Source organism: Carcharodon carcharias, chromosome 19, assembly GCF_017639515.1.
Source record: "Carcharodon carcharias isolate sCarCar2 chromosome 19, sCarCar2.pri, whole genome shotgun sequence".
Taxonomy (NCBI): Eukaryota; Metazoa; Chordata; class Chondrichthyes; order Lamniformes; family Lamnidae; genus Carcharodon; species Carcharodon carcharias.
Genome location: NC_054485.1, coordinates 100,826,396 through 100,897,981, shown reverse-complemented (window position 1 = coordinate 100,897,981; position 71,586 = coordinate 100,826,396). Strand labels below are relative to the sequence as shown.

The 71,586-nt window shown below is 47.3% G+C and overlaps 1 protein-coding gene across 2 annotated transcripts; it reads left to right on the top strand.

The window, feature by feature from the left end:
- Positions 1-14,933: 14,933 nt before the first annotated feature.
- On the top strand, positions 14,934-61,577 carry LOC121292012 (PHD finger protein 1-like). Of its 2 annotated transcripts, XM_041213752.1 has the most exons (17): positions 14,934-15,126; positions 15,618-15,715; positions 26,490-26,661; positions 27,295-27,497; positions 29,109-29,190; positions 32,659-32,754; positions 35,714-35,811; positions 37,005-37,153; positions 39,575-39,670; positions 42,085-42,153; positions 46,530-46,653; positions 48,609-48,676; positions 49,749-49,892; positions 54,816-54,939; positions 55,805-55,896; positions 59,866-59,958; positions 60,992-61,577. In XM_041213752.1, exons 4-17 carry the CDS (start codon positions 27,327-27,329, stop codon positions 61,344-61,346), a joined length of 1,761 nt encoding a protein of 586 aa, XP_041069686.1. In that variant the 5' UTR covers positions 14,934-15,126; positions 15,618-15,715; positions 26,490-26,661; positions 27,295-27,326; the 3' UTR covers positions 61,347-61,577. The 2 variants fall into 2 exon arrangements, with proteins under 2 accessions (XP_041069686.1, XP_041069687.1); XM_041213753.1 differs by lacking the exons at positions 14,934-15,126; positions 15,618-15,715 and adding an exon at positions 15,817-15,975.
- The last annotated feature ends 10,009 nt before the right edge of the window (positions 61,578-71,586 follow it).

The following is a 71,586-nucleotide window of genomic DNA, read 5'->3' as shown; positions in this document are numbered from 1 at the left end:
TATATCCATTCTGTGTATTCTGAAATATCCCTTTAAGTGTCTGCCACTGCATCTTTATTGAAATATCCCTGAATCTCATTTGCCAGTTCACTTTAGCTTTTCACTTTCATGCCCTCATCATTGCCCTTTTTTAAGTTTAAAATACTAGTCTTTGATGCACTCTTCTCTCCCTCAAACTGAATGTAAAATCGAATCATATTATGATTGCTGCTACATGGGGTGCCTTCGCTAGGAGGTTATCAATTGTTGCACAATACCAGGTCTAGTATAGCCTGCTCTCTGGTTGGCTCCAGAACGAGTTCTAAGAAACTATCCCGAAAACATTATACGGAGTCCTCATCTACACGACCTTTGCCCATCTGATTTTTCCGGTCTATATGTAGATTAAAATCTCCCATGATTATTGCTGTACCTTTCTGACAAGCTCCCATTATCTCTCCTTTTATACTTTGTCCTACTGTGTAGTAACAATTAGGGGGCCTGTACAGCCCTCCCACAAGTGACTTCTAGCCTTTATCATATCTCATCTCAATCCAACTGCCCCTACATCCTGGTTTCCTGAAATTAGGTCATCCCTCTCTAATGTGCTAGTATCATCATTAATTAATAGAGCCACCCCTCCACCTTTTCCTAACTTCCCATCCTTCCAAAACGTCATGTACCCTTCAATATTCGGGTCCTAATCTATGTCTTCCTAAAGCCATGTCTCTGTCTCAGATCATACTTGTTTAGCTGGGGTTTTCTGTGCTTGCTGGCGTCAGGTGGGTTCTGTGGCATAAGCGGATAAACATGAAGGGAAGGCCAAAAACTGCGTGAAACAAGTTTGCAAATACCCACTTTGCCTGCCAATGGCGGGCCACATTACTTGCCATCAGACATCAGGAATCTCATTGTAATACATCAGTATATCATTATAAGGCCAGCTTGCCAGACTCATCTCCCCACTACTGCCAGATCGTCCTCCCACGTCGGCGGGAAAACACACCGATGTGTTTCACAACAGCGTATATAAGGCGTGCACCTGGCGAGCTGCACTTCGCTTGGGACTGCAAGGGTTGTTTGCCTACCTTGTTTTGGGTAGCACTCGCTGTCATCAGTGCCAGGCTTCACAGACAGCACCACATCACTTTTATGGGGGCTCACGGGCAGGTCTCTACCTACCAGACCAGCCATATTTGGGTGGCTTTCAATGGCTGCAGGGCTAGGCTTGCTTGGCAAAAGGGGAGAAGTGGCCTCACACAAGAGAAGAGGCTGAAGGATGAGGGCTGTATTGGGGAAGGAGAATAAGCCAGGGTGTGTGTGGGAGCACATGTTGATCTGTGCAAGTGTTCTCAAGCTGGTGATGCCTGAGGAGGCAGTCTCCACAGGAGATGAGGCCAGATAGACACGTGAGGGTGTGTGTGAGAGAGTGAGTGGTCATGTCCCTTGAACTGGCAGTGAGTGAGATGCCAGTGAATGTGTGATGGGCTTGAGTGTGTGAGTTTAGAGTGATGAGATTGGTTCCATACCCTGGCAGCACGGATGAGATCATTCATCCTCTATCTGCATTGGACGGCCAACCTCTTCTGTGCAACATTGGCACTGAACATCGTCTCCCAGACCGGAGTGGTAATGTTGCCACCCCTCCTGCAGCCAGAGCAGGGGTAGAGGACATCACAGCGGGATTCCACGGTGTCCAAAGGGCGCTTGAGGGCTGCAGTCTTCTAGCCTTTTGGAGCATGTTTTCCTTGCTGCAGCGGTAAGAGCTAAAGGGATCCTTTGACCCAACTCCTTCAGCCTTTACCACTACCATTAACACTCCCTTTGTCTTTTTGTCCTTGACACCTTTGTCAATCTCTCCTTTGTCCCCGTCTATCGCTGGCCTTCTATCCAGCTTCACCTGCCCCACTCCACCTTAAACAGTATAAATTTCATCACATTTCTACTTCTCTTTAGCTCTGAGGAAGGGTCATACAGACTCAAAATGTTAACTCTTGTTTCTCTCTCCACAAACCTGTGACCTGCGTCAGACCTGCTGTGCTTTTCCATCATTCTCTGTTTTTATTTCAGATTTCCAGCATCCGCAGTATTTTGCTTTTATCCCCTCATTGTAGCTTCACCTCTGCCTCTAATGGGCTGACGTCTCAAAAGATAGGTATTACCACCGTCTTGATACGTTGACTTAACAAGGGTTACTTCCCAAGGTCATGAGACCAATTTATTTAATATTGACTATCCTGCAGTGACAAAGTTGGGACGATCTGTCACATAAGTGGACCTTGATACCAAGGTTCTCCCCTTTAGCCTTTGTCCTGGGAACAGATTTGAGATGGATTCCTGAGGAAAGGACCCTGGGTCCTTTGAAGTGCACTTGACAGACGGCTCTGCAGCACAGGGCTGTCAGTTCTATATGGAAATCTGACAAGCTCTCCCAGTTTTTCAGTTCTTCTTGTACCACCACACTTCTGTCCATGTAGATCAAATTATGATTTAACAAAACCTTATGTACAGATTTTATGTTACTGTTACGGGCCAGATTTATTAAGAGTTAGCAAAATATTGCCTGTTCTTTTAACCAAAGCAGGCTTATGTTAAAAGCTGTATAAACAAGTGAAATCTTAGTTTTATTAGTTTTCTGTTCCATCTACTTCTTTGCAGATGAATATAATTTGTAATTTATAACTTATTGCACAATTTAATCATTTTATTGATCTGCTACCTGAAGCAGGTGAACACAGGAGAGGCTCATATCAATCCAGTAAATCCATTTTATTAGCAAGATATCTGACCAGTGCCTAAACAATCCAGATCTTACACATAAATTGTGATAAGCAAGGAGTCATTTAAGTAGTGGTTTGATTCGTCCCTGTTTGCATACCTATAAAAATGTTTACCGTCTGCTTCCATGCCTCTTGCTAGCCTGTGCTCATATTCTATTTTCTCTTTCCATATTAATTTCTAGATCCTCCTTTGCTAAATTGTAAAACCCTCTCAATTCTCAAACTTGTTTTTTTTTTGCCAATGTTATAAGCCTCTGCCTTGGACCAATACTCCCTCAGACTCCCCTTATTAGCAACAGTTGGGTCACCTTTTCTGTGGAGTTATTTTAATGCATTAAAGGAATGATTATTTGTGACAAATTATGTATTAGTGCTTCAAATGCTAGTCATTGCTTGTCTACCATCATATCTTTTAATGCAGCTCACCAATCTACCTTAGCCAACTACCATGTAGTTTGCTGTGTTGAGATTATTAATTAATTTCAAACTTAACTAAATTACTTTTAAACTCAGTATAAAATTCTACCATCTTATGGCCATCTCTTCCTCTTCGCTACAAGTTATTACAATTATTAACTAGCCCTTTCTCATTTCACAATTGTCACCATCTAAGTGCCATGCCGAGTGGCATAGTGGTCTTCCGCACTTTCTAAAGAGAGAAACAGTGATTTGGCCTTGTTGTTGGAGTTCTGGTTAATCCAAAACTCCAGCTTCCTTCGCTGTCAGCCTCTTGTTCTTCTTCAGTGATAATTAGGCATTCCTTCTGCATGGATAACATGGAGTTTTTTAAAAATTCATTCACGGGATATGGGTGTTGCCGGCTAGGCTAGCATTTATTGCTCAGTCAATCTTGGTCAGCAGATTTCCTTCTCTAAAGGATAATAGAGAATCAGATGGGTTTTTACAACAATTGGCAATGGTTTCATGGTCATCATTAGACCTTTAATTCCAGATTTTTTTGATGAATTCAAATTCCACCATCTGCTGTGGGATTCAAACCCAGGTCTTTAGAGCTTTACCCTGGGTCTCTAATGATGACTAGTCCAGGACAATACCACTACACCATCACCTTCCCACCTGTCTGCTTTTGGTGTAGAGTTCTCTTGATCTTCTGGTCTCATTCATTTCGAACTTAACTAAATTACTTTTAAACTCAGTATAAAATTCTACCATCTTATGGCTATCCCATCCTCTTCACTACAAGATTATTAATTAACTAGCCCTTTCTCATTTCACAATTGTCACCATCTAAGTGCCATGCCGAGTGGCATAGTGGTCTTCTGCACTTTCTAAAGAGAGAAACAGTGATATGGCCTTGTTGTTGGAGTTCTGGATTTTCTGGTTAATCCAGAACTCCAGCTTCCTTTGCTGTCAGACCCTTGTTCTTTCTCAGTGATAATTAGGCATTCCGACACTTCTGCATGGATAACATGGAGTTTTTTAAAAAATTCATTCACAGGATATGGGTGTCACTGGTTGACCAGCATTTATTGCCCATCCCTGATTGCTCTTGTTCAGAGGGCATTTAAGAGTCACCAGCAGATTTCCTTCCCTAAAGGATAGTAGAGAACCAGATGGGTTTTTACAACAATCAGCAATGGTTATCATTAGACATTTAATTCCAGATTTCTTTTTATAAATATTGAATTCAAATTCCACCATCTATCAGGGGATTTGAACCCTGGTCCATTAGAGAATTACCTTGGGTCTCTAATGATGACTAGTCCAGCGACAATACCACTACACCATCATCTCCCCACCTGTCTTCTTTTGGTGTAGAGTTCTCTCGTTCTTCCAGTCTCATTCTGTACTTCTTTATTAGCTCTTTTCTCCATCCAGCTAACCTCTGGATCCTTCTTCAGCACCACATTTCGAAGCTGTTGGTTTTCTTTCCTTCCTATTTCCAAACGCTCCAAAGTTCACATTCATAATTCATTACTGACCAGGCATAATATTTTAATAATAATGATTCTCGTTTCAAGACTCAAGCTGACGTTTCCTAGAATGGTGGCATGGTACTCGACTCAAAATAGCCTGTTCCTCCTTGACACGCTGATCTAAAGGATTTACTTTGTGTACATCCCGTGAACTCGTCCTTCATACGGCTACTGCAAATTTAGTTTGTCTAGTCTATTGCGAAGATTTAAAGTCCCCAGGATTACTGTTTCGTCCTTATTACTTATGCACATCTAATGTCCTGATATGCACTCTGCCTTACACTACAACTGTGGTTCAGGGACCTATAACCAACTCCCACCAACGTTTTCTGTCCCTTGCTGTTTCTCAGCTCCAACAAAGTTGATTCTACTCTGTGATTTTTCTGGGCAAATTGGGGGCCTCATTTCCTACACGACACCTCAAAACTACTCCAAACATTTCGAAGCGCTCTGGGGTAACCCCGAGGTTGCGAGGCATTGCCCGCAACGCCTGCATCGCATGAACGAATAAAATAAAGGGGCTGTAGAAATTCATCCTGCTTTGAACTCACGGGGAAGTCACCCTCCTCCAGCCTTTACCACATCTCATTTTGGCACCATTCCTCCATTCTTTCACCTCCTGCCAGTTTGTGATTGTTCTATCTCTCCCAAACACAGCCTCATTTCGCTGCCTGAGCTTTCAAAAGGTTTTTCCCAGAGAGCTTTTTAAAAATGATTTCTCGTTGAGTGGGGTTTTTAAAAAAAACTTTTTTTTTTAGCTACGGTTGGAGAATGGAACAATTCTCCATTTCGGGCATTAACCATGATTTAGACACAGGGTAAGGCTCACACTCTCTTTCTGCAACCGCGCCCCCTCCCCCCCATCCCACCCCAACCCCCGCACCCCCGCCCATCGCAACTGTGTGACGTCTGCCTATTTCTCACGGCTTCCACGTCCTGGCAGCTTCGGGCCAGTTTGTCTCTTGGCTCATTGCCCATCAGTAACCATGGGCTGAGCAGCTGCCCAAACTAATTTCATGTAGAACCTTCACGGTTAACAAAGGAAACTTTGATCCCGTCAGAATTTCATCTTGAAGTGTTTGGCTTTCTTCGCAGTCAACTTTGACTTTAGACTCCAGATGCACTTGACAAAAGATCAGCTCAGTCAGGATCATTTTGGTGATAACCCAATCCAGAGCAGACACAGTTCTCCCTCCTCTCTTGCTATCTCTCCTTTGATGAAATGATGCTTTTGACATGTCTCTTTTTTTTTATTTGTACTTGGGTTGTGGGCTTCATTGGCTAGGCCAGCATTTAGTGCCCATCCATTACTGTCCTTATTTGTAGGGCATTTAAGAGTCAAGGCCAGACCAGGTAAAGACAGTAGATTTCCTTCCCTAAAGGACATTAGTGAACCAAATGGGTTTTTTACAACAATCAGCAATGGTTTCATGAGCATCATCAGACTTTTCACTGTTTGCTGTGGTGGAATTCAAACCCAGGTCCTCAGAGCATTACCCTGGGTCTTTGGATTACTAGCCCAGTGACAATGCCACTATGCCACCACCTCCCACCTTTCATTGCAATCTTGTTCATAGAATCGTACAATGCAAAAGTGGTCTATTAAGCCATCATTTGTAGTTCTTTTTCTTTTTGCAGAAGTTTCAGCAAAATTATGAAAGGTCTCATTGGCAGTGCTATTGAGTGACACTTACTCAGCAATAACCTACTTGCTGATGCTCATTTTAGGTTCTGCCAAAAGTACTCGGCTCCAGATGTTTGCAGCTTTGGTCTAAACATGTACAAAAGAGCTGAATTCCAGAGGTGAGGTGAGAGTGACTGCCCTTGACATCAAGGCAACATTTGACAAAGTGTCATGAAGAGGTATTAATGACTATAATGTTATTGGGAATTATTTTTAAAATAGAGTTCTAGTGGGGTCTGTGTCTGTGTGTGTCTTAATTGGATTAAAGCCAGGTAGTCTGGGTGCTTTGGTGTGTAGTAGTTTTGAGATGTTAATTAGATAAGCATAAGGAGGATAGAAGATAAAGTGTAAATTTGCATTTGTTGAATAAAGCATTCTAGAGTAGGAGTAAAATCTTGCACCTAACTAGAAGACGCCAATCAATGTGTTTATTTTTTCAGCTTACTAATAAGGTTGGTGGAATGAAAGGATGTTATTGTTGGAGATGTAACGTTAAAAGCCTGGTGATACAATGGAAAATTTACCTTCAAAGGAAAAGCTAGGTATATTGAGAAAGGAGTTTGTGTGTGTACAGCAGAGGCATTTAAGATGTAACCAGTCTGTAAACCTACAACTGTGTCTGCAAAAGAACAAAATTGCATGGAACCTCATTTTGAATTCATACGGTCAAATGTGCTTTGCCTGGTGTCTATTTAAAGTCTATGGGTTACTGTTGCCTTGGTGAAGATTTATCTGGAAGTGATTAATTTGAGGATTTGTTTAAAAGTTATTAATGGTAATAATTTGTAGACATGTGCATGTATTTAATTTGTTGTAAATTAATAAATGTTTAGTTTTCCATAAAACCTCGAGGTTCGGTGGTCTTATTCCTGAATTCAGAGCTGCATCTCAAACACATCAATTGAAAATATAGGTTATGACAGTAGTTTCAAGTTTCCCTCTGGGATTTAAACAACTCAGCCTTTACCAACTGCTGTGTTAGAGCACCGAGTGACAAGGAGATCTAGCAAAACTGGAATCAATAGGAATCGGGGAAACTCTCCACAGGTTTGAGTCATGCCTGGTACAAAGATGGTTGTAGTTGTTGGAGGTCAATCATCTCAGCCCCTGGACATCCCTGCAGGACTCCTCAGGGTAGTGTCCTAGGCCCAGCTGCTTCATCAATGACCTTCCCTCCATCATATGGTCAAAAGTGGGGATATTTGTTGATAATTACAGTGTTCAGTCCCATTTGCAACTTCTAAAATAAAGAAGGTGTCCTTACCCACATTCAGCAAGACCTGGAAACCACTCAGGCTTGGGCTGATATGTGGCAAATAATATTCATGCCTCACAAGTGCCAGGCAATGACCATTTCCAATGATAGAGAATTTAACCATCTTCCCTTGACATTCAATGGTATTACCATCACTGAATCCCTCATTCTGTGGGGTTATAATTGAGCAGAAACCAAACTGGTCATGTGACATAAATATTGTGGCTACAAGAGCAGTTTAGACTCTCTGGAGAGTAATTCACCTCCCGACTTCCCAAAGCCTGTCCACCATCTACAAGGCACAAGTCAGGAGTGTGATGGAATACTCCCCACTTGCCTGGATGCCAACAACACTCAAGAAGCTTGACCCCATCCAGGACAAAGCAGCCCCCCTTCAATGGCACAACATCCACCATTTTAAACATTCACTCCCTCCATCACCGCCACACAGTAGCAGCAGTGTTTACTATCTACAAGATGCACTGCAGCTACTCACCAAGGCTACTTTGACAGCATTTTCCAAACCCATGACCACTACCATCTAGAAGGACAAGGGCAGCAGATAGATGGGAACACCGCCACTTGCAAGTTCCCCTCCAAGCCGCACACCATCCTGACTTGGAAATATATCGCCGTTCCTTCACTGTCACTGGGTCAAAATCCTGGAACCCCCTCCCTAACAGCACTGTGGGTGTACCTACACCACATGGACTGCAGCAGTTCAAGAAGGCAGCTCACCACCACCTTCTCAAGGGCAATTAGGAATGGGCAGTAAATGCTGGCCCAGCCAGTGAAGCCTACATGCCATGGACAATTCTTAAAGAAAAATCAGGTTGGGCTGAACAGGCTGAGGCCTTTACCTCTCAAAAAGAGAGAAGTCTCAGGATGTCTCGATAGAGGTTTTTAAAATGGCATTGAATTACGTAGAATGTACATTTAATGGTACATTCAGCCCAACTAATCCATGCTGGTGTTTACATTGAACGCGCATCTCTTCCTACTGTCTGCCCTTTAGCATATCTTTCCATTCCTTTATCTCGCGTGTGCCCCTCTAATATCCTTTTGAAAGCATCTATTATTTGCCTCAGCCACTTCCTCCAACAGCAATTTCCACACTCTAACCAATCCAGGGTTGAAGAACTGTCTCCCCTTTTGCCTATTGGATTTATTAGTAATTATATTACACTTATAGACTCTGGTTTTGGGTTCACTTGGCCCCCCGAACCCATTCAGGATCTTAAAGTCCTCAAAACTAAATCCCGGCACTTTGTCAGCCTTATGAAGGGATTGATAGTGTCAATGTAGAAAAGGTGTTTCCACTCACAGGGGAGTCCAAAGCGAGAGATCATAAATATAAGACCGTCACCGTATGATCCTGAGGGAACTTCGCAGGGGAGATGCTGAGAGGATATTTCCCCTTGTGGGAGAGACTAGAATTAGGGGACACTGTTTAAAAAATAAGGGGTCTATGATTGAAGATGGAGATGAGGAGAATTTTTTTTTGTATCTCAGAAGGTTGTTAGTCTGTGAAACTTTCTCTTCCCCAGAGAGCGAGGGAGGCAGGGTCATTGAATATTTTTAAAGGCTGAATGAGATAGAACCTTGATTGACAAGGGGGTCAAAGGGTATAGGGGGTAGGAAAGAAAATAGAGTTGAGGCCACAATCAGGTCAGGCATAATCTTATTAAATGGCAGAGCAGACTTGAGGGGCCAAATGGCCTACTCCTGCTCCTAATTAGTACGTTCATACTAATAAATCACATAGAAATTCAGGTGAGGCTTCTTTGCTCAGGGAGGTGATATAACGCAGAACACTTGGTACAACATGGAATAGTTGAGGAGAACAGTATAGACATATTTAAGGGGAAGCTGGATAAGCACATGAGAGAGAAAGGAATAGAAGGTTACACAAGAAAGAAAATAACAAATTTGGGTACAGAAGTGTAGTGTCATGTTAATGGAAAAATAATAAATCTGTTCTAAAAAGCTAGCCTCAGTAATGGTGACCATGAAACTATCAGATTGTCATTAAAAACCCAACTGGTTCTTTAGGGAAGGAAATCTGCCACCCTTGTTCAGTCTGGCCTATGCATGACTTCAAGCCCACAGTTCTGACCAGAACCTTGGTGAGGCCACAGCTGGAGTACTGTGTGCAGTCCTGGTCGCCACATTATAGGACGGATGTGATTGCACTGGAGGGGTGCAGAGGAGATTCACCAGGATGTTGCCTGGGATGAAACATTTAAGTTATGAAGAGAGGTTGGATAGACTTGGGTTGTTTTCATTGGAGCAGAGAAGACTGAGGGGCGACCTGATCGAGGTGTACACGATTATGAGGGGCATGGACAGGGTGGATAGGGAGCAGCTGTTCCCCTTAGTTAAAGGGTCAGTCACGAGGGGACATAAGTTCAAGGTGAGGGGCAGGAGGTTTAGGGGGGATGTGAGGAAAACCTTTTTTATCCAGAGGGTGGTGATGGTCTGGGATGCGCTGCCTGGGAGGGTGGTGGAGGCGGGTTGCCTCACATCCTTTAAAAAGTACCTGGATGAGCACTTGGCACATCATATCATTCAAGGCTATGGGCCAAGTGCTGGTAAATGAGTTTAGGTAAGTCGGTCAGGTGTTTCTCACGTGTCGGTACAGACTCGATGGGCCGAAGGGCCTCTTCTGCACTGTGTGATTCTGTGATTCTGTGAATGTGATTTTCTCTTAACTGCTCTCTGAAATGGCCTAGCAAGCCACTCAGTTGTGTCAAACACTATTACGACAGACTGCAGTAAGTTCAAGAACGCAGCTCACCATCACCTCCTCAAGCGCTATTAGGGAAATGTTTACATCCTGTAAGTAAATAACTAAAATTTATATAGCCCCTTTCATGACCTCGGGACATCGCAAAACCCTTAACGGCCAATGAAGTAGTCCGAAACGTAGTCACTGATGTAACGTAAGAAACAAGGCAGCTAATTGGTGTATAGCAAGGTCCCACAAACAGCAATGGGGTACTGACCAGATCATCTGTTTTTTAGTGTCATTGGTTGAGGGATAAATAATCGCCCCAGGATAGCAGGATGAAGTTCCTTGCTCATCCATGAAATAGTGGCACAGGAACCTTTACAACCACCAGGGAGGTCTCCTCTGAAAGATGGATAGGGTGAGTTCAGATAGGGCGGGAGGATGTTCAAGAGGCTCATAAACACCGGCATGGACTGGTTAGGCCGAATGACCTATTTCGGTACCATTCTATGTAATTCTCTAAGTTCTGTTCTCTTTGTAGATGTAAATGAACCTGCTGCATGTTTCCAGCCTTGAAATCAGACACTGTGAAATACTGCGGTCCCTTCCACATTTCCTCATTCACTGTAGTGACAAAGGAATCACCCCGAGAGTCAGAGCTTTCTGGTTTCCGGAATTCAAAACTTCATACACGTACGTACGAAATAGGAGCAGAAGTAGGCCATTCGAACCCCTCGAGCCTGCTTTTCCATTCAATAAGATCTGTTTGTGTTTTTAATCCCACACTCCCATCTACCCCAATAACCTCAAAATACTGCGGATGCTGGAAACCTGAGACAAAAGCAGAAAATGCTGGAAAAACTCTTCAGGTCTGACAGCATCTGTGGAGAGAGAAAATACTCAACTGTGTGTGTCAAGTGTGTTTTTTTTTCTCCCTCCGCAGATGCTGTTAGACCTGAGGAGTTTTTCCAGCATTTTCTGTTTTTGTACCCCGATAACCCCTGATTCCCTTGCCTAACAAGAATCCATTTACCTCTGCCTTAAAAATATTCAGTGACCGCCCCCCCCCCCTCCTCCATCACCTTCTGAGGCAGAGAATTCCAAAGTCGCACAATCCTCTGAGAGAAAAAAATTTCTCCTCATCTCTGTCCTAAAAGGGTGACCCCTAATTTTAAACCATTGCCCCCTAGTTCCGGACTCACCCACAAGAGGAAACATCCTTTCCATGTCCACCTTGTCAGGGCTGTTCAGGATCTTGTACACTTCAATCAAGTCACCCCTCACTCTTCTAAACTCCAGTGGAAATAAGCCCAGTCTGTCTAAGACAATCCACTCATTCCAGGTATTAGTCTAGTAACCCTCCTCTGAACCGTGTCCAACGCATTTACATCCTTCTTTAAATAAGGAGAGCAAAACTGCACAGTATAGGCAGGCACTTTACTCCAGCGCTGAAGTCCTGCCTTGATTTTAAAAATCCTCATTCTTGTTTTCATACCTCCATAGCTTTCCCACCCAGCCCGTCCCCCTTCCCTCCTCCCATCCCTAAGCTGTGATCTCCCCCAACTCCAACCCCACAACCTTCTCTGCATTTCCCCAATCCTGACCTCTTGAACATGCCCAGTTTTAATCATTCCACCATTGCTCGCCGGGCCTTCAGCTGGTCCAGGCCCTAAGGTCTGGAATTCCCTCCCTAAGCTTTTCCTCATCCTCTTTCATCCTTGAAGAAGCTCCTTAAAACCTACCTCTTTGACCAAGCTTTTGGCTACCCATAGCTAATATCCCCTGATTTGGCTCGGTGTCAGATTGTGTTTGATATTAGTTCGATGAAGTGCCTTGGGAGTTTTACTCATGTTAAAGATGCTATGTAAATTTCTTTTTATTCATTCAAGGGATGTGGGAGTCATTGGTCAAGCCAGCATTTGTTGCCTGTTCGCAATTGCCCTTAAGAAGGTGGTGGTGAGCTGCCTTCTTGAACCGCCGCAGTCCATGTAGTGTAGGTACACACACAGTGCTGTTGGGGAGGGAGTTCCAGGATTTTGACCCAGTGACAGTGAAGGAATGGCGATATATTTCCAAGTCAGTATGTTGAGTGACTTGGAGGGGAACTTTCAGGTGGTGGTGTTCCCACCTATCTGCTGCCCTTGTCCTTCTAGGTGGTAGCAGTCGTGGGTTTGGAAGATGCTGTCTAAGGAGCCTTGGTGAGTTGCTGCAGTGCATCTTGTAGATGGTACACACTGCTGCTATTGTGTGTCGGTGGTGGAGGGAGTGAATGTTTGTGGATGGGATGCCAATCAAGTGGGCTGCTTTGTCTTGAACGGTGTCAAGCTTCTTGAATGTTGTTGGAGCTGCACTCATCCAGGCAAGTGGAGAGTAGTACATTTCACTTCTGACTTCTGCCTTGTAGCTGGTGGACAGACTTTAGGGGGTCAGGAGGTGAGTTACTTGCCACAGGATTCCTAGCCTCTGATCTGCTCTTGTAGCCACCATATTCATATGACCAATCCAGTTCAGTTTCTGGCAAATGGTAACCTCTAGGATGTTGATAGTGGGATTCAGCAATAGTAATGCCATTGAATGTCAGGGGACAATGGTTAGATTCTCTCTTGTTGGAGATGGGCATTGCCTGATGCTTGTGTGTCACAAATGTTACTTGCTACTTGTCAGCCCAAATCTGGATATTGTCCAGGTCTTGCTGCATTTGGACATGGGCTGCTTCACTATCTGAGGAGTTGCGAGTGGTGCTGAATGTTGTGCAATCATCAGTGAAAATCCCCACTTCTGACCTTATGATGGAAGAAAGGTCATTGATGAAGCAACTGAAGATGGTTGGGTCGAGGACTCTAATCTGAGGAACTCCTGCAGTGATGCCCTGGAACTGAGATGATTGAACTCCAACAACCACAACCATCTTCCATTGTGCTGGGTATGACACCAACCAGTGGAGAATTTTCCCCCTGATTCCCATTAACTCCAGTTTTGCTAGGGCTCCTTGATGCCACGCTTGGTCAAATGCGGCCTTGATGTCAAGGGCAGTCACTCCCACCTCACCTCAGGAGTTCAGGTCTTTTGTCCATGTTTGAACCAAGGCTGTAATGAGGTCAGGAGTTGAGTGGCCCTGGCAAAACCCAAACTGGGCATCAATGAGTAGATTATTGCTAAGCAAGTGCCACTTGATAGCACTGTCGATGACCTCTTCAATCGTTTTTCCGATGATTGAGAGTAGACTGATGGGCAGTAATTGGCCAGGTTGGATTTGTCCTGCTTTTTGTGGATGGGACATACCTGGGTAATTTTCCACATAGCTGGGTCGATGCCAGTGTTGTAGCTGTACTGGAACAACTTGGATGGGGGGCGTGGCAAGTTCTGGAGCCCAAGTCTTCAGTACAATTGCTGGAATATTGTCAGGGCCCATAGCCTTTGCAGTGTCCAGTGTCTTCAGCCATTTCTTGATCACGTGGAGTGAATCAAATTGGCTGAAGACTTGCATGTGATACTGGGGACCTCCGGAGGAGGCCGAGATGGATCATCCACTCAGCACTTCTGGCTGAAGATTGTTGCAAATGCAGTTTGATTTTGTTGTTGAGGTGTGCTGTGCTAGCAAGCTACTGTCTTGAGGTTGTGATGTTAAACTGCAGTTCTGCCTACGTGATCAGAGGCATGTGGAAAGTCCTAGGGTACTACTTGAAGTGAAAGCACTTTCACCACAAGGGCTGCAGTGATTCACCACCACCTTCTCAAGGGCAATCAGGATTTGGGCGATAAATGCTTGCCTGGCTAACGCATTCTGAAAATGGGGACATCACAAAATGCCACAAAATGAGGCCATTTGGTCCATTGTGCCCGTGCTGGCTCTTTGGTGGAATCCTATTCCCCCTGTTCTTTACCCCTGTATCCCTCTAACACTCCCCCCTCCCCCTTCAAGTACTCAACCAATTTTTTAAAAAATGTTACCACTGAAGCAGAAAACAGTCATCTACCACTCCAACTCCAAGGCTTCTCTGCAAGATTGTCTCACTTACTGTCTGCGGGATCTTCCTGTGCGCCAATTGGTTGCACTTAAAAAGTGATGGGCATGCCCAGGTCCTGACTGGGCATTGTCTAATTGCACAATCTTTATACGCAGGTTAACGCACGGAGCAAGCATTCGTGAAATTGGCGCTTTAAACTACTTTGGGATACTTTTTTTTTAAAAAAAATCCCCAAAACAACGAAATTGCGCCAAAGTTTCTTCGTGAGTTATTGTAACCTCTTCCTTCATTAATCTTCCTCCCCTGTAAAACCCAGAAAGTTACTCTCAGCAACAGAGTGCAAATAGTTCCCCGCAAACATGTTTTTTTTTGGAATACAAAATCAAGTATTTCCAACGCAATTCCTCCTTGAAATATTTAATGTTCATGTTCGGCATTACGTAACCGCATCCGGATACTGCCACAGACCAGGGGACATCTTTCATGTGTGCTGAAACATAATGCACACTTGTTTACACAATTTCTCTCTCTCTCTCTTTCGCTTACTTTCCACACACACACACACACACACACACAGATTGAATTTCAATCTCTGGACCGAAATTAGCTGCAGTCTGCGTCACAGGAAGATGGCGACTGGCAGGGCTGGTGGAGTCGTGTGTTGTATGTTTTTACCCGAGTTGAAAAACCTCCCTGCAAAGCAGCCACGTGCATAAAGAGAGAGAGAGAAGCTGGGACAGGAGAGAAGAAGGTGCAGCAGTCCATTGTGGGTGTGTGCCCTTGCAGCTCCAGGTGAGTGCTGAGACAAGTAAAGGAAAGGGTGGGTTCCTATACATACACACACACACACACACATATATATATATATATACGTAATACTTAAGGGGTGGGGAGGGAAAAATACCCCGAGCTTGCAGCAGGATCAAGTCTCTGCGCAATTTTTTTTTGAAATATAACAAAACTTCCTCTGCAACACAGAGAGAGAGAGAGAGAGAGGCAGAGAAATCTGTAGCAACATGTTCCAGTATGAAAGCAGACTCCAAACAGTTTTGCATTGCAAGAATCCTCAGCCAGAATCAGTAGAGAAGGATTTGGAAGGGAGGGAGAGAGAGGGCGGGGACTCAAAATGTGGTTGATTTCAGTGAAATTTATAATGTGAACTTGGCAGATAGTCTAGGGGAGAGGGGAGAGGGGAGAGGGGGGGGGGGTGGCGAGACACAGAAACGGTGGAATTGCTACATCCGCGGAATGGTAACATTTTGTATCGCTTCTTCTGTCTGTAGCGGAGCGTCTGATCTGCGGCTCGTCCAAACCGTGGCGAAGGACAGGTTGGGATCGTGCTCCGCAGTTGGCAGCAGCCGGTCCCGTGTGTCCGACAGGAGTAAGCCTGTTCCTAATTAGTTCTTGTTATTTTCTCTCTCTCTCTCTCTCTCTCTCTCTGTGCATGCTGTACCAGTGAAGGGGTGGTGCAGATGCTGGGCTTCAGCACCCAGTCTTCTCCCAGCGCCGCCCTCTGTGTTTGTTTTTGATTTTGATGCTGTCGCCAACGCGTAAAATCAAAAGTTCCTTCCGTTCGGTCAGGGCTGCGGAAAGAGGGGTTGCCGACTCCTGCACGATTCACCCTGGAGTCTCCGGGACAAGGTGAGGCGGGCAGACCGGTTCGAGTGCAGAGCACTTAAAGACAAAAGCAAAATACTGCGGAGGCTGGAAACCTTGAAACAAAAACGGAGAAAATGCTGGGGAAAAAAAACTGTCTCCCCCCCCCCCCCCCCCATCACCTTGGCAGCGCGTAATCCAGGCAGTTCAAGGGATTAGGATGCCCTTTACTATCTTGTTGCCCTCTTCCCCCCCCACCCCGTGAGTTGCTTTAGGAAGTGGTGATGTGCAGAGATTTGGTCAGACCCCCATCTGGACTCAGTTCTGGGCAGCTCAGGTAAGGAGTGAGTGGAGCAGCACAGATTTCACCAGAATGATACTGGCTCTAAAAGGGTTAAATTGTGTGCACAGGTTGCATCCAGTGGGTGTGCATTGCCTTGAGTGCAGACAATTAAGTGGCGTTCTAATCAAAGCATTTAAGATGTCTCGGTTTGATAGGCTAGGTACAGAAAAGTTATTTCCAACGGTGGGGATTAGGGGTGGAGGATGGGGAGTTTAGGGGACACCTGAATCTTAAAATTAGACTGAGGCCATTCAGGGGTGGGTGGGTGGGTGGGGTGGGGTTATGTCAGGAAGCACATTTTCACAAAATGGATGCTTTAATCCACCCCCCCCTAAGGTTGGTGGTCAATTGAAAATTTCAACCCTGAGACCGTGAGATTAATGTTGGGGGAAGGTTGCCCCTATTTTAAGAAGAAATGGGGGGGGGGGGGGAAGGAGGAGGAGGAGGAGGAAGGGGGTGGGAAGAAAGTTTAATTTTCTGACAGGAGTGATGTCCCCATTAGGAGAAGAGCATGTCATTGCACTGTGACACGTTTACATAGGCAGTTACCATTATAAATGTGCGTATGTAGGTTTATAAAAGTTCTGTGGATAATAGAAGTGGGCAGCAAGTGTAAAAAAGATTGTTAATATATTTTGGACAACGTTTTAGATCTCCTCTGGACCCACTACCCTGACTTATTTGAATAGTCTGGGGTTAATCTATCCATACTGTTCAATGATTTGTACAGCTTGATGCCCCGATTTGAACATTGCACTGAGACACACTCTATCTTTCCTTCAAGGCCATCTCTTTACACATGGAAGTAGTCACATCACAATCAATTGGCCGTATTGTAAGGTTCAGTTGAACAAGAAATCATAAGGAGATCTTAGCTTTCAATATAAATGAGTACAAGAGCAAGTTGATTTAATTCAACACTAAAAATGTTATTGAGCGGTATAGTTGTAAATGCCACTTATTTCAAAGTCACTGAGTTAGTTGATAGTTCAAATTGTTCAGCACTCAATTCCTACTTTGCTCTGTTACTCTCAGTAATTAATTCAGATTGTTGACTAATTCAGAATTTATTAGTGTTAAAACTGAGTCATCTGGACTGGTTCTAACATTTGAAATGCATGATTATTGGAACTGCTGTTCCTGCCCTGGGAGTGTTTGATGGGACAGTGTAGAAGGAGCTTTTCTCTGTATCTAACCCTGTGTTGTATCTGTCCTGGGACTGTTTGATGGAACAGTATAGAGGGAGCTTTACTCTGTATCTAACCCCGTGCTGTACCTGCTCTGGGAGTGTTTGATGGGACAGATGTAGAGGAAGCTTTTCCCTGTATCTAGCCTGTGCTGTACCTGTCATGGGAGTGTAGAGAGAGCTTCTCCTTACCCTCCTGCCTTGCCTCCCTGCTTGCTATGATCTACAGTTACTTGAACCCCCAGATTGATTGTCCACTGCATTTTCACTGAACTTCCCTTTATACTTAATCTGTGTCTGTTGCTGTGGAGCATGAGCCTGTGCTCAAGCTACAGACAGTCCTTTTGTGTTGAATTTCTGACCCAGGCCTGAAAGTTTCACTAGTTCTGTGTCCATTTACCAAAGTTTAACACAGCCTGTGTTGTGCCCATAATCATAGTGACAGTCAGGCAGCAATATTGTCTCTGCATGAATACTGCTGCCAGTTTGATATAGATAAAGTCCTGAATCTCTATCACCACTCTGCTCGCTGAGCTACACTGGCTCGACCCTGGCTAAGCAAAGTGCAGATTTTTAAAAACCTCTTCGGTTTTAGATTCCCTCTATTGGTCCCCCATCTCTGTAATCCCCTCCAGCTCCACAATTTCACTTCAAAATAGGAGCAGTAGACCATTCAACCCATCTGAGATCTCTGCGCCTCATTGGCTGCGTCGTTAGTGGCCGAGCCTTCAGTTACCTGGGCCCCAAGCTCTGAAATTCCTTCCCTACATGTCTTGGCCTCTCTACTTCACTTCTCTCCCTTTAAAGCGCTCCTCGAGACTGACCTCTTCTACCAAGCTTTTGGCCACCTGACCTAATATCTCCTTGCATGGCTGGGTGTCACACTTTGGTTTGGTAATGCTCCTGTGGAAGCGCCTTGGGACATTTTCATTACATTTAAAGTAGAATTGCTGTGTAGATAGGCTGCAGTGCAGCTCCCTCCTCTGTTGGAGTGTCGTGCAACCTTAAGCTGGATAAGATGAGACTTGAATTGGCTTCAGTCCACACTCTGCTATGCCTGATCCCACTTTGTAAAGTAAGAAATGAATAGGACTAATGGAATGTTGGCCTTTTCCTTGGGTGGGGACTGGAATTCAAAGTGGAGGAAGTGATGACTCAGGTGGCGAGAGCCTTGGTCCAAACCCAGTAATGTAAAAGGATGTATTGGCCTTGGGGGGAGGGGTGCGGTGAAGTTGGGGGTGGGGGTTGCGGCGTTGGTTCACCTGGATGATCCAGGGGGCACAAAGGGTTAAATCAAAAGGAGATGTTACATAGGCGAGGTGTGTAATCCCTGGTGTTTAGATGGTTGAGGGATAATCAAATTGAGGTGTTTGAAGAGTTTTTTTGCCATGGTGGTTAGAGCGAAACTTTTTTTTTTCCCTGGCGGGGGAGGGGGCATCCAAAACAAAGATGGGAACATAGCCTAAAAATGAGAGCTGGGCCGTTTAGGAATAAAATTAGGAAGCGCTTCTCCACGTAAAGGGTAATGGAAACCTGGAGAACACGCATCCACTGTAACCTCCAGGAGTCAATTGAAATGTTAAAGACTTGAGGTTGACAGATTTTTTGTAAGGTAAGGATATCAAAGGATATGGAGCAACATTGGGTGCATGGAGTTCAAGCACAGATCAGGGATGACGCAGTTGAATAGTGGGAAGGGTTGAAAGACGGGCTCCAGTCCCTCTGTTTCACAGGTGTTGTGAGGTTGAGTCTGTGGCTGGGCAGTGCTTCTAGACTCCAGCTAATAATTAGTTATATTTTGCTCACCTCTGCATCCTGACATGCGATGGTGGGGTGTGTGCAGTGTTTGTACATAAACCGTAGTAAAATGATAGACTTTTTTCTTTAGCCCTTCTACTCAGCTTGTGTGTCTGGAGAGAGAGCCATATAAAACTGAGGGCAAACTGAACTGCCTCGGGTAGGGATGAATACCCCTCGTGCTCCAGATGCTAAGTGTGGATGCGCTGACCACCCCCCCCCCCCCCACCACCACCACCACCACCACCACCACCACCACCACCACCCCATTCGAGTTCCCTCTCCACACGGTTGGTCCGGTTGATCACTCCAAGAGGTGCACAGTGGATCGCACATTTCATTAGAATCACCCTGTCCCTTTAAACGGGCTCTCCCTCCCGTTCAGTGGGGTCCACTCGAGGACTGGAGCCGCTGCTCAAATGTGAGAGTAAGGGAGAGATACGTGGTCAAGCAGGGATTATTACTGGAGCCCTCGCCTATTTGAAGAGACTCCCCCTTTTAAGGGGCAGGACCTCACTATTTTACTTATATTTGCACAAATCTCTGCACTCCTTCAGTTTCCGGATTTCGGAACGTCTGGGGTGTCAGTCGCTTAGCCGTGGGCAGCTGTGCTTTCAGGTGCCTGGGCCCTGAGCTCTGGAAAGCACTCCTTACGTCTCTCCTTCTTCTAATTCACGTATTAACACTCTTTGAGCAAGCTCTTTGTTTGCCGGTCCTAACACTTCCTTGCCTGGCTCCCTATCAGATTTTGTTTGATCGCTCTTGTGAAGTGTCGTTGGGTGTTTTACTACCTTCAAGGTGCTATAATCGATCATTTTGAAGGACACATCAGAGCAGCAACAAGACTGATTGCCCAGGCGTTAAGGAGACGGGGTCATGATGACGCTTTGTAGTTTAGAACAAGTGGTTAAAAGGTGAACTTGCTGAGGTATATAAATGATTAACAGGTATCATTAGGGCGAACCTAGCAAATCAGGCCTGAGAGACTGGATGGAGTTTTTAAAAATTCTTTCATAGGATGTGGGCATTGTTGGCTGGGCCAGCACTTATTGCTCATCCCTAGTTGCCCTTCAGAAGGTGGTGGTGAGCTGCCTTCTTGAACCGCTGCAATCCATGTGCTGTAGGTACATCCACAGTGCTGTTAGGGAGGGAGTTCCAGGATTTTGACCCAGCGACAGTGAAGGAACGACAATATATTTCCAAGTCAGGATGGTGAGTGGCTTGGAGGGGAACTACCAGGTGGTGGTGTTCCCATCTCTCTGCTGTCCTTGTCCTTCTAGATGGTAGTGGTCGTGGGTTTGGAAGGTGCTGCCCCTAAGGAGCCTTGGTGAATTCCTGCAGTGCATCTTGCAGATGGTAAACACTGCTACTACTGTGCGTCGGTGGTGGAGGGAGCGAATGTTTGTGGATGGGGTGCTAATCAAGTGGGCTGCTTTGTCCTGGATGGTGTCAAGCTTCTTAAGTGTTGTAGGAACTGCACTCATCCAGGCAAATGGGGAGTATTCCATCACACTCCTGACTTGTTCCTTGTAGATGGTGGACAGGCTTTGGGGAATCAGGAGGTGAGTTACTCACTGCAGGATTTCTAGCCTCTGATCTGCTCTTGTAGCTGCAGTATTTATGTGGCTAGCCCAGTTCAAATTCTGGTCAATGGTAACCCCCAGGATAGTGAGGGATTCATCGATGATAATGCCATTGAACATCAAAGGGGCGATGGTTAGATTCTCTCTTGTTGGAGATGGTCATTGCAGTCGAAAGTAGTTGGAAATGATCTCCTTACCTAAATGTTGTGAATCATCTTCAGAGTCAGACCAAGGGGGTCAAAGACACTGATGTCATGTAAGACATTGATGCAGTTTGATGCACGGTTGGGTGCTGGGCTAGTTCAGTTCGAACACCAGAGGGACAGCCTCAACATGCCAATTGACCTTTCCTCATCCCTTGGCGCTTTCTTAACCCAAGTTGTTAGGTGATTGTCTGACTCTTGCAGAATGGAACACTGCCACCAGAAGGTGGAAACTGTATCTGCGCGCCGCTGGCAAGCTGAGCATTGACAGTCCATCCTTGTGACAACGCTGGGGAGCCGCTGCCTCTAAGTTAAGATTTATCCGAGTCATGGGCTTGGAATTGTGTTACTCACGTGTCGGTGCAGACTCGATGGGCTGAAGGGCCGGACTGGCTTTCCTAAAGGACTGGGAGCGTACAAGATGAGGTTTATAATGGCAATCCAGATGGTCACCATTACAAGCTAGATTACTGATGCTAGATTTTCGCTCTAGATATTATTTAATTAATTGAATTTAAATTCCCTGGCTACTGTGGTGGGATTTGACCTTGTGGCTCTGGGTTATCAGTCCCGGCCTCTGGATTACTAGTCCACTAGCGTAACCACTATGCTACCATTAGCCCCGTGCACTTGCAGCCATGTAGTTGAGATAAGACTTTAGGGTTGCTTAAACCAGTGGACTAACTGAGGTGCACCTGAGAGGAGGCAGAATTCGCTGAGGGTTTTTTTTCTGTATCCAGGGTGACAAGCGATTGTGTAATTCCTACACCTCCCCCCCCCCCCCCCCCCCCCCCAACAAATTTACCATCTGATTCATGCCGAGGTCAGGGTTTTACCCTCATAATGAAAGTGAGAGTCTGGATGTAGGAGTCGAAGACGATGCTGATCCCCTGTAGATATGGGTTCTGCGTGGGCTTCCCCCTTAGCATTGAACCCTGGCTGATTTTAGTCCCCTCCGGCCCTTGTGGCCTAGTGCCTTGACCAGAAGCCTGACTGAGATGGCCCAACCTCATGGCAGGCCAGGGATGGAGGCCTGAGGCTTTTGTGGCCGGTTTAACTTTGAGCATGGGACGCATGTACCAACTTGAGCTGGTTCGGCCAACCCTATGAATGGTTTTGCAGATCGCTATCAGGAAGCAGATAGCATCTGTGGCCCTGCCATCTCTTTCCCCCTCACCTCTGCCCTCCACGTGCGGTTTGAGTTCCCACGACAACCGTGGCCTGCTGGCTCAATGTGGGTTATTCATTTCTCAATTGCAGCTCAGCAGGTAGTGGGTTAAAATTGTTTCTCTCAGCAGTGCCTTGTTGAGGGTCACTCTGACAGTGACTGGGCTCTTTTTTTTATATAAATCTGAAGGCTTTTGACATCTTGCTGCGAGGAACACAGGTTCCCAGCGGGTTAAAATGAGTTTCCTGTCTGATCGGCTCTGGCTTCTCGTAAATCTGGCTCTGTAACCTTTTCTGGGATTTTGAGAGAACCGCCCTCTCCATTTTCTGCTTTGCTTTTGTAGTGTTTTTTTTGGGCTGTTTTGTGAGGCTTGGAATTCATTACCGACCAGCACAGTGTGTCCTCCTTTTATTGCATTCACAGGACCAAGAGGCTGGACTTGGACAGACACGAGCATACCCACACTCTCAGATGTGAAAAAAAAAACACCCCCTGCTCCTCCCTCTACCCACACACACGTACACACAACCCTTTGCAACGTTATACAAGCGTGAATGGCAGAAAGCCAAACTGCCTTCAAGGCTTGTGTGTGTGTGTTTTTTCCTCTCTCTCTCTTGAAGGCTCCCTGTTGAGCATTGCGCCCCAGTAAAATGGTTTTAACCTGGCTTTATATAAGTGTGTGTGTGTGTCAAGCCTTAGGAGTAGGCCGCTTAGATCCCAGATTTGTTTCAAAGGCTTCTGTAAGTTCCTTCAATTCTAACTTGAATCTGAAAGTACCTCCTGTCTTGCAAGTAAAAGCTGAGAATTAGCGAGGGCGAGAGAGAGTGAGAAAGAGAGAGAGAGAGGAGAAAGCGACTGTTAATCCCAGGAGAACTGAGGGCTGGGGCTTTTTGGACAGGTTTCAAAAGGGTGGGGGGTGGGGGGGGGGAGTTCAAAATTTTTGAATCCCAGTAAAAATCAGTAATAGCGGAGTTCCATTTTGAGATGTAGAAAACCAGTTTGGGCGAGTTTTACTGGTACACTTAATTTCCAAGTTTTACTGTGTTACTTTGTTTTTCTTTTGGGTGGACAGTGGAGCCAAGAAGACCTGCCTCTCAGGCGCTGTCACGAAACAGTACCTCCCACCTTCACAAATCCCATCTAAGGGAGCCCTTGCCTGGAGATGCCATCTTAATGGGTGTGCCCAAACTGGCAGTACACTCGCAGGTTTGCTGCATCCACATGAAACATTTAGTTGTCAAGACCCTGGGCGGGGGGAAACCACCTACCAGTTCTACCCCACCCGCTTTCGATTGCCACCACAAAAAAAACCCATCAGAATCGATTGGAAGGTATGGAAACTATAAATACATCGCTGCTTTTTCGTGACTCAATGTGTGAAATCTATGTGTGTTCACTTTTTTAAAAATTAAGTGTTGTAAGTCAATTATTAATTCATGCCAGTGACACAAGAATAGATAATTTCATATTATAAACATGAATACCATTGAAAAGGAAGATATTCTTTAAATGGAGAGACTGCAGAGTACTGAGGTACAGAGGGATCTGGGTGTCCTGGTGCATGAATCAAAAAGTTAGCATGCAGGTACAGTAAGTGATTAAGAAGGCAGTTGGAATGTTGACCTTCATTGCAGGAGGGGTAAAGTACCAAAGTGGGGAACTCTTGTTACAAATGTACAGGGCGTTGCTGAGATAGCATCCAGAGTACTGTAGAGTCCTGATGAAGAGTCGTACGGACTCGAAACGTTAACTCCCTCTCCCTCTCCACAGATGCTGTCAGACCTGCTGAGTTTTTCCAGCTGTTTTTGTTTTTGTTTCAGATTGCCACCTTCTGCAGCATTTTGCTTTTATCTGGAGTACTGTGTACAGTTTTACAATGACACTGTTACAGCTCCTTATGTTAGAGCTGCACTCATCCAGGAAACTAGAGAGCATTTCATCACACTCCTGACTTGTGCCTTGTAGGTGGTGGACAGGCTTTGGGGAGTCAGAAGGTGAGTTACTCTCCACAGAATTCTCGGCCTCTGACCTGCTCTTGAAGCCACAGTATTTATATGGCTAGTCTAGTTCAGTTTCTGGTCAATGGTGACCTCCAAGATGTTGATAGTGGGGGATTCAGTGATAGTAATGACATTGAACATCAAGGGGCGATGTTTGTATTCTTTCTTGTTGGAGATGGTCATTGCCTGGCACTTGTGTGGTGTGAATGTTACTTGTCAGCCCAAGCCTGGCTATTGTCCAGGTCTTGCTGCATTTGGTCATGGACTGCTTCAGTATCTGAGGAGTCACGAGTGGTACTGACCACTGTGCAATCATCAGTGAACACACCCACTTCTGACCTTACGATGGAGGGTAAATCATTGATGAAGCAGCTAAAGATGGTTGGGTCGAGGACATTCCCCTGAGGGACTCCTGCAGTGATGTTTTGGGACTGAGATGATTGACCTCCAACCACCACATCCATCTTCCTTTGGCTGGAGTCAGGTCCAGCACAGTGGAGAGTTTTCCCCCTGATTCCCATTGACTCCAATTTTGCTTGGGCTACTTGATGCCACATTCAGTCAAATGCGGCCTTGATGTCAAGGACAGTCACTCTCACCTCACCTCGGAAGTTCAGCTCTTTTGTCCATGTTTGAACCAAGGCTGCAGTGAGGTCAGGAGCTGAGTGGCCCTGGCAGAACCCAAACTGGGCTTCAGTGAGCAGGTAATAGCTGTGCAAGTGCCGCATGATGACCCCTTCCATCACTCGAGAGTAGCCTGATGGGGTGGTAATTGTCGGGATTGAATTGGCCCTGCTTTTTGTGGACTGGACATAGCTGGGCAATTTTCCACATTGTCGGGCAGATGCCAGTGTTGTGGTTGTACTGGAGCATGACGATGATCAGATCAGCTGGGGAGCAGGCTCGAGAGGCAGAATGACCTAATCCTGCTCCCATTTCTTATGTTCTTCCGATTTTACATACAGCAGAACACATCTTTGAACCAAAATCGTCACAATAATCTTCCTTTTGCGAAAGAAATGCTTGTCTTAACATCGATGCTAATCAAACAGAATCAGCAGTAACATCAGCCTTGCTTTATAAAACTATATTGTTGTAGCTCGCGCTTTATGACAAACTCATACTGTGCACATGGGGGTAGCTGGGCTGGTTGTGTGACGTGCAGGTGGTGGGGATGAGTGTTCTGGCCTGTGTTCTCATATGGCGTGGGCCATGGCAGTGTGGGTCATCGGGCATTTTGGAGTGACCCATGGACCACCCGGACGACACGCGCAGACCATCCTTTGAGAACCAGTGTTCTACTTGAGCCAAGGCACGATCCAGTGTGAATGTGGTGCGACACTGCCACCTACTGGTGGTGTCGCGCGTGACACGCAGATCATGTGATGGCGGTCTCGGAATTGATAGGTTCAGAGCAAGTCATCTGACATCATCCACTTGTGGGTGCATCAATAAAACTCACTATCGGCAGTCGTGTCCCCAGATTGGTTTAGAGTTAAAGGCAAGCCTCCAATGGATTTCCTGCTGCAGTAAGTGCATCACTCTGTAACTTGCTTGTATTTTCTGTCTGTCAATAAAGTCAAAGTGTTTGTTTATCTCTGGCACCCAACCTGCCCTCCTTTGCCTAGTATTGTAAAGAACATTGCAGTAAAGAAACAGGCCATTTGGCCCAAGTGGTCCATGCCAGTGTTTATGCTCCACATGTGATACCTCCTCTCACTCCTCCATCAGCGTATCCTTCTGTTCCTTTCTCCCTCGAGCCTTATCTAGCTTCCCCTTAAATGCCTCTATTTTATCTGCCTCAGCCCCCTCCGAGTTCCACATTCTCGCAACTCTCTGGGTGAATGAATTTCTCCTGAATTACCGGCTGGTTTTATTAGTGACTATCTTAGACTGATGACGTTTGATTTTGGACTCCCCTCCTCGCCCTCAGGAAGTGAGAATATCTTTACTACCTCTTAACGTATCAAACCCTTTTGTAATGTTGGAGCCCACTATTGGGTCACCCCTTGGGGCTCCTCCTTCCCGGAGGCAATAGCCCCAGCTTGCTCTTGTCTCTCCTGATGGTCATAGCCTGGCAGTTATAGTGCCACCCTTTGTAAATCTTTCTCTCGCTCTCTTTAATATGGAGACCAGAATTTGGGTGAACTCAGTCGATCTAACACACACCACAAGCTGTAGAGTTGGGGCATGGGCTGGGATTTTATCTGGTTCCGCACTCTTGTTTATCCTTTGCTACCCTCTCATTTTGTTTGTGTTAACTTGTTTACCCTCCATAGCTTTGAGCATTGGGAGCATCCTGTTTGTACCACGTAATGTTCTCACCGTGCCAGGGTCAGCACTACATACTGTGCAGAGAACTCACTGCTAGATGCCAACCTGAGGGAAGAGAGGACATCTTCGGACCTCAAGCGGAACCCCTCTTTTAACCCAGTGGATCCCCACCTCAGTGTAAGTTCTTGCTTTTGCTTTTTCTTTCCCTCGAGCGGAGTTGCCCCAGACCCCATGAGTTTTTCGCCAGGCAAGTTAGTTTAAAATTAGCCCCATACCTGCCCCCAGTATTTGTGCATGAAATTGAATTGTTACTTGGCTGATGATCTGGAGATCTCCTCTGTGGAGGTACCCAGAGTGGAGATATTTGTCCAGCATGGAGATCTCCTCTGTGGAGGCACCCGGAGTGGAGATATCTGTCCAGCACGGAGATCTCCTCTGTGGAGGCACCCAGAGTGGAGATATCTGTCCAGCACGGAGATATCTGTGGAGGCACCCGGAGTGGAGATATCTGTCCAGCACTGAGGTCTCTGTGGAGGCATCCGGAGTGGAGATATCTGTCCAGCACGGAGATCTCTGTGGAGGCATCCGGAGTGGAGATATCTGTCCAGCACGGAGATCTCTGTGGAGGCACCCAGAGTGGAGATGTTCTGAGTCATTGAATAACAAGGGGTTTGGTTGTACATGTTTAAACCAATTTTTTTCCCTCCTAAATAAATGTTCCGCATGTTCTCTTCTTGCAACGGATTTCTGTTTGTGTTTCTTCCTTGTTTTTTGTGACACGGTTTCTCTCTGCCTCTCTGTTTCCTGTAGCTACCGGCCCACCCCACCCCTTGCCAAACATCATGGAGGGTGGGCCTGTGGGGAAAAGTCCAAAGGCCAAAAGAAACAGGGCGTCAGTGAGCAAATCCAAAGCAAGAGCAAGCCGGGCTGGTGCCAAGACACGTCTGTGGGAAGGTCAGGATGTGTTGGCCCGGTGGACTGATGGCTTACTGTACCTGGGGAACATCCGGAAGGTGAGGGACAGTTTGGGTAACGCCAGGGCTGGAGTAGTGGGGCAACTCTCTGCCTCATCTCTCAGAGGCTCACGGTGACGATACTGGAACTGGAAGGTTATCCCTATTGGATAACTCTACGGGGAGGTGATGACCTAGTGATATTGTCACTGGACTAGTGATCCAGCTGCTCAGGGGGCCCGGGTTCAAACCCTGCCAGGGCAGATGGTGGAATTTGAATTCAATAAGAATCTGGAATTAAAAGTCCAATGATGACCATGAAACCATTGTCGATTATTGTAAATTCCCATCTGGTCCACTAATGTCCTTTGGGACATTATTAAGGACATGGAAGCCTGCCATCCTTACCTGGTCTGGCCAACATGTGACTCTAGTTCCATAGCAATGTGGTTGACTTTTAAATGCTGTCTGAACTAGGGATGGGTAAGCGATGCCCACATCCCATGAACGAATAATAAAAAAATGTTTTAAAAATTGGGAAAGGCAACTTCTTCTGGGAAAGCAAAGGGAGATGGAGATTGTGAAAGGCTATGCGAGGGCAGACGTAGTAAAGATAAGGGGAACATGACGAACGTAGTGATAATGTCACTGGACTAGTAGGCTAATGTGCTGGGGACACTGGTTGGGCATCATGGCAGCTGGTGAAATTTAAACTCCATTAGCAAAATCTGGAATTTTTTAAAAAAAACCTAAAAAAAACTAGCAATGGTGGCTATGAAACTATCGCTGTTGTAAAAACTAATGTCCTTTAGGGAAGGAAATCTGCCATCCTTACCCGGTCTGGCCTACATGTGACTCCAGACTCACTGCAATATGGTTGGCTCTTAACTGCCCTCCAGAATGGCTGAGCAAGCCACTCAGTTCAAGGGCAATTGGGGATGGGCAACAGATGCTGGCCTTGTCAGTGATGCCCACATCCCGTGGAATAATAAATAAAAGATTTTTCCATTCTGGGGGAATATATTTTTTTAAATAAATAAAAGATTTTTCCATTCTGGGGGAATATATTTTTTTTAAAAAGTCACCAAAGAAAGCTTCTTCTGAGGGGAAGCTAGACAGAGAGATGGTTACGATGGTAGATTAAGATGGGAGGAGGCTTGAGTGCAGCATAAACACCAGCATGGACTGGTCGGGCCGAATGGGCTGTTTCTCTGCTACACGCCCTGTTTAATCCAACGACTGTGGAGCAGCAACCCAGAATGGTTCTGAGCTCTGTGGCTGGACCAGGAGATCTCAGATCAGTGGGAGTTTGTGCTCAGAAAGGTGGTGTGGGCAAGGGTCAGAAAGCTGATCCCTCAGCACCAGGTTGCGAGGAAGGACTGGACAGAATTGGAAAGGAAGCAGCTGAGAGGTGACCTTGCGGAAGTACTTAAAGTAGCAGGCGGTTATGCCAAGGTAGAATGCAGAACATGGCTTCAAACTGAACCGCGAGAGCAAGACAACGGGCGGGGATTTTAAAAAAAAAATAATAAAAATGGGGACATGGTAAATTGAAGAGTGATCAGGACACGGACCGCACTGCGGGAAGGCTGATTTGGACTCTGTGGATTCCACATTACAGCGTCTCTCTTTCTCTTCCCTTCCATTTCTCCCCCCTCCCGGCTGTTTTAGGTGGAGCGGTGGAAGCAGATCTGTCTCGTTCGGTTTGAGGACAACTCTGAGTTCTGGGTGTTGTGGAAGGACATCTATCCCTGTGAGTATGAGTGTTCATTGTTTGATATTCAAGGACAGAAGGCAGTGGCGTCGTGGTGATGTCACTGGAATAGTAACCAGAGGCCCAGGCTCATGGTCTGGGGACACGGGTTCAAACCGCACCATGGCATTTAAATTCGATTAATAAATCTGGAATTATAAAGCGAGTCTCTATAATGGTGACCAAGAAACATCATCGATTGTCATAACCTGTCTAATGTCCTTTTAGGGAAGGAAATCTGCTGTCCTTACCTGGTCTGGCCTACATGTGACTCCAGACCCACAGTAATGTGGTTGACACTTAATTGCCCTCTGCAATGGCTGAGCACTCAGTTCGAGGGCAGTTAGGGGTGGGCAACGAATGCTGGCCCTGCCTGCGATGCCTACATCTCATGGAAGAATAAAGCAAAAAAACACAGTTGATCAACCGTCCTTCTTCCCCTGGCCCATTGTGATACCTTTCACTTGATGGTAGAATATACAGAACTAACTTTGAATGTTACTGAAAAGAGAGATGCTAAAGCTTTTCATTTTGCACTCATCAGGAATAAGAATATCAAACTATCACAACACTTTATCCTACAGGAGAAAAAGGGTTGACCTGTGGACTCTGACTGAAGCATTGCCATGGAGAACTGTAGGCTTCCCAAGCTCCCAGTTGGAGAGCCTATAGTTCCCTGTGGCTGAGGTTCTAGAGGAACATCGGAGAATTAGAGGCTCTACAGCTCGAGGACCCTGTAGTTCTTCGTTGTTACCTTCATGACAACACCTCAGTCGGAGTCCACTTGTCAATCAATCAGCACCCTTTCCCCCTGTGGTGTAAACTGTTGTGACCATTTGAAATTTGGCATTCTTGTGTTTGTCCTCGTGCGTCACTATAAAACAGTTATACACCCACCCTCACTATATCACTCTCAGTTATAACACAGTCTGTTATACACCCACCCTCACCATATCACTGTTATATCGCAGCCTGTTATACAAACACTCTCATTATATCACTTGGTTATAGCAAAGTTTATTATCGAATCATTAGAATGCTTATAGGACAGAAGGAGGCTATTGGGCCCTCCATGCCTGTGCTGGCTCTCTACAAGAGCATGTCAGCTAGTTCCACTTGCCTGCCTTTTCCCAGTCACTCTGCCTACTTTTTCTGTTCTGGTTGTTACAAATTTTCTCTGGAAGCAATGATTGAACTGCCTTCACCGCGCTTTCGGGCAGCGTGTACCAGATCCTAACCACCCACTGTGGAAAGGTTTTTTCCCCCATGTCACCTTTTGTTCTTTTGCCCTTCCTTCTCTTTAAATTGGTCTGTCTGGTTCTTGACCCTCCCGCCACCGGTAACATTTTCTCTTTATCAACTCGGTCCAGATCCCAAACCTCCTCTCAACGTTGTCCTTTCCTAACGAGAATACAGTCCCAGATTCTCCGATCCATCCACATAGCTGGAGTCGTCCCTCATCCCTGGAACTGTCCTCGTCAATCTTTTCTGCACCCTCTCTAAAGCCTTCTTCCTAAAGTGTGATGCCCAAATTTAGACACAGTGCTCCAGTTGAGATGGAACCAGCATTTTATATAACTTCCTGCTTTTGTACCCCATGCCCCTATTTCTCAAGCCCAGGATTCTGTAAACCTTACTAATCACTTTCTCAACCTGCGCTGCTGTCGTCAATGACTTACGCACATTACCCCCAGGTCCCTCAGCTCCTGCACCTCCTTTAGAAGTGTACCCTTTATTTTATATTGCCTCTCCTCATTCTTCCTACAAAAATCTATCACTTTACACTTCCCTACATCTGCCATGTGTCTGTTCATTTCACCAGCCTGTTTCATGTCCTCCTTGAAGTCTGTCCCATCCCCCTCACAGCTTACAGTACTTTCAAGTTTTGTGTCATCGGCAGATTTGAAATCGTGTCCTGCACATCTAAGATTGGGCCATTAGTGGGTCAAGAAATAAGTTTTCCTAATACCAACTCCTGGGGGGCCCCAATATATATCTTCCTCCAGTCCAAAAAGCAACCTTTCAATGCTACTGTCTGTTTCCTGTATCTCAACAAACTTCAGGTACGTGCTGCCGCTGTCCCTTTTATTCCATGGGCTTCACCTTTGCTGACCAGCCTATAATGTGGCACTTTATCAAACTCCTTTCTGGAAGTTTCTGTACACCACATCGACAGCATTACCCTCATCAACACTCCCTGCCTCATCAAAAAACTCAAGTCAGGTTAGTTAACATAATTTGCCCTTTAGAAAATCCATGCTGGCTTTTCTTCATTAATCCACAGTTGTCCAAGTGAGTGTTAACTTTGGAAAAAAAAACAAAAACAGAATTACCTGGAAAAACTCAGCAGGTCTGGCAGCATCGGCTGAGAAGAAAAGAGTTGACGTTTCGAGTCCTCATGACCCTTCCACAGAACTAGTGTTAACTTTGTCCCAGTTTATCATTTTTTTAATAAGTGTTCCCATCACCCAAGTTAAACTGACTGGCCTCTAGTTGCTGGGCTTATCCTTGCAGCCTTTTTGAACAAGGGCATAACATTTGCAATTCTCCAGTCCTCTGGCACCAACTGAATATCAGAGGATTGGAAAATTATGGCCAGTCATCATTGGGCTGGAAACATACTGAACCAGAAAACTCCCCTGAATCCATCTCGTACACTTTTTCCCCTCTTTGTCCTCAGCAATGTTACTATTCTGTTCTACATTAGGATAATTAATCCTTCCTTCCCTATTTTTTTTTTCTGGCCACTGTGTATCCAGGAATACTTAATATCCATTCTTGCCCTATTTTGAATCTTTGTTAACACAAGAGCAGGAGTAGGTCATTGGGCTCTTTGAGCCTGCTGTACCATTCGAAAAGATTATGGCTGATCTAGTTGTGATCGCAACTCCACCTTCCTGTCTGCTGCCACCCCCCCCCCCCCCCCCCCTCCTCCCCCAATTACCCTTCACTCCCTCATCCATCAAAATCCATCTAACTCAATCTGCAATAAATTCAATGACCCAGCCTCCACAGCTCGCTGGGCAATTGAGTTCCACAGATTAACGACCCTCTGAGACCCTTCCTCATCCTCCGTCTTAAAAGGGGAGACCTCTCATTCTTAAACCGTGCCCTCTAGTTCTAGTCTCTTCCCACATCCTCCTGGTATACATCCGATCAAGTCCCCTCGGGAGCTTTAGATGTTTCGATAAGATTACCTATCGTTCCTCTTAAACCCCTAATGAGTATAGGCCCATTATCAGCACGAGATCATGTTCTTACCTGGTCATCCATGCCTGGGGCTCGGCAACCTTATTTACCACGCTCTGTGTTCACATACATGCACCCTGAGCCTAATTTAGACCTTAGCCAAGTTATATGCTCATTCTCACTGCATCACTCCCTGTCACAACACAGTCTGCTGACCTCACCGTCTTGCCTCTTGGGACGTACCGCGATTTGAAACTGCTCTCTCTCTTCTGGTTCCAGCCGCCCTCCCCGGGACAGAACACATCTGCTGCCTCTGCAAAGAAGCCACCCCCAGCCAGGGCAATCGGATTATGAACTGCGCCAAGTGCAAGCAAGGTAAGGGGGCGGCTACCCAGGGCGCGCCCGGCCGACTGGATTGTTGATGGCTGAATGGTCTCCGTTAGTGTCGCTCGTGAATACAAAGCCCAGAATTGTTTCTGCTGGGTCACTCTGTCTCGTGCTCTATTTCTGTTTGTCCTTCGCTCCCTGTTGCCTGTTGCGTCTTGTTTGCCTGCTCGCTCCGTTGCTCGTGGTCTATCGCTATTATACACAGAATTTCCCCAAATGAGAATGGGTAATAACTTGTGTTTAAAACCATTGGGAAATAGTCTTGATAATTATAAAAGGTGAGCGTCACCTTGGCTCTCATGGTAGTTTTCGGGCTTGAGCTCATCACCCGGGCTGACCTTGCGGTACAGTCGGATGGTCTGCCGTTAGCTCCCTTGCATTTGCGCTCTGTGATGTGAGATGCCCGAACCGAGGCTGCGCCTGTCTGCTCACGGATATGCTGAGGGTCCCGGGCCTTTAGTTGAAGAAGACCGGGAAGATGACGTTTCCCCTCTTAACTTGGGCCACCACAAATGAGTGAGCTGACCCCCCCCCCCCCGGCACCTCATTTCTGCTTGTGGGCTCTTGCTGTGCAGCGCGTGCCATCTACAAGATGCACTGCAGGAATTCGCCAAGACTCTTTAGACAGCATCTTCCAAACTCATGACTGCTACCATCCTAGAAGGACAAGGGCAGCAGATAGATGGGAGCACCACCGCCTGGAAGTTCCCCTCCAAGCCGCTCACCATCCTGACTTGGAAAATATACCGGTCGTTCCTTCACTGTCGCTGGGTCAAAATCCTGGAACTCCCTCCCTAACAGCGCGGTGGGCGTACCCACACCACGTGGACTGCAGCGGTTCTAGGAGGCGGCTCACCACCACCACCTCAAGGGGCAGTTAGGGATGGGCAATAAATGCTGGCCTAGCAATGAATTTTTTAAAATGTCGTGCTCGTAGTTGCTCTCTTTAAGCATAAAGGTCAGCAAGCACCAAACTAATGAAACTGTGAAGGGAGACAATGTGGCTAATGTGTTTGGTTTTGCTGATGCACACACTACATGACATCGTTTAGTTTCTTGGAGCTAAGTAGAGCTAAATAAATGGAGCTATTATCGGGATTGGACAGGAAGCAATAAGACGCCCAATCAAATGTTCATTTGCTGAGTTTTGTTGTGGCTGTGTTTTGTTTTCAATTTGCCTGTGTCCAGTGGGGGTTCCACCAGGATCAGTGTTGGGTCCCTTGCTGTTGGTGGTACATACAAATGATTTAGACTTGAATGTAGCAGGGTTGATCGGTAAGTTTGCGGATGACTCAAGTTGTTAGGGTGGTAAATAGTGAGGAGGATAGCCTTAGCTTACAGGAGGATATAGACGGGCCGACCAGTGGCAAATGGAATTTTAATCCGGATAAGTGTGAGGTGATGCACTTGGGCAGGACAAACAAGGCACGGGAATACACGATGAATGGTAGGATCCTGGGAAGTACCGAGGATCAGAGGGACCTTGGTGCACGTTTCCACCGGTCCCTTAAGGTAGCGGAACATGTAGATAAGGTGGTTAAGAAGGCATATGGGATACTTACCTTTATTAGTCGAGGCATAGAATATAAGAGCAAGGAGGTTATGCTGGAACTGTATAAAACACTGGTTAGGCCACAGCATGAGTATTGCGCGCAGTTCTGGAATCCGCATTATAGGAAGGATGTGATTTCACTAGAGAGAGTGCAGAGGAGATTTACCAGGATGTTGCCTGGGCTGGAGAGTTTTAGTTATGAGGAGAGGTTGGATAGACTGGGGTTATTTTAGACTGGGGTTATTTTCTTGGAGCAGAGGAGATTAAGGGGGGACATGATTGAGGTGTATAAAATTGAAGGGCATAGATAGGATGGACAGGAAGGAACTTTTCCTCTTGGTGGAAGGATCAATAACCAGGGGGCATAGATTTAAGGTAAGGAGCAGGAGGTTTAGAGGGGATGTGAGGAAGAATTTTTTCTCTCACACTGTGGTGGGAATCTGGAACTCACTGCCTGAAAGGGTGGTCGAGGCAGAAACCCTCATAACACTTAACTAGTATTTGAATGTGCACTTGCGATGCCATGGCATACAAGGCTATGGGTCTAGTGCTGGAAAATGGGATTAGAATAGTTAGGTACATGTTTGACCAGCACAGACTCGATGGGCCGAAGGGCCTTTTTCTGCTTGTAGACCTCTGTGACTCAAATGCTGGGATTTTAGCAGAGTCCTGATTGGTAATACTCTATAGATAGGCAGGAAGCAAAGAGAGAATTTCTATTTATATAGAAGCTTTCATGACCACCGGACATCTCAAAGCACCTTACAGCCAGTGAAGTACTGTTTGAAGTGCTGTTATTGTTAACATATAGGAATCGCAGCAGCTATTTTGCGCACAGCAAGCTCCCACAAAAAGCAGTGGGATAATGCCCAGATAATCTGTTTTCGCGATGTTGATTGAGGAAGAAATATTGACCAGCACAATAGGGATAACTCTACCCCTCTAACTCTGCAACGGTACCATGGGATCTCGATGGCCATCCAAGAGAACAAATGGGGCTCGGAAATCCCTCAGTCCTACACTAGGAGTGTCAGCCTAGAATTGAGTCTCTGTAGTGGGACTTCTTTTCTATTGGTTCATGGGGTGTGGACGTTGCTGGCTAGGCCAGCATTTATTGCCCAACCCTAATTGCCTGTGTTCAGGAGGCAGTTAAGAGTCAACCACGTTGGCCTGGAATCACATGTAGGCCAGGTAAGGAGGTAGATTTCCTTCCCTAAAGGACATTAGTGAACCAGATGTTTTTTTTTTTAACAACAATCTGCAAAGGTTTTGTGGTCATCATCAGATTTGAACCCACGACCTCTGACTCCAAAGGTGGGAGTGCTACCCACTGAGCTATAGCTGGTATGGAATCATTTGCTATGATGTGAACCACTTTTGTTTTCTTGCTGTTAGGGTACCATCAGGAATGCCATGCCCCCAAGATCGAGGCTGATGGCGGAATCCTGCCCTCTTGGATTTGCCGTGCGTGTATCTTTGCTGTAGCCACCAAGGTAAGATCGGTGATGCTCATTGGCTTCGGTAACCTTGGTGCCGGAGAGGGGCCGGCACCTTTGGCGTTGTCAGTAAAAGGAGGTTAATGCTTTGCCTTGGGTCCGTTTCTGATCAGCCACACTTGTCGTGAAGGTCCTTTCAGTGGATCGGTGCCTTAAGACAGGGCCTTGTATCCCAGAATTGGCCCGTGTTTGGAGCCATAGCCAGGCTCCATGCCAATCTGACCGTTGAATCAGGATTTGGCAGCGATTGTGACCTGCTTCGTGCATATTTCCCTGTGCTCCTGGCAGAGTTTCCTCCAACAGAAATTCAAGTTCCACCACTGCCCCAGCGCTCAGAGACCCCTCTACGAGTGCGGGCACAGTAAGCACCGATAGGCTGTTTAACATTGTGGGGATCACAGTGGAGGGCAAGCCAGCCCTCGCCTCATGTCCACGTCTGGACACTTTCCAGCAAGAGGCCACCTTGCAGGTACCAAGACTTGATTTGATACTTGCTTCTCCGTAACCTGGTGACCCTGAGCTTGGTGTAGCCCTGTCACTGCACCTGTCCACTGACGTTCCTGGTTTCCACTTACATGTAGGTTAATTGGTGCCGTTAGGAATTGTCACTGGGGGATGGATTCTCACTCATCTATTTTACAATCCTGACATACTAGCAAGGCACTCCAAGAACAACATAGCCCCGCTTCACATTCCTTCCCAAATTTGGATCCAGTGGATTTTTTTGGCTGTTGTTGGGAGTAAATGGGAAGGATTTTGAATGGGAAATCTCGCCAAAGGAATAAACGAGAAGAGGCTTTCATCCTTGGGAATTCTGGTGAGAGGGTGTGAAGCAGGAAGAGAGCTGAGTCTAGACTGGAGTGAGTGGGAAGAAACAACTGATGGGGGGAGAATGGGAAGGGGCTCCAAGCTGCTTGGATCCCCAGTAATGGAATTGAAGGGGATTTAGTCCATTTTTCTTGGAAGAGAATGGGTTTACCCGCGTAAATGGGAACGAATGGATGGCGATTGAATCCATTGGGGTTTCTGCCTGAAGGGACTGATTCACATCTGCTGGGTCTCGGAGTGAGATTGGATTGGAGGGAAGCGGATTGGCTGCGGAGAGCCGTGTGGGAGAGGTTGCTGGTCATCCCGTGCGTGCTTAAGTTATAAATGTTTATACGCGCGTGTGTGCTTCATCTTTCCGTCAGAAAGGAGGTGCCTTAAAGAAGGGACCGTATGCCAAAGCCATGCAGTCCATGAAACGGGTGCTTCCCTATCAGCTCAAGTCACTCGAGTGGGACCCCCAGCATCTCACCAATCAGCAGCAATGCTACTGCTACTGCGGAGGCCCTGGAGAGTAAGTATTCCATCGACCTCACCTGCTTACTTCATCCTTCTCTCTGTCTCTGTCTCTCTCTCTCTGGTGTAAGAAATTGGAGCAGGAGTGGGCCACATGCCTCCTCAAGCCTGCTTCGCTTTCAGTATTATGGCTGACCACCTCCTCCCACCTCGGTTCCCCATCCGCTTCCCTTTAGCCCTGATTCTCCCCAAGGCCTTGATTCCTGTCACGGGCTCGGTTTCCTGAACGCTAGTCGCTTCCTGTTACCTCGCCCGACATTCCTCACGTGTTGAGCCTAGAGTTTGAGAGTAAGCTGGTTACATCCACCACCAAGACCGACCCTTACATAATATAACATCTACATGCTCACACTGGCGGGGGAGCGTCACTGGTAAATAAAGGGTTTTGGTAAAGTAAATAAGGAGAAATTGTTTCCAGTTTTAGGAGGGTTGGTAACCAGAGGACACAGAGTTAAGACAATTGGCCAAAGCACCAGAGGGGAGATGAGAATGTTTTTTAAATACATCGTGATGTTGTGATCTGGAATGCATTGCTTGAAAGGGCAATGGAAATGGGGTCAAAAGCAACCTTCAAAAAGAGAATTGAATAACTGGGGCTGAAGGAAGACTTTGCTAGAGTGGGGGAAAGAGTAGAGGAAGTAGGACTAATTGGATAGTTCTTACAAAGAGCTGGCACAGGTACAATGGACCGAATGGCCTCCTTCTGTGCGTTAGAATTCTATGATTCTGTGCTAATTAGCACCAAGAATCCCAGCTCTTTTTTTGATGTCCTCATATTTGAGGTACAGTCCAGCAAACCTAACAAAACAACACTACGTTTTTACTAAAGAATTCTGTGTTCCATTAATAGCTGGCTGGTGGGCCGTTCCTCTGTGGAGTGAGGTGGGATCGTGGGTCCCCATGGATAAAAGCAGACAATGCTGGAAATACTCTGCGGGTCTGGCAGCAGCTGTGGAGAGAGAAAAAAAGTTAATGCCATGACCTTTCTTCTGAACTGGAAAATAATAAAGATATCCTCAGATTTTGAGCCAGAACAGGGGCAGGGAAAAGGTGCTGGTGGTGGTGTTGGGGGTGGAGGGGTGTTGGGGGTGGAGGAGTGGAGAACGAGCAGAAGAGACAGTGTGGAGAGCAGGAACAGCAAAGGGACGATGGTGCAAGGTAACGGGGGATGGTAATGGAACAAGTGAAGAAAACAAAAGATGGGCCTAGAGGGGGCGCTGTCTGAGGAAGATTTGAATGATTTGCCGAATCGAACGGCTGGACTGTGTGTGTCAAGTCTGGAGGCTGTAAACTGCTGGGGATTCTCTGGGAGCTGGGTTGGCTCTAGGACGATGTACCTGGAGTTGGGAGCTTGTAGCCCAGTACGCCAGGTTCAACAGATCAAGCAGCCTGGCTCATTGACTGAAGCAGGAGACTTTAGACCTGCCATTGAAAGAAGGCAGGGAACAGCGTGAGCACTGGAATAGGAGGATGCCATTTTGTCCCCCCTATTCCCCCCCCACCCCAAGCCTGTTTAGCTATTCAGTGAGAACATGACTGACCTGTGGCCTATACACCGTTTCCCCCATATCCTTAAAGACCTTTGGATAAGAATCTATCAATCTAAAGTTTAAAATGAATAATTGATCTAGGATCAATTGCCATTTCTGAAAGGGAGTTTCAAACTTTGACCACCCCTTTGTGTGAGGAAGTGTTTCCTAATTCCACTCCTAATTTCTAATTTTTTTGAACCAAGCTCTTTAGCCCTAGACTCCCCAGCCAATGGAAGTAGTTTCTCTCTCTCTATCCTATCTACTGTCCTTAATGTCTTGAAAATTTTGATCAAATCACCCCTTAACCTCCTAAAATCCAGGAAACGCAACCCTGCTTTGTGTAATTTAACCCTTTGGTCCAGGTATCACCCTGTAAATCTAAGCTGTGCTCCCTCCCAGGCCAACATACCCTTCCTAAGGTGTGGTGCTCAGAACTGCTCATGGTGACTCCAGGCGTGGTTTAACCAGAGCTTTGTATAGCTGAAGCATGACTTCTACCTTCTTGTATTCTAGTCCTCTAGATATAAGGGCCAGTATTTCATTAGGCTATTTGAGTATTTTTGTACCGGCTCATGATGTTTAAATGATCTGCGTACCTGGCCGCCCCAAGTCTCTTTGAGCCACCACTTTCTAGCTTTACGTCATTTAGACGAACTTAGGGACAGAATTGCCCGTCAACCCTACCCCAAGCTCACGATGCCTGGAGGAATCCTGACCAGATACTTGCAACCCCACTCCCCCAAGCGGTGTGCAAACTGACTGCCTGCGTTCTCCATGTTACACACAGTGACTCCACTCCACACAGTACCTAGTTGGCTGCACAGTGCTTTGGGGTGTCCCGAGATGGTGACAGATGCTGTATAACCCCAAATTCTTTCTTCCGTAAGGTGGAATCTGAAGATGCTGCAATGTTGTCGGTGTCAGCACTGGTTCCACGAGGCCTGTACCCAGTGCCTGAGCAAGCCGCTACTCTACGGGGACAGGTGAGTTCGCTGGGCTGAGTTGCTGTGCCCACTTTTTGTTTTATACCTGTAATGTTCGGTGCTGCAAAGCCTGTGTCCTTTTTGCCTCTGTCGATGAGGATGTTTACAGACTGCTGATGAGATAAAGCCACCAATGTAGAAGGCTCTTGACCCATTTGATCCCCACTTTCTAGAGCACTCATCTTTCCATCACAGCGCAGTTTACTACTTGCTGCCCTTGATCATCTCTCTGATGTTCTTGACATCTTCCTGGAGGTTTCTCTTTCCGCCCTGACCCTGTGTGCCTGAAGTGTTGCTACAGGTTTACATCTTCTGTCACATTCAGTATCTTCTGCATCTCCTGTATAAAGCTTCCTTTGGGACTGGAGGGTTCTTACTGAGCCGGTTATTAGAGATTGGAAGCGTATAGGCTATTCAGCCCAAGTAGCCAGCGTCTCCATATTCTGCCTGGGTCATGGACTGTACCCCATCTATAGATTCAACTGTGGGGTCCCCTCCTCCAACAGATCAAGAACAGCCATGGACTCTTAACCCATCTGTAGGCTGCCCTGAGGTAGCTGCTCTCAGACACTCATGTAGACTCCTTGCTCCCTGTAGAACAACCTTGGCGAGAATTATTCCTAAACGCTCCCAAATATTACCAACCAAAACTCAAAATGATTTCCCTCTATATTCACACCCCCCCCCCCCCAGTAACTGCCCTCCCCTCCCACCTGAGCTGATTCTCTCTAACAAAAATCCATTTTCCCTGCTTGTATCCTCAATACCTGTTACATCCACTCACAACCAAACATTCTTCAAACTTTGCTCTATTTTCCCACTGCTTTCGGAGGGAAAATAGTGTATTAGACGAACTTTGACCTCTTGTCAAAGGGCACTGGTTTTTGGAGTCAGTTTCCATAGTTACCGGTCACCCCGAATCTCACTCAAGCCTCTGTTCTTATGATAGACTGTTAAGCACTTATAATCTAAGCCTGTATTCCCACGGCAGCACTGAGGGAGTGCTGCACTGTTGGAGGTTGGGAACGAGGGCAAAGTGGTTATTCTGAGGCTGGAGTCACTCAGAGGCTTGAATTAATGATTTGTAGACATGGGGCGGAGTTTTATGGCACCGCTGCGGCGCCGTCAAATGCACCGAGCTGTTCAGAAGTCCATCGACTTCGGCGGGACTGTAAAATGCTGCTGGTGTAAAAGTCTACCCATGAATTCAAATCCTAATACAGCAGCTTGGGGGAGTTTAAATCCAGTTAACTAAAATAAATCTGGAATAAGTGGCTGGTATCCGTAATGGTGACCGCAAAACTGCTGGATTGTGTTAAAATGCATCTGATGCCCTTTAGGGAAGGAAATCTCCCATCCTTACCTGGTCTGGCCTACACGTGACTCCAGAGCCACAGCTACGTGGTTGACTCTTAACTGCTCTCTGGAATGGTCTAGCTAGACACTCTGCTGTATTCAAGAAGGTGGTTCACCGCTGCCTTCTCAGAGTCACATTGCCGGTGACGCGCTCGTCCGTGACTGGATAAAATATTTAAAATAAAAGGTGGCTGCCATTTAGATGAAACATCGAACCAAGGCCCTGCCTGCTTTCTCGGGTGGATGTGAAAGATCCCACAGAAGGTTTCGCAGGAGAGCAGGTGAGCTCTCCCTGGTGTACTGGCCAGTATTTACCCCTCAATCAACTTCACCTTTTAAAAAAAAAAACTAAATTCAGATGATCAGGTCATTATCACGTTTTGATCTAAATGTCTGATCCAAAGGTCTGCACCTCGACCTGTGCAGTGCTCCCTGTGCACAAACTGGCTGCTGTGTTTCCTACATTGCAACAGTGACTATATTTTAAGGGTATTTCATTGGCTTTGTGAAGCCCTGTGGTTGTGTCAACCGAGACAAAACTTATATTAGTAGGCCGATTTAACTGTGAAGATGGGGAATTGTATACCTGCTGCCTGCCATATTAATAAAACCAACAAGTGATTTATCTTTGGCTTCCCAGCCTATAAAATGTGGATTAATCTAGTCGGATGATCCAACTTTGACTATTGAGGTTACCTTTAATTCTACCTCCACCCTGTCCCATCAAACACTCCCAGGGCAGGTACAGCACGGGTTAGATACAGAGTAAAGCTCTCTCTACACTGTTCCCATCAAACACTCCCAGGACAGGTACAGCACAAAGTTAGATACAGAGTGAAGCTCCCTCTACACCGTCCCATCAAACACTCCCAGGGTAGGTACAGTACAGGTTAGATACAGAGTGAAGCTCCCTCCACACATCCCAGGCCCTCTTCAAGTCAATGTAGTTGCCTTGTTATGTAAATAGTTGTGATGCTTTGTGCTCTGCGCTCAAAAGCTGGTTTCAAACTGCATAAAGCGTTGCTGATTTAATATTTGGCCTTCTGTTGTATTTGTAGATTTTACTTATTCATGTGCTGTGTCTGTACTGGTGGTGCAGAGTTTGTGAAGCGACTACCGCTGGAGTGGTAAGTACAGTGTCCTTAACGACAATGTGTGTGTCTTTATAAAAGACCAGTCACACACTGGTAACCACTGGCAATCACACCTTAAGAAGGACAGATTGAAGGGAGAGCAGTGTAGGTTTACCAGAATAATGCGTGAGTTAAATTACAAGGAGAGATTAAACAAACTAGGGCTGTATTTCCTGGAGTTTAGAAGGTTAAGGAATTATTTAATTGTAATTTTCAAGATAGTAAGGAGGAGAGGCGCTAGATTGGGAGAAGCTATTTCCATTGACTGGGGAGGTTGGGGTGTGGCCTAAAAGTTAGAACCAAACCTTTCAAGACCAGAGTTAGGAAACGCTTCTATAGACACAGGGTCAACAGAAGTTTGGAACTGTCTCCTGCAGATGTCAGGTGATGCGAGATCAGTTGTTAATATCACATCTGCGTTTGATTTCTTTGTTACCCAATACCATAAGGTGGGGTTGGGACAAAGTGCTAGATGGAGCTAGCTTGCAGTTCAGCCATGGTCCATTCAATGCTTGTAATGGCTCGAGGGGCTAAATGGCCTCCACTTGATCCTATGTAAGTTGCAGAGGTAAATCTTGCCTCTTGCTGACTTTGCTGCTTTCATGTTGCTGTTCCCACTGATACTGTGTTGAAGAAAAGCCATTGTAGATTGCCTGTGCAGCAGTGAGAGACGACACAAACTCGAGGCTATATTGTACCTTTACGGCAGGAAAACACCTCAAAGGCACAGTTAGCGGCAAATGCGGATAACATTTTTGACCAAACGGGTAGTGACAAAAGCAGACTTTTCAGCCTTGGGGCAGCAACAGAAGCGGAATCAAATTTTAAAAGAAAATATTGCGCTCGAGACCCGGGTGTCACTGGCAAAGCTGGAATTTATTGACTCTCTCCCTTGTCACCCCGGGAATGCCATGGTGGTGAACCCGAGTCTAATAACCAAATGGCTTCGCTCGATCGCTTCAGAGGGCAGTTAAGGGACTGGAGTCATGTGTAGGCCCAGACCGGGTAAGGACAGCAGGTTTCCTTCCCTTTCCGGAGAGACGTTAGCTAGCTGGTTGGATTTCTGTGGTGATCCGGCAGCAGGGCCACTTTTACTGAGACCAACTTTTTATTTCTAGATTTTGTTTCCTTTTTTAAACCGAACTCGAAGTCTTGAATCGCCCTCAATTCTGGACCTGGGCCTCTGCATTAGTAGCCACGCAGCATAGTCACTGCGCTACCCTATTCACTGACTTTCACTTCATATCTATGTAGGGCTACACAGAAACAGCCCATTCAGCTCAACAGCTCCATGCTGGTGTTTCTGCTCCATGTGAGTCCCTGCCCGCCCTTCTCTACCTCACCCTATCAGCACATCCCCTTCCTTTCTCCATGTGTTTATCCAGCTTCCCCTTAATGCATCTGTTTTAATCACCTCAACTACTTCTCAATGTTCAGTTGTGGAGTAAGCTCCGCAACTGTCTGGGTAAAGACGTTTCTCCTGAATTCCCTGTTGGATTTATCGCTGACTGTCTTATATTTATGGTGCCTAGTTTTCAACTCGCCCAAAAGTGAAAACGTCTCTTGTCTCTGCCTCTATTGAACCCCTTCATAGGTTTAAAATAAAGACTGACTTGCATTTATATAGCTCTTCCCATGACCACCGGATGTCTGAAAAGTATTTTACAACCAATGAAGCACTTTTTGAAGCCTAGTCACTGTTGCAGTGTAGGAAATGTGGCAGCCAATTTGTGCACAGCAAGCTCCCACGAACAGCAACGTGGTAATGACCTGTTTTAGCGATGTTGGTTGAGGGATGAATATTGCCCAGGACATTGGGGGTAACTTCCCTGCTCTTCTTCCAAGTAGTGCCATGGGATCTTTAACATCTACCCAAATAGGCAAATGGGGCCTTGATTTAGCATCTCATTAAAGCATCTATCAGGTGTTATGATATGGCAGGTGGTATGCCAGGCTGACAAAATCCACGAGGGAAACTTGACCACGCTATCACAATTTTTATTTATTACAAGGTGGTTTGTGCACTGAAGTCAGAAGTAGTGTCCACTACCACCTTCAGAGATTTTAAAGATTAAATTAGAACATTTATTAACAAAAGAACAAACTTAAACACACACAAGTTTACAGTTACACAGTTATAACAGTTCCCAAAATTTCCGCTTAACCAGACTCCCAACTACACACCCCCTTTAAGGCAACAGTCTAATAGATTCCAAATTTATAAAGTCATCCAGCAATTTTACCACAGGCACCCACTGGACAATGGACTTCCAAAGGCTTTTAATACAACTTTGGTTGAACAGCAAACTTCTGCAGGATGGCTGCAGACTTTTCTCTCCCCAAGTTTTACACAGTCACCTTTCTAGATCTCTCTCAGCCACACCTCACCCAACCTTCCATTTTCTTCAAATATATTTTATCCCTTTGATTTGTAAATCCCATTGTTTCCACTTGTCTTTAGAAGTTACTTTACCCAGAGTGTAAATATCTTTCATGTTCTCATGGCCAGCATTTTTGGGGAAAAATCAGTGTGATAACCTTGCCTTAAGATTTTTGCAACTGGTAAAATAAATGTCATGTCCCTTTTGAAAATCAAACACCTTTCCCACTCATTTAAAAATGCAAATTTCATTCACACTATCTGTTGGCCTCAACCTAGCTTTACCCGTCTCCTTTTCAAACTCCTGTTTTATACTTCACTTCTTTTTCTTTGGTAAATTAAACCTTCCAGTCTAATCATCTCTAGTTTAATTAACTTAGCCACACACAAGCCTGCTTTAAAATGTCCCACAATAATATTAGGAAAAATGTGATAGTTTCTTGACACAAGTTGCCCCTCAGCCTTCTCATTCCTCGAGGTATATAAAGTGCACTAAGGATTAGAACTGCACCGTAATTACAAAGGTAAAGCAGCTAGTTGTGCCGAGTCAATAGTGGAGCAGGTTTGAGTGTCCTGGTGGCCCATTCCAAGTCCAATGCCTTGCTTTTAATCTGTTGCCAATTCCCCTCTTTTTCCATTTGTGAAGGTGCAGACTCTCTTCTCCCACCCCCGCCCTAGCTGAGGGAATGATTTCACATTGCTAGCGCGTGTGAGGTGAGCCGCGAGCGACTGCATGCTGCTCGACTATGGAAGGCACCACAGCCCTGTCCTCTCAGTGTCCACACTTCCTGGCAGGTGTGGGCAGATTGTGAACGAGGCCAGGATTTTCCTTCGAACCCGCTCCAGTCCAGAGTGCGTTTGAATTGAGATCAGCTAACTGGCCATGAACTGCGCCTGAAATATTTGGGGGGGATACCTTTCTTTACCTACTGGGTGCCATCAGGGATACCAGCAGCTGTCTGACTACAGGCCAGAGAGTGAGGGGGACATGAGATGGTTTGGATGGGTGGGTGGAGATGGAGGAAAAGACTATTTTACTATTGGTTTCAATAACACTACAGCCTAAGAATTTCTGTGCTAAATAGAGAGGAGGCAGTGGCATAGTGGTATTGTCACTGGACTGGTAATCCAGAGACCCAGGGTAATGCTCTGGCGAGCCGGGTTTGAATCCCACAATGAAATTTGAATTCTGGAATTAAAAGTCTGCGGATGACAGCGAAACAATTGTTGTAAAAACCCATCTGGAAGGAAATCTGCTGTTCTTACCTGGTCCTATGTGTGTCTCCAGACCCACAGCATTGTAGTTGACTCTTTTATATGCCCTCTGAAATGGCCAAGCAAGTCACTCAGTTCATGGGTAATAAATGCAACACCCACATCCCAAACAAATTTTTTAAAAGTCCTTTTGTGAGTCAAAACATTGGATGTGCATGTCAAGCGTGCTGGAAATGTCTGTGTCTGTGTAATGGGGAGTTTTTTATCCAGCATCCACTGTAGTGGAGACAGCGCACCCTGCCAATATTGTGGGTACCTGGATCAGTACATCCCTCTCCGCAGAAGGGACCATGGGATAGTAATGGACTGGGAACCCCGACAAGCAAAGTAGAATTAGGCGTGATCTCAGGTGTTTGTGGGAGATGCAGCCGATCCCAGGATATTTGGCTCACCCAAGGAACAGGAGCAGCTGTAGCCGTAGCTGGCTCCGCTGTTCAGTGCGACCATGGCTGATCTCCTCCCTCAACTCCACCTTCCCACACTGACCCCACATCCACAGTTATCCTTGGTACCCAAGGTCCCTGTGTGACTCCCTCAGGAGGCCCCCTCACCCTGCTCTCCCCCGCCCGCCCAGCACTCTTGGGAGCCTCTGATTTCCGGGTTTCAGCGTAAGTTTGGTTTGAAAACACCCAGCTGAGGTTTGCTTGGGCGGGCGGGGGAGAGGGTGCGCTGGCGAGCTGCGATTTACCTCTCTGCGCTCTTGTGTGGTTTCCAGGGTCGACATTGCGCACCTGATCCTCTACCACCTCAGCACCTGCTGCAGGAGGAAATACTTCGACTTTGAGCGAGAGATCTTGGCGTTTGCCAATGAGAACTGGGAGAACCTGCTGGTCGGCCAGGTATGTGCATGACAGGAGCTCGGGGGCGACAGACGCTTCCCGATTGTGCCCAGGGAATGGAACATAAAATCATCGCGAAAATGAAGACAGAGCAGTACGGCGGAACTATTTTTTCTGATTTTCGGTATCTCTCTCTCCCGCTTGTCCTGCCACCTCCTCCCCACCCCTCCCCCCAGGTTTTCTGGAATGCTGACTCCCGGGATGGGATGGGGTGGGGGAGGGACATTACTCTAATTTACTGGGTGGCAGTTCCATGGGATTGAGTGGAATGTTTACCCTCTATTCAAGTCAATATCAGATGGACTGTAAAAGCAATGTTGCTGCCAATTCCTTACAGCCAGGTTAAAATTGTTTCACAGCTTAGAGTGTCGCCCCTTACTTGAGAGAGCACATAGATATGGAGCGAGGGTGGAGCCTGGAATTCAGGGTCACCTTAGGGTCGGGAGAGGGGGCGGGGAATGGAGATACCTGTAGGCCAGGCCTGGTCTCCCTTGCCTCTCTCTTCCTCAAAGGACATCAGTGATCCAGCTGGAATCTTAAAGGCAAGTGGAATACGGTTTTGTGACTCAGCTACCGGGGATCAGAATCTGAGCTGGACTAGACATATAAATACTGTGGCTACAAGAGCAGGTCGGAGGTGAGGAATAGTGCGTCGAGTAACTCACCACTTGACTCCCCAAAGCCTGTCCACCATCTACAAGGCACGAGTCAGGGGTGTGATGGAATACTCCCCACTTACCTGGATGAGTGCAGCTCCCACAACACTCAAGAAGCTCAACACCATCCAGGACTTGATTGGCACCACATCCACAAACATTCACTCCCTCCACCACCAACATAGTGGCAGCAGTGTGTGCACCATCTACACGATGCACTGCAGCAACTCACCAAGGCTCCTTCGACAGCACCTTCCAAACCCACGGCCACTACCACCTAGAATGACAAAGGGCAGCAGGTAGATGGGAATCTGGAGATTCCCCTCCAAGTCACTCACCATCCTGACTTAGAAATATATCGCTGTTCCCTCACTGTCGCTGGGTCAAAATCCTGGAACTCCCTCCCTAACAGCACTGTGGGTGTACCTACACCACAGAGGCTGCAGCTGTTCAAGAAGGCAGCTCACCACCACCACCTCAAGGGCAACTAGGGATGGGCAATAAATGCTGGCTCAGCCAGTGAAGCCCACATCCTGTGAATGAATCTTAAAAATCGTAGTGTCATAAGCACTACACTACCCCCACCCTCGCACGCCGACCCTGCCTGTCTGCTCTGAGTGAATGGGTGCTCCGGGTGGAAGTTGGTGAGGTTTGTGATGGCTGCTGACACATACGGATCCTTACCCAAGGATCATTCGGGGCACTCAGGTGGGTTTACCTTTACCCCTCCCCCGACAGCTTCGTTTTGTCTTCTTTCCTCTCCCGAAACTGTCGAATCCTGCAGTGGAGTAGCTCCGTGATGGGCCGCAATACCTGCCTCATCGTTCAACGGCAGCCATTGCTGACAGGCTGTTCGACTGGGTTGGGGGGGGTGGGGGTGGTGGCATCACTCCGCCACCAGACCTTGTCCTGTCCCAAACAACCATACCAGTGGGGGTGGTGGTGAGGCGGATCAGGAACAGACCCCCCTGGCTGCTGACATTTGTCAGCCCTCCTTAACTCTAGACCTGCTGCGATGCCTCTGCCCAGTGAAACCACTAAGTAACACAGGCAGACGATCAAACACAGGGCCTTCCTGATCACTAAAGCTCAGATATTCATCCTGTAACTTGAGACTTTGGAGGGACTCGTGTGTTTTCATTTATCTCACTCTCGCGGCCCCCGCCCTCTCGCACCCCTACCTGCCCGCACGTGCCCTTGCCCTGTTGCGGCTGAGATGCCTTGCTGTCAATTTTATAAGAACAATTTAGGTGGCCACTTTTTTGTTGCTGTTTGACCTCTGCCGCTTCCTGTTTGCAGCTGTCCACTGCCTCAAAGTCGGAACGCTACGAACAGATCCTAAATGCCCTGAACAGCCATAGGAACAGGTAAGAAACCAGTCCTTTGTAACCCTTAGCCAATGATAAAGATTGTGGGTTTAAGTACTACTCCGGAGGCTTGAGCGTGTAAATCCAGACCGACATGCCCAGCGTAGCACTGAGCAGCCTCCTGGCTGACGTTTATTCCTACGTGTTAGGGGAAAATTAAATATATTAAAAGAAAACGCAGTAAGAATTTGCTGATCACACTTAAATCTCCAGGCAGTCATTGATGCTAAACTTATTAACAGTTGAGGAAAACCAGATGGACATTGCACAGCCAGGCTGGAGATGAAGTATGACATAAATTAGATTAAGTGTACTCCTTTCTCAGACAAGGGAAGGGACAAAATGGTTTCAGCTTAGATATGGGAAGACGAACAATGGACAAAGAGGGGGCTTTGATGAAATACATACAGTCTTGATTTGTAAGAACCAAGGTCCTTGTGTACATTTTTTAACTCTGATTGGATAATATAATTATGTACACATCCTTTAGAATAATTGGTTAGCAAATTCACATGTTTATGTACTCGATAGTATGGAACCGGTCTGTCGGTTACCAATTGGATGTATTCAAATGTGTTATAAGACAAAGTACAAAAGTAGCGAAATGTAATCAAGCAGGGAGCTGGGTCTTCAGTAATGGTGACCATGAAACTATTATTGATTGTTGTAAAAGAAAAACCCATCTGGTTCACTAATTAATTCCTCTTAGGGAAGGAAATCTGCCACCTTTACCTGTTCTGTCTGCATGTGACTCCAGACCCACAGCAATGTGGTTGAGTCATAACTGCTCTCTGCAATATCTTAGCAAGCCACTCAATGCGAGGGCAATTAGGGATGGGCCCATAAATGTGGGTGTTAATTTCTCCTGTTCTCTTTGCTCCTTTTTTTCCCTTTCTCTTGCTTTCTATCTTACTCACTTTTTTTTTCCCTATCACTCTTTTCTCAACTCTCCTTCCCTCTTTACCCCCTGCCCCTCCCCCTTTTTCCTGATCACTCATATTTTTCTTTTTTTTATTAAATCCCCCCTCGCGCTCTCTCTCTCTCTCTCTCTCTACTCCCCCTCCCTCACCAGATTTGTGTCCGGGAAAGAGATTAAGAAAAAGAAGTGCATCTTCGGCCTGCAGGAGAGGCTCCCACCTCAGCCTCCGCCCGCTGCCACACTTTGCGAGATCGCCAACCAGCTGATGGCGACCTCTGCCAGCTCGACCTCCAACAGGTTGGTGTAGACCAGGCCAGGGAGGGAGCTTAACGTAAGCACAGACTCGCGGTGTTGAAGATATGCATTCCCCACCGGATATGGCAAGCATGTTTGTTTCAATGTGATTTACCCACAAGGCCAGTATATACTTCGCTATTACTATATAGCTGGAAAAAGAGACCTATCTAAGCTTTACAGGGCCATGTTCTTTGCAGACAGAAAGAACGTGTACACACGTTGTGCTTGTTTCAGCTAAACAACATAAGGCATAGCCATTCGCTGACTCATTCCTCAGGGTGATGTCTTACCCAATCAGGGTCAAGCTGCCTGGTTTAAATTTCAAACAATGCTTGGCAGTTAACTGTGAGTCACCATCGCTGGTGCATTCTCCATGGCAAGGCCACTTGCCCACCAATCAGCACTCTCTTCACATACAGTATAAATTGTTGTTTCCCCTTTTATACTTGCAAAGTGTCCTGATGAGTGTAAGACAAAAAGCTTCGACATGTCTCTTTTTTTTCAGCAGCACTCAAGTCCTGTACTGCCAAATGACATTTATTTATTTCTTAATTTATTAATTACTATACAAGAAGCACCTTGTGGAGAATCCTTCTGTTCCCAGTTCCACTCTGATCAGTGGCTTTAAACAGTCATGAATATTGACACTGCTGTGATAACCAACACTGGCAACAAGTTATATAGCAGCTTTAAGAGAGTAACACGTCCTGAGGCATTTCACAGGAATGGTTATCAAACAGACACCAAGCCACATGAGGAGATGTTAGGTACAGGTGGCTAAAAACTTTGGTCAAAGAGGTAAGTTTTAAGGAGTATCTTAAAGGATCGAAAGAAAGGTGGAAGTTGGGGGAGGGGGGAGTGGAGGATAGGTGTAGTTGGGGGGGGGGGGGCGGGGGGAGTGGAGGATAGGTGTAGTTGGGGGGGGGGGGGGCGGGGGGAGTGGAGGATAGGTGTAGTTGGGGGGGGGCGGGGGGAGTGGAGGATAGGTGTAGTGGGGCGGGGGAGTGGAGGATAGGTGTAGTGGGGGGGAGGGCGGGGGGAGTGGAGGAAAGGTGTAGTGGGGGGGGAGGGCGGGGGGAGTGGAGGATAGGTGTAGTGGGGCGGGGGGGGAGTGGAGGATAGGTGTAGTGGGGGCGGGGGAGTGGAGGATAGGTGTAGTGGGGGAGGGCGGGGGAGTGGAGGATAGGTGTAGTGGGGCGGGGGGAGTGGAGGATAGGTGGTAGTGGGGGGGGCGGGGGGAGTGGAGGATAGGTGTAGTGGGGGGGGGAGGGCGGGGGGAGTGGAGGATAGGTGTAGTGGGGGGGGAGGGGGCGGGGAGTGGAGGATAGGTGAAGTGGGGCGGGGAGTGGGAGGATAGGTGAAGTGGGCGGGGGAAGTGGAGGATAGGTGTAGTGGGGGGGAGGGCGGGGGGAAGTGGAGGATAGGTGTAGTGGGCGGGGGAGTGGAGGATAGGTGTAGGGGGGGCGTGGGAGTGGAGGATAGGTGTTAGTGGGGCGGGGGGAGTGGAGGATAGGTGTAGTGGGGCGGGGGAGTGGAGGATAGGTGTAGTGGGGGGAGGGCGGGGGGAGTGGAGGATAGGTGTAGTGGGGCGGGGGGAGTGGAGGATAGGTGTAGTGGGGCGGGGGGAGTGGAGGATAGGTGTAGTGGGGCGGGGGAGTGGAGGATAGGTGTAGTTGGGGGGGAGGGCGGGGGGAGTGGAGGATAGGTGTAGTGGGGGGGGAGGGCGGGGGGGAGTGGAGGATAGGTGTAGTGGGGGGGGAGGGCGGGGGGAGTGGAGGATAGGTGTAGTGGGGGGGGAGGGCGGGGGGAGTGGAGGATAGGTGTAGTGGGGGGGAGGGCGGGGGGAGTGGAGGATAGGTGTAGTGGGGCGGGGGGAGTGGAGGATAGGTGTAGTGGGGGGGGAGGGCGGGGGGAGTGGAGGATAGGTGTAGTGGGGGGGGGAGGGCGGGGGGAGTGGAGGATAGGTGTAGTGGGGGGGAGGGCGGGGGGAGTGGAGGATAGGTGTAGTGGGGGGGGAGGGCGGGGGGAGTGGAGGATAGGTGTAGTGGGGGGGAGGGCGGGGGGAGTGGAGGATAGGTGTAGTGGGGGGGAGGGCGGGGGGAGTGGAGGATAGGTGTAGTGGGGGGGAGGGCGGGGGGAGTGGAGGATAGGTGTAGTGGGGGGGAGGGCGGGGGGAGTGGAGGATAGGTGTAGTGGGGGGGAGTGGAGGATAGGTGTAGTGGGGGGGAGGGCGGGGGGAGTGGAGGATAGGTGTAGTGGGGGGGAGTGGAGGATAGGTGTAGTGGGGGAGATGTTTCTAGAGCTTTAGGGGCTAACACTGGAGACCCGGCTGCCACTGGACACAAGGCAGTGCATTGGAGGCAAGCAGTCTCTCAGTATGAGCAGCGTTGTGTCTCCAAACAAATTCAGTGAGCGGAGCATCATTACAGAGGGACACGGGGACAGGAGGAGAAGGTTCAGCCCGCCTAGTGGGGACATGTGTGTCTTTGAGACCATAATTTCAGATATCAGCTAAAACGTAGAACTTAATCTTGTTGAACCACAACATTAGCATCCCTCTGGTGGCCAGCACACTTGCAGCCCTGCTTGAATCACTCAAACTCACCTCAGAGACCCCAGGATTAGTCTCCCATAGGCTGCCCTAGATATAGGGGACACTAGACACGGTTCAAGCACTCAAAATGAGGGGCAATCCCCTTTAAATACGGGAAAGGTGGTCGCCCTGTCTTCATGCATGATTAATCAAGGCCATAAGACATAGGAGCAGAAGTAGGCCATTCGGCCCATCGAGTCTGCTCCGCCATTCAGTGAGATTGTGGCTGATCTGATAATCTTCATTGCACTTTCCTGCCTTTTCCCCATAACCCTCGTTTCTCTCACTGATTAAAAATCTGTCCATCTCAAACTTGAATATACCTAACAACCCAGCCTCTACAGCCCTCTGCGGTAAAGAATTCCACAGATTCAATACCCTCCTGAGAGAAGAAATTCTTCCTCATCTCTGTTTTAAACAGGTGACCCCCTTACTCTGAGATTATGCCCTCTGGTCCTAGACTCTCCCAAAGGGGAAACAACCTCTCACCATTTACCCTGTCAAGCCCCCTAAGATATTTATACGTTTCAATAAGGTCTCATGCTTCTAAACTCAATGAGTTACAGGCCCAACCTACTCGACCTCTCCTCGTAAGAAAATTCCTCCATGCCCGGGATCAACCTACGCTCATTCAACAAATGGACGTTCTTTCACTCAAGAAAACTGAGATTTTAATTGTTTAGCAATGACTTGAACTCGTTTTAGTGACGTTAGTGGACAAATACTCCATGTGTTTGTATGAAATTCCTGGCTGCCTTATAGCTTGGTGTTAGTCCATTATCAAATCAGTGGATTGATATCTCTGCTTGAATAGCAAAGAGCAGCACCTCACAAACATTCATCTGCTAACATCACCAATGCAGTTCGAAGCCAGTTATCACATCAAGTGATGGGACAATTTAGGGTATGGTGGTTAATGGTTGAGTTATTGGGTCAATAATTCTGAGCACAGTGGAAGATATTATACAAAATCATGGGGAGATATTGCCCAGTCATTCAGCCTGGAGCCTGTTCTGTCACTGTGTATGCAGCCGTAATTAAACACTGGTCATTATTCAATGCAAACTGTAACTCCAGCACGCGCTTGGGGGACAGTTGGAAAGGCTGAAGGACCCCAGAGGTAGTTGAACATTAACCAAGTGTTATTTACTTAAGTAAGAGATGAAGAAGGTAGAAATGCTGAGCGAGTTGGGACAGACTCTGTGGAGCGAGTGAGAAAAAGATGGAGCTAATGTTCCAGGTCAACGACCTTTCCTCACAACTCAGAAGTTAGAGATGAGAGGTTTTAAGCAAGTATAGGGGCAGGGAAAGGGGGAATGGAGGAAAGAACAGAAGGGGTGTAGAGGGGGTGGGGGCCTGTGGTGGACAGGAAAGATTAAGTGACAAGTGATGGTGCAAGGGGGACGGTAATGGGACGAATTATTTAGCTGTGTTTGTTGTTGCGTTTTTCACTCTCAATGAGGTGCGAATTAGTGCTGTTGGCACAACTGTTTCTGCCCGGAATTTACACAGCACTGAATACACTATAACCAGCAACCTCGGAGTCCGGTGTTGCTGCAAATGGTTAATGGCTGCCGCTCTTTTGGCAGATGTTTGTGGTTGCCAGTTTGGACAGTGGAAGGTTTTAAGTGGCGGGGGATTGTGCTGGCAAGAGTGAGGGGAGGCCCCCTGCACAGATTAATGCCAGCCTCCCCACTTCATAGAATGACGTGGCCTAGAAGGAGGCCATTCAGCCCATCATAATCTGTACCACCTCAGTCAGTCCCACTGGGGCTATTCCTCAATAAGCCTAACATATACCAGCTTCAGTACTTGTCCAATTTCCTTTTGAATGTTATCATTGAATCTACTTCCATCGCCCTTTCGGGCAACGCATTCCAGGTCACAGCAACTTGCTGCTTTATAAGATTTTTGTTTTTAATCCTCACCTCCGCTCTGGTCCTTTTTTTTAATTGGCATTTCCCTGAAAATGACCCCTTCAGATTAATGCTGAGAGGACATAATTTCTGCTCCTTGCCCTTTTGAAGCCGTCTAGCCTGAACCGGCTGTTGATCCGGACTCTGAGTGGGAGCTGGGAAGTGGTGGGTTGGAGCAAAGAGTTATGGGGCACCTGGTAAAGCAGCATTGTGCAACCCCCCGCCACCCGAAGCCTCCGTCCGTCCCCCCTCCCCCAACCGCCGTTCCCCTATCCTCGGCTCTGTGCAGTACTTGCCATGTTATGTACCGTCCCCGTGGGAAGGCGTGATTCTGAAATGGTTTTATATTATTTTGCACCTCCTCCTCTTCTCTCTCCCCCACCCCCCCCACTCCCTTCTGTCCCTCCCCTCCAGGTCCATGCTCGAGGGGGTGAAGAAGCTGAAGGCCAAGAGACCCCCTCGCCACCGGGACCCTCAGGATCTGTACGAGCTGAAGACCAGGCGAGCACGTCGACTGCTGCAGAAAGCCATCACTCAGGTGACCCGGCCTGGGGGTTTGGGGGTGGCTGTTGGGGGCCGCTGGGTTGCGGAGAGAGAGAGGGGGGGTGGGGGTGGGGGGAAGCCGGAGGGAGGTCTGCTAGAGGGTGAAGGGAAGCAGTCCTGGGGCACTAGGTCCCTTAGTCGAAGGGTTGCACCCCTTTGAAAATCCAACAGCGAGAAGAGGACGGCAGAGGATTCGAACATTCAGCCCCTCGAGTCTGTTCCACCATTCAGTTAAATCACGACCGGTGCTCCACTTACCCACCTTTGGTTTTGTAACCCTCAACACCCTCGCCCGGCAAAGCTATCTACAGATGGGAAAACAGGGGAAAGGTTGAGAGAGGAATCATGTAAAGCAGTTAGTGTGAGTGATACGAAGGGAATGAAGAAAATAGGAAGAGGAGGAGGCCATTCAGCCCTTCTAGTCTGTTCAGCTAGGATCTAACCGAATGGTGGATCTGGATTTCGATTCCATTTGCTCACCTTTGCTTTCATATCCCTCAATACTGCTGCCCAACAAAAATCTATGGACCTCAGTATTGAAAGTTTCAGTTGACCCTCACCACCCATAGCCCTTAGCGGCAGTGGGGGGGAGAGAGAGTTCCAGATTTCCGCTCCAGCCTGTGCGAGATCCGATTTGCAGCTTTTACGCCTGGGTGAGTGAGAAGCGGAGATCTGGACAGTTTGGTTTTGTGTGAGCGATTGACATGGGCCAGGGTGAGAGAGAGAGTAATCGTCGGCGGTTTGTTGATGTGGTGTCTCAGCCCGTTCTCCTTCGCTGTGGCGTGCTGTTGGAAGTGGTCAGAGGGTGAGGGTGCGAAGTGCAGCGCACAAGCTGATGGTTGGTGTCTTTGTCCCTGCAGAATGTGGTAGCGAGTCCTTCCAGCCCCAACCAGTCCTACCAGGGCTGCAGAGGCAGCAACAGCACGTGTCCCATCCGGGAGAATACAGAGAGGTAAGAGGGCAGCCCACAAGTGCTGGGATGGGGTGGGAAGCTCTAGATGCTTGTCTTCACCCTCCTGGCTTTTGGCCCATTATCTTGGCTGATCATAGAATGATGTAGCGGGGCGACGACTGCACCCTTGCTGGACATTCCTTCTGTTCATCCTATTGGATTTACCCAAGGGAGTTTGTGCGCTACAGATTATACAACAGGGATAGTTGGTTAGAGGACAGTGGCCATTGAGACAGAGTAGATACTCAAGCCCTTGAAGTAGTGCATAAAGCCACAAGGCTAGACCCTGACATTGACATTAGAAAGAACCATAGAAAAGTTACAGCACAGAAGGAGGCCATTAGGCCCATCTTGTCCATGCCAGCTTGAGGACACCAAGGTGCCCTTTCTAATCCCACCTTCCTGCATTGCCCTGCAGCTTACAGCACTTTAGGTGCAGATCCAGGTACTTTTGAAAAGAGTTTGGAGTTTCTGCTTCTACCACCAACTTGGACAGCGAATTCCAGACACCCACTCCCCTCTGCTTAAAAAAAAAGTTCTTCCTTATGACCTCAATGTTATTTGCACCACACAAGTGCCAGGCAATGACCATTTCCAATAAAAGAGAATCTAATCATTTCCCCATGGCATTCAATTGCTTTAACATCACTGAATCCCCCCAATATTAACCTCATGGGCGTTACCATTGACCAGAAACTGAACTGGACCAGCCATATAAATACAAGAGTAGGTCAGAGGCTAAGAATCCTGTGGTGAGTAACTCACGTCCTGACTCCCCAAAGCCTGCCCACCATCTACAAGGCACAAGTCAGGATTGATCTCTTGATCTCTCTCTCCACTTGACTGGACGAGTGCAGCTTCAACATCACTCAAGAAGTTCAACATGATCCACGACAAAGCCGCCCATTTGACCTTCACCCCATCCACCGCCACAGATATTCACTCCCTCCACCACCGATGCACAGTAGCAGCAGTGAGTACCATCTACAACATGCACTGCAGGATCTCACCAAGGCTCCTTCAACAGCACATTCCAAACCCGCATATATAAATAAAAGCAAAATACTGTAGATGCTGGAAATAAAAACAGAAAATGCTGAAAAACTCAGCAGATCTGGCGGCATCTGTGGCAAGAGAAACAGTGTTGACATTTCGAGTCCGTATTATTCTTCTTTAGACACCTTCCAAACGCATGACCATTACCACCTAGAAGGACAAGGGTACCAGTCACTTGGGAACACCACCACCTGTAAGTTCCCCTCCAAGTCACTCACCATCCTGACTTGGAAATATATCACTGTTCCTTCACTGACGCTGGGTCAAAATTCTGGAACTCCTACCCTAACAGCACTGTGGGTGTGCAAGAAGGCAACTCACCACCACCTTCTCAAGGGCAGTTAGGAGTGGGCAACAAATACTGGCCTTACCACGAAAAGAATAAACAAAGGACCAAGGCTGACCTGGACTAAATGGAGGCTTCAGAAATCCAGAACAACTACAAACGAGAAAGCATCTATCCAGGGCCTTTTGCAACCTCTGGGTAGCCCAGAGCACTTTAGGGCAACTTGTGTAAAGTGTACCTGCTGTTGTAATGTGGGGACAGTGGCAGCCTATTGGAGCACAGCAAGATCCCACAAACACCAATGTGCTCAGTGAGCAGATAACCTGCTTTTAGTGATTGCTGGTTGGATAAATATTGGCTGGGAGACCGGGCAGCACTCCCACTGCTCTTTGTCGAAATAGTGGCCGTGAGATTTTCACCGTCCCCCCTGCACCCCCCCCCCCCCCCCCCCCCCCCCCCCCCCCCCACCCCAACAAGAGGTCCCTTGCCGCAGCCAGGGGATGGTGGCAGAGGTGATATGCAAGGCCTATACACCCTCTGGTTGTAGGGGGGAGGGGATAATAAACCAACTCCAACTGGCTTAGGCATCTTTATTTGTGGGCATTTTGAGTGAGGACCCCGACTGTGGTGCCTCTGCCGTGGTCAAAAGATCACGTGTGGGAGGGAAAAGTCACTTGGGTGAGACCGCTTGGCATGGAAGTGCTCCCCTCGATGCCTTCAGGGGAGGAAGAGCACAGGTTGCGCAAGGACGTGTGTGTGGGTGGCTAAAGTGGAATGCACCACTTCAGAAATGGGTGAGAGGTGTATGTGTGCGCTTTATTTGGAATGAACCATCCTTACTCCAGTGGTGGGGAGGGGAATTAATCTATTTGATCATTTTCTCCGTTCAGTCTCAGCCCTTTCCTATCTCTCATATCGGGGGAAAACAGTGGCATTGTGGTAATGTCACAGGACTTCAAATCCAGAGGCCCAGGCTTATACTTTGGGGACGTAGGTTCAAATCCCACCAATTTAAATACAATTAATGAAATCTTGAATTGAAAGTGACTGTGAAATTATCATCGATTGTCATTTAAAAACCTATCTGGTTCACTGATGTCCTTTAGGGAAGGGAATCTGCTGTCCTTACCCGGTCTGGCCTACATGTGACTCCAGACCCATAGCAATGGGGTTGACTCATAACTCCTCCCTGAAGTGGTCGAGCAATCCACACAATTCAAGATGGGTAACGAACTCTGTCCTTACCACTTCCCATGAAAGAATTTTTTAAAAAGTGAAGTGTTATTTTTTTTCCCATCACTCATTGCACAGCTGTGGCTTAGTGGGTAGCATTCCTGCTTCTGAATCAGAAGGTTGTGGGTTCAAGTCCCGCTCCACAAAATTCAAGGTTGACTCTCCAGTGGCTGACTCCCTCGGTGCTGCATTGCCAGTGGGGGCAGTCTCATCTTTCGGATGAGATGTTGAACTGAGGCCTCGTCAGTTAGTGGCGTTGCTTCGGAATTTTCCCTGGCATTCTGCTTGGTGCTTTTTTTTTTTAAAAAAAAACACTCAATACCTGGTCTTTATTGCTGTTTGTGAGACCTTACTGTGTGCAAATTGGCTGCCGCATTTCCTAAATGATTAAAGAGGTCCCACTTTAAAAAAAAAACTGCTTAATTTGGTTGGAAGGCGCTTTGGGGGCATCCTTTTCATCCTCCGGGATCTGGGCATTACTGACAGGGCAGTCGTTTATTACCCAAGCCTAATTGCTCTGAAGTGGTGGTGCTGGGCTGCCTTCATGAGCCACTGGTCTCAGGTTTGTTGTAACTGAGTGCCTCTCGCTTGGCCCCTTCAGAGGGTAGTTAAGAGTCGACCACATTTGGTGTGGGACTGGAGTCGCAAGTTTGGGCCGGAGCAGGTTTAAAAAGGACGGGTTTCCTTCCCTGAATGATACGAATGAACTGGTCGGGTTTTTAACACCCTCCTGCTGAGGCTAGTGTCAAACCCCCTGGTAAAGATTCTGTGAAGCAGCTTGGAATACTTTGACTGCAATAGAGGCGTGATGTTTATGTTGAGGCTAAATTCAGTGGACAGCGTGTGGTGGAGGAATTGAAGGGTGCAGGAATTTGCAGAAGAATACGATGGGTTAAGTGATGCATAGCAAAGAGTGCTTTGTGCAGCTCAGAATGGTCGCATGTAAGGTCATCCACTTTAGACCCGAGAAGGATAAATGATGAGCATACGATGGGTGAGCAGGAAGGTTTTGGGAGACCAAGTGCACAAACTGTGTAAGGAGAAGAGGAACAGTGAGGCGAATCGAGCTGTATTGATCGCAGAGTGATACAGGGCAGAAGGAGGCCGCTCGGCCCATTATGTCTGTGCTGGCCCTTTGAAAGAGTTAGCTCCACTGCGCCTTGTTTTCCCCACAGCCGTGCAAATGTTCTCCCCCTTCAGGCATTGACAGAGTTCACTTACGATTGAGTCATTACGACTCAGGAGGAGGCTGGTCTGCCCACTGAGTGTGTGCCACCTGCCTGCCAGGCAGTGCGTTTATTATAATTGGCTGTGTAAACAGGCCCGCGGATTGTTGGGTGGGGAGATTGAGGGAGACTGGATGACCTTTTCACTCTTCCCTCTGCTTTGGCTAGGACGCCTCCAAAGATGATGTACGCGTCGTTTCAGCCATCCTCGAACAACGTTCGCAGCCTGGAGTCGTCCTCGTCGTCCTCGCTCGAGTATGGGTGAGAGCCCCGCATGGTTGTTCAGTCAATGTCCTTTGCCCACACTCCATCTACACCGTCACCCCCGCCCCCACACCTCACCTCTACATCCTGCTGCACCAGTCAAATATCGGGGCCCGGTTCTGGCGAATCAAGAGAGCCATTTGAAATCGGGAAGGTGACCTCGCCAGAGGAGGCCTTTCAGCCCATCACAAGCAGCCTTGGACTAACCCCACACAGTCTATCAACATTCACCATGACCCTGCACATTCCCCACTTCAAACACTACCTAATGTCTCCTTTAAAAGGTTTCAGTAATGTCCGGCCGGAGTTCTGCCTGTGCATAGTGTTCGATGCTTTTTATACATATATAATACACTCTGTGCTACAGGGTATAACACTCATGTATATTATATAGCACACTGTGTGTTACAGGGTATAACACACTCCTGTGTATATTATAGAACGCATTGTATGTTACAGGGTATAACACTCCTATATATGTTATATAAAACTCCTGTATATATTATATAGCATACTGTGTGTTACAAGGTATAACACTCCTGTGTATATATATTATATAGCATACTGTGTGCTACAGGGTATAACACTCCTGTATATATATTATATAGCACAATGTGTTACAGGCTATAACACTTCTGTATCTGTTATATAACACTCCTGTATATATTATACAAATTGTGCTACAGGCTATAACACTCCTGTATATATTATATAGCACACTGTGTGTGACAGGGTATAACATTCCTGTATATATTATATAGCACACTGTGTGTGACAGGGTATAACACTCCTGTGTATATAATAGAACACATTGTGTGTTACAGGTTATAACACTCCTATGTATATTATAATAGTGTGTTACAGAGTATAATGCTCCTGTACATATTATATAACTTACTGTTACAGGGATAAAATATCGGCCACTCTCCCTGCCGCCCTCCCCACTGTGGCCCTTCCGCTGGTCTGGACACTGCCACCGGCTGCTCACAGGGCTGATTCACTAACCCCCACTTCCTCTCTTGTCCCTCAGCGAGAACTCGGGCAGTCAGGCCAAGGCTGTCAGCGCTGGCGGCCGGCTATCGGATGGCGAAGAGGGCGCGGACGAGCATCCACTCGACGCTGCCGAGACGGAGCAGGAGGACGAGGAAGAGGAGGACGAGGAGGAGGACGACGACGGTTCCGACAACCTGATGGACACCCGGTCCCAGTGTGACTCCAGCGACGATGACCTGCCCCTCTCCTACCTGCGCTCATCCGTCAACAGTTACTTCGGGGCGATGGGCAGACTGGCGCGGGGCGAGACGGTGCGAATCCTCGCCCGCAGGCTCACCCTGGACAACAAAGTGCAGTACCTGGTGGAGTGGGGCGGCTCCTCCATCTTTTAGCGCACGTTCAGATTCTGGGCGGTTCCAGTAGGCGAGGTGGGGTGGGGAGAGACTAGGAGCCAAGTGCTAACCTGAGGCAGCTTATTTTAAATTGGACTCTGATAGGCGTTGGGGATTAACGCGCACGGTTTTTAATCTCTCAAAGTCTTTGCGCTTGATTTCGATTGTCCACTGTCGTAGGATCCTGGAGCACGTGCTCACTCAGAGGCAAACCTGCCTCGGGGCAGGGGAGGGGGGGGTGGGGGGGTGGAACTGACTGACGCTGAGCTTTAACGTTGAGGTGGAAGTGGAATGAAAGGAGAGATGGCTGATTATTTAGCGTGGGTTAGGGGCCAGGGGGATATGGATGGGGACTGTGCTGTGGTCCCAGGGGGATGTGTAGGGGACTGTGCTGGGGCTCCTGGGGCTCCTGGGGCATGTATATCGGATGGTGCTGTGCTGGGGGTCCCTGGAGGGTGTGTTCAGCACAGTGTGCAGGATCAGTGTGGGAGGTGTACAGGACTGTTCAGGGGGTCTTGAGGAGTGTGTATGCGTCCCAGGAGAATGTAGGTGGGTCTGTGCCGGGGGGGATGTGGGTTTGTCTGTGCCGGGGGGGATGTGGGTTTGTCTGTGCCGGGGGGGATGTGGGTTTGTCTGTGCCGGGAGTTCCCGGTGGGGAGGGGGATGGGGGTGGGTCTGTGCCAGGAGTTCCCGAGGGGTGGGGGGGTCTGTGCCGGGAGTTCCCGGGGGATGGGGGGGGGGGGCGGGTCTGTGCCGGGAGTTCCCGGTGGGGGCGGGTCTGTGAATGATGTGTGTCGGATTGTGATGGGAGTCACTAGGGTTGTGCTTGAGGCTGTTCCAGGCTATCCTCCATCTTGGCCCTTTGTAAATTAATTTTCACTTTTATTTTGAATTTGAAAGCACTTTCTATGTAGTTGTTCTCTCCTTGTTCATCGAGTTGTGACTTCTGCCATGTTCCTTCTCTATGTCAGTCACACCCTCCATGTCTGAACCCCACCTCCTCTCCTGGACCACCTCCCTCTGCTGCTTTTTAAAGTTGCTTGTTTGTCTCCTTTCTCTGTCTGTTTCTCTCTCTCACTGTTCTCTCTCTCCGTCGTCTTTATCTCCTGTTATTTTTATCTCTTACCCCAGCCCCCCGCCCCTCTCGCTCTTTCTGTGTCATCTTTCCGTGTGCACTTCTCCTTTCCATTGGTCCTGTCTCTACATGCTTTTGTCTTTTTTTCTTTACCTCCAGGATTTGTTTCCACTTTCCCCTCTGCCTTGCTTTCTTTTTCTCTCTTTCTCTTTCTGCTCTGTGTCTCACATGCTCTCTTTCTCTCTCACTCTCTCTCTCTCTCCCTTGCTATCTCTTTCTGCTTTTTGTGTCTCATTCTCTCTCTGCCTTGCTCTTGTGCGCTCTCTCTCTCTGCGCCTTGCACTCTCTTTGTTCCCTTTTTCAATGTATATCTTTTTCTTATTTTCTCTTTCTCTTCATCCTTCACTGTCACTGGATTGAAATCCTGGAACTCCCTTCCTAAGAGCACTTTCTACACCACATGGACTGCAGGGGCTCAAGAAGGCAGCTCACCACCACCTTCTCATGGGGCAATTAGGGATGGGCAATAAATGCAGGCTCAGCCAGCGGCACCCGCATCCCATGAATCAATTTTTAAAAATCTTTTTCCCTCTCCCCCTCTTTGCACTTTGAAATTCTGCTTTCTCCTGTTCACATTCTCTTGTTCCGTATGCCTTGCCTCCTCCTTGTGTCTCCATCTGTATTTCTTTTGCCGCACTTGTCCTTTTTCTCTCGGTTCCTTTCACTGCGGGGTGCTGTCTGTAAGCCAGACAATCCGAAACGTCTGCTGCTTTATTTTGAACGGTGGGTTGGCGTGAAGAGGCAGTTCAGGGGAGTACCATGCAAAATGCACCTCCATTGGAGTTAGAATTGAGCAAGTCTGATAATGTTTTCCTGTCAGCGCACCTTATTCATCTTCTCCTTTTGAAGTTTCCTGTTCATTTCTGCAAAGGCTGGACAGAAATGTGGAGAATGAAGTCTGCTATTACGCATGCACCTCCCCCCCCCCCCCCCCCCCCCCCCCCCCGCCTTCCGCAATCCACACATGTATATCCACCGAGATGTTCAGGGAGCAATCTTGGCGAGAGGAATGGTTTCTATTGATAGACCATAAAGAGTTTTCAAGGTGGTGGGGGTGTGGTACTGCAGAACAAGATGCCCCTTGAGCAGGGTTAATGCTGCCTGTGAATCCCCTCAATGCTTCAAACGTTCGACCAAGAGGTCACTTGGCAAGTTGACGCCACTGCATGTTGCTTTACCATTGGTGGTCACTCCCGGTCAACCTGGCGATGTCATGATCCTGATACAATTCCATACAGCATAGAAACAGGCCGTTCGGCCCTACCACTCTATGCTTGAGCTCCACGTGAGCCACCTCCCATCCATCCTCCCTTTCCTAACTCCCTCTCCCTTTTCTCACCCCCCCCCCTCCCCCCCCGTGCATTTGCCTAGCTTCATCTTAAAATGGCATTCGCCTCACCTATTCAGCGCTGTATCGTGAGTGAGTACCCCATTCTCGCCACTCTCTGGGTCAAGGCGTTCCTTCTGCGTTCTGTGGAATTTCTTGGTGACTATAACTTACATTCGTGGCCCCTCGTCCTGGCCTCCCCCTCCCCCCAGCAGTGGGAAACGCGGTGTCCACTCCTTTGAGGGATGGGGGGGGGAACCTTTGATAATTCCAAAGGCCTCTATATGCCCCTCTTCCAAAAGGAAGAGAACCCCAGCCTGTTTTGTCCTCTGCTGATAGTGTAACCTTGCTGTTCTGCTTCTCTGTGAGTTGTAAGTGCCCTCTACAGCCATGTTGTTGTATTCCCCCTACCCTGAGGTCTTGTTTTCCACCCCACCCCACCCCTTGCTTGTCCAATGGCAGGAGATCTGCTTGGGTTTGGGAGGCTGAGTGACGTCATCGTTTTGAAAACCTAAGTTGACGCAATGGGCCAGTCACCAAGGTGGGAGCAGGGCTGCTTCCTCGATGCTTGAGGTCCTTTTGGGGAAGAGATTATTTTGCTATTCTGTAATTTAAAAAAAAATTCTACACACACAAACACACACACACACACATATATACGCACATACACATTCACACATATATATATAAATATATATATAGATATATTATATAAAAAATAAAGTTTTTGTTTTTGTGTAAAAAAAAAAATTTATTTTGTAAAATGAAGGAGTTTATTTTTTTTCCTTTCTGTGTAAGCTACTGTTTTTGTTCTACTGGCTGCTTTGGAATGGTGAGAGATATTTTCCTGTTTTTATTTTGCCTGTAGTGCTCTCTTCTTCAAAGGTAAAGACTTCCAAAGCATCTAGTGTCTCCTTTCATAACTCAGCTTTCAATAAGTCACGACTATGCGCCAAGGGTTGGGGCACAACTAAGTCCATTCGCCCCCCTCACCTCAGGCCCATAGTGTTACACTCGATTAGACCATGGCTGATTTCCATCTTCACTCTCTCTCTCCACTGTCCTCGTTCTCGATCCCTTGATAACGTTACCCAAAAAAAATCCATCCATCTCAGTTTTGAAATTTTCCATTGATCCCCTAGGCTCAACAGGTTTAGGGGGTAAGTGTGTTCCAGATTTCCGCTACGTTTTGTGTGAAGTAGTGCTGGCTGACATACCCCTAGCTCTAAATTTAAAGTTATGCCCCCTTGACTCTTGATTTACACAGGCAGCCAAAAGTCATTATCTGTTAGCATGAGGCCTGGCTGTCGTGCCCACCACCCTATGCATTCACTCTACTGCTTGCCTGGATGAGTGCAGCTGCAACAACACTCAAGAAGCTCAACGCCATCCAGAACAAAGCTTGTTTGGCACCCCTCCCCCCCCTTAAACATTCAATCACTCACCCCTTCCCACACTGTGCCAGCAGTGTGCACCATCTACACAATGCACTGCAGCACCTCACCAAGGTTCCTTAGATAGCACCTCCCGAACTAGTGACCTCTGCCATTTAGAAGGGTAAGGGCAGCAGATGTGTGTGAATGCTACCACCTATAGGCTCCCCTCCAAGCCACACACCATCCTGAGGTGGAAATATATTGCTGTTCCTTCACTGTTGCCGGAATGCAGTTCTGGAAGTTCCTAATAGCACTGTGGGTGTACTTGCACCACGTGGACTGCCGCGGTTCAAGAAGGCAGCTCACCACCATCACCTCGAGGGCAATTAGGGATTAGCAACAGATGGGCTCATGCTCCATGTACAAATATATAAAAAAAAAATCAGGCTCTCTGTTACTAACCAGAGTCACAGCTGGAGAGGCCCTCCGATTTGGTCACTAACTGACTGGTCCTGAGATTTGATCACTACCTGAAAGGCTCTGGAGTTTGGTCATTAAGGGGTAAGCCGCAGGGATTGGTTACTAACCAGTAGCCATTGGGGATTGGTTATTAACCAATAGGCTCCAATTGTGGCTCTGGTTGTCCTTTCCTGGGATTGGGATTGGCTTGTTTTGCTCTGTTAATGTGGCCAAGCACATAGGAGATGAGTGAGCAAAGCGAGATGACAGCCAATCAGCCCACTGTTTGAACCTGCAATTTCAACATGCCTGAGGAGAACCGACTGAGGAGACCACACTGATACCATTCATGAGTTATAGAGCATCCTGGATCGACTCCGTAAACCACCATCCCGGAATGTAACAGCAACGCATGTAGAAGTGAGGACCTAAACTGACATTCCACATGTTGGGATCCTTCCAGTTCAGCACAGGGACCTCTGCCGTGTTGTACAGTCAGCAGCCCAGCATCGTATCGAGCACCACTCCCTCAATTCACTCCTTCGTCCCCTAGAGGTTCAGGCTAATGCTCTGGGGACAGGGGTTCGAATCTCACCATGGCAGCTGGTGGAATGTAAATTCAATTAACTAATAAATCACGGAATTTAAAGCTAGTCTCGGTAATGGTGACCATGAAATGATCATTGCTGCAAAAACCCATCTGGGTTCACTAATGCCCTTTAGAGAAGAAAAACTGCTTTGGCCTACATGTGACTCCAGATCCACAGCAATGTGGTTGACTCTTAACTGCTGTCCGAACTGGCCTTGTATGAAACTCAAGTGGTATCAAACTGCTCCACCACCTTGAAGACATGCTGGCCCTTCCAGCAATGCTTACGTCCCATGGAAATAAATTTTTCAAAATGCAGTTGTGTCCGGACAGGTCATTAGGAGACCAGGCTAATGGGTGGGGTGGGGTGGGGCAGGGGTATAGGGGGTGGGGGGGGGGCGCTCCAGTCCCATCGGACACGGATAGCTCACCAGGATTCCAAGACCAACATCCTCAGCTCCGAGGAGGCGGGGGCAAAAGTTCGAACCCATAACCGCCTGCATGAGCCGCAAGTGGGAATGCCACCACTGAGGAAGTCGCCCTGCCCACCATCACGGGCAATATGATGCCACCCTGTCCGAGTGCAGTTCCCCTGGCAACCGCTGTGATGGGTTTACAGTGAGATGGGCATCATGGCCAGCCTTTCCTGCCGGCTGCAGATATGGAACATAGGGGTTCCGTTCACGCCTCCTGGCTTTTTATGTTAACGAAAAGGAGTTTTAGTTTTTTTTTATAAAAAAAGGGCCTCAGTAAAAGTTTCTCGCATTAATAACAGCAAAAGGTGGAATTTAGAGAATAAAGGAGGAAAGGGTTTCGACAGGGCCAGTGTGGTGTTTTCCATTTATTTGAAAGATACCAAAGGAAAAGAGACCCAGTCTGTCCATCCTTTCCTGCTACGTATACCTACACATTTCTGGTATCAAGCATGTATATCATCTCGCCACCCTCTCCAGTGCCTCTATATCCTATATATAATGTTGTGACTAGAACCCATGCAGCACTGTTAAGTGTGGTCTAACCAAGGTTTGATACAGGTTCAACATAGTTACTTCGCAATTCTATTGAGAAATAAACCCTCGTGCTTGATTTGTTTTTTTTAATGGCCTTGTTAACTGGTGGCACGATTTTTAGTGACTGGCGTGTTCTTTACATTCATAGATCCGAATTAGGAGCAGGAGTAGGCCACTCGGCCACTCGAGTCTGCTCCGCCATTCAATAAGATCATGGCTGATCTGATTGTAACCTCCACCCCACATTCTCGCCTACCCCCCGATAACCTTTCACTCCCTTGCTTATCAAGAATCCATCTAGCTCGGCCTTAAAAATAGTCAAAGACTCTGCTCCCACTGCCCTTTGAGGAAGAGAGTTCCAAAGGCCCATAACCCTCTGAGAGAAAAAATTGTTGTTATCTCTGTCCTAAATGGTCGATCCCTTATTTTTAAACAGTTTTTAAACTGTGACCCCTAGTTCCCACAAGAGGAAACATTCTCTCCACACCCACCCTGTCAAGACCCCTTAGGATCCTAAAGGTTTGAATAAAGTCACCTCTTCCTTTTCTAAACTGCAGATGATACAAGCCTGGATTATCCAGCATTTCCTCATAAGTCCATCCCACATTTTCTGCAATAAGAACAAAGAACAAAGAAAAGTACAGCACAGGAACAGGCCCTTCAGCCCTCCAATCCTGCGCCGATTATATTGCCCGTCAACTAAAACATTTTGCACTTCTGGGGTCCATATCCCTCTATTCCCATCCTATTCATGTATTTGTAAAGCTGCCTCTCAAACACCACTATCGTACCTGCTTCCACCACCTCCTCTGGCAGCGAATTCCAGACACTCACTACCCTCTGCGTAAAAAACTTGCCCCGCACATCTCCTCTATAGTTTTCTCCTCTCACCTTAAATCTATGTCCCCTAGTAATTGACTCTTCCACCCTGGGAAAAAGCTTCTGACTATCTACTCTATCCATGCCACTCATAATTTTGTAAACTTCTATCAAGTCGCCTCTCAATCTCCGTCGCTCTAGTGAGAACAATCCGAGTTTCTCCAACCTCTCCTCATAGCTAATAATCTCCAGACCAGGCAGCATCCTGGTAAACCTCCTCTGCACCCTTTCCAACGCCTCCATATCCTTCTGGTAATGAGGCGGGCTGGGAGTTATTGTACTTGCCACAGGCTTCAGGGTGGCAAAACTTAGCCCTTAGTTATGGCTTGGCTTTGAGCCTCTCTCATGCCCATCACTGCAACCATTGGTTGGTGAGATGCCGGCCTATGTCCAGGTCCCCGATGTGCAAAACCTGAGTCTGCAGCCCCAAGTTGGGAAGACTGGGATTGAAGACCTCACTGCAAATCAGTTCTTCACCTGGTTCGACGTCGAAGTGCACGCGCTGGAGCAAGAGAGCTCAGCCCTCTTGACCACTAACACGGCCGATGTGCAAGTCCAGCTTCGATGAATCGAGGGCGATGGTCTTGCGAAACCTGGGTTGCCAGGTGAATAAGGTTAAAAAGAAATTAACTGTGTAAGCAAAGCAGGCATCAGCTTTTTAAAAGCTTTTTGAGCTGCAGATAGCAGCATTTCTGTCAAGCGTCTTAATTATTCACAGTAACAGGACAAATAAAGAAGCAAAAGATCTGTCTAGGGGAGGTTTAGATGGGAATAACAGAATCGCCGTCAGCTGCCATTCAAGAAACTGGAGGCAGGTATCATGATCTGAAATTGCTAAACTGCATGTTGAGGGCCGGAAGACTAAAATGCCTAAAAAAAGATGAGTTTAGAAGAATGAGAGGTGATCTTTTCGAAACATAGCAAATGCTGAAGGGGCTCGACAGGGTGGATGCTGAGAGGATGTTTCCCCTCATTGGGGAATCTAGAACTAGAGTCACAAAATAAGGGGCCTCCCATTTAAGACTGAGATGAGGAAGAATTTCTTGTCTCAGGTTGTTAACATTTGGAACTCTCTTCCGCAGAGAGCAGCGGAGGCTGGGCTGTTGAATATATTCAAGGATGAGTTAGACAGATTTTTGATCTACAAGGGAGTCAAGGGTTAATGGGGGGGCGGGGGGCGAAGTTGTGGGGGGGGACAGACAGGAAAGTGGAGTTAAGGCCACAATCAGATTAGCCACGATCTTATGACAGAGCAGGATTGAGGGGCCGAATGGCCTACACGTGCTCCTATTTCTTAACTTTTTTATGTTCTTATGAGGTGCAGTTCTAGGAACTCATGTTGAGTTTCAATGGGACAGTGTAGAAGGCTGAGGTCAGAGTGGGACATAGGATTAAAATGACAGGTAACCAGCAGCTCCACATCGCACTTGCAGACTGAACGGAGGTGTTCAGCCCAATCTGTGTTAGCTCTTGTTATGATCGGTGCAGATGGTAAAGCTGAGTTATTTAAAAATCCCAGAGGGAAACTCTAAATAACTGTTGGAACCTATAATTTTAAGTGTTATGTTTGAGATGCGACTCTAAACTCAGGAATCAGACCACCAGTTCTCGAGGTTTTACATTAAACTAAATGAAACATTTTATTAACTTACACAGGTTAAAATATATTTACACATGGCCACTACTATCATAACTTAACAAATTCCCAAACTAATTACCATTAAGGCAACAGCAACCTCTAGACTTAACCAGACACCAGGCAAAGCGTTTTCACCTTACAAATTCAAAATGAGGTTCCTTTCACTTTGGTTCCTGTGGAGTCAGTTGGAGTCTTACAGCTGCTGTTGATCTCACATTGCCTCTGCCCTGCACACACAAAACTGCTGAAGTTATACCTAGCACCATTCATTGAATGTAAATTCTCATTGTATCACCAGCCTCTATCAACTCCACCTTTTAACAATAAAACCCCTTTCATGGTACCAATTTTATTAGTAATATAAACATATGGCTTGGTCTCTGCTAGCTAGGTGCCAGATTGCATCCCACTTCTTGAATGGTCTATTCAAAAAATGCAAATGCATGCTATCTCACTTACCTATCAAAACTAGTATGCATCAAAGCACCCAGACTAGCTGGCTTTAATCCAATTAAGGCACACCCATAGACTAAACTTCAATTTTAAAGGAAAAACATTTTCCAATAATATTATATACATTAATAACTTCATGACAGGTCTCCCCAGACAGGATTGCTAGCAGGAAAAGACAGTATACTAAATTGAAACAAGTACAAATAAATCACTGTTTCACCTGAAAGGATCAAGTGTTTGTGGCCTTGGATGGTGAGAAGGGAGGAGGCAAAAGGGGCAGGCGTTGCAACCCCTGTGCTTGCATTGAAAGATGCAGTGAGGACAAAGAGGTGGTGCCAGCGGAGATTGCAGAGTGGGCCAAGGTGCTGAGGAAGGAACAGCCCTTCGGAATGCTGAAAGGGCAGAGGGAAATGTGCTCGGCGGTGCCCTCACGCAGGAGGTAGTGGAAATGGCCGAGGATGGTCTGGGTGCATGTGGAGCCCGGAGGGGTTGGAAGGTGAGGGCAAGGGGCACCCTTAAACGAGGTTCTGGGACAGACTGCAATCATCGAGCCTCGGGGAACAAAGGCAAGGGAGAGGGTTTCAGCAGAAGACAATGCGCTATACTCTTAACTTATGACAAGCCTCTGGACAAGTGATATTCACTCTGCCCAATTTCCCCATCCATTGAAGGCAGCGGAAAGGGAAAATTGGATGCGGTGACTAACAGCACATTAATACCTGACACGTTAACCCTTTCAGACTGCTTCACAATGGTCCTGCGCACCAATATCCCCACCCACCCCTCACCTTCACAGTCTTGTCATTTTGCAGACCACGTTCAATTCCTGCCCCATCGATGTCTCAGGTTTCTGACAGCTGCAGCCAGAGTTATCAGCCTCGCACACCTCCTCTTCCTCATCCACACGGCGGCCCAATCCCCCAGACACTGGTTATGCCTCTGATGCCTGACTCTATCTCTCCGTCACTGCGTCACCCTGTCTGACTTTAAGCTGGGTAAACTGTAATCCTCTCCGGCTGAGCTCACCTCCCTCGCCACCGACACAAGCCCTTGCCTACTTCCTGTTTGAATCTGAGGCAGGACTCAAAGCCCGACTCTGAGTCCATCGCCCATGAATCCTTGTTTCCGCCTTCACAATATTATCCATCCCCATCTCATCCCATCGAGCCATCACAGCCCCTGAATCAAGTCCATAGGTCAGCTCTCTGAAAAAAAAAACAGTCAGTCCCATTCCTGTAGCCCTGCAGCAGTGATGAAGCAGGAAGACAGTAAAATTGGAATCCAACAGGAAAGTTGCTGATTTGCATCCGACCTCCAAAAACCCACCTTGGCTTGGTAGCCCTTACAACCATCGACCAACAAAAGCGTGGTAA

Bases quoted from the DNA above. Each gene is read 5' to 3' on its own strand.
- LOC121292012 (XM_041213752.1), top strand. From the start codon at position 27,327: ATGGAGGGTGGGCCTGTGGGGAAAAGTCCAAAGGCCAAAAGAAACAGG. The intron at 35,812-37,004 runs GTAAGATCGGTG...TCTTTCCGTCAG, and splicing joins TCTTTGCTGTAGCCACCAAG to AAAGGAGGTGCCTTAAAGAA. The intron at 37,154-39,574 runs GTAAGTATTCCA...TTCTTCCGTAAG, and splicing joins TACTGCGGAGGCCCTGGAGA to GTGGAATCTGAAGATGCTGC.